General features: G+C 47.5%; 7 protein-coding genes across 10 annotated transcripts; all 7 read right to left on the bottom strand.

Moving 5' to 3' along the window:
- Nucleotides 1-6489: 6489 nt before the first annotated feature.
- Nucleotides 6490-10840, bottom strand: mrm1 (mitochondrial rRNA methyltransferase 1 homolog (S. cerevisiae)). The gene is made up of 6 exons (XM_066695720.1): nucleotides 10666-10840; nucleotides 8962-9871; nucleotides 8739-8832; nucleotides 8113-8233; nucleotides 7516-7635; nucleotides 6490-7117 (listed from the first exon to the last, which is right to left on the bottom strand). Exons 2-6 carry the CDS (start codon nucleotides 9735-9737, stop codon nucleotides 7068-7070), a joined length of 1161 nt encoding a protein of 386 aa, XP_066551817.1. The 5' UTR covers nucleotides 9738-9871; nucleotides 10666-10840; the 3' UTR covers nucleotides 6490-7067.
- Nucleotides 10841-11466: 626 nt separating this feature from the next.
- Nucleotides 11467-15121, bottom strand: LOC136718099 (dehydrogenase/reductase SDR family member 13). Of its 2 annotated transcripts, none has more exons than XM_066695723.1 (5): nucleotides 14891-15121; nucleotides 13210-13328; nucleotides 12896-13019; nucleotides 12432-12758; nucleotides 11467-12315 (listed from the first exon to the last, which is right to left on the bottom strand). In XM_066695723.1, the coding sequence occupies exons 1-5, from the start codon at nucleotides 15015-15017 to the stop codon at nucleotides 12056-12058; spliced, it is 957 nt and encodes a 318-aa protein (XP_066551820.1). In that variant the 5' UTR covers nucleotides 15018-15121; the 3' UTR covers nucleotides 11467-12055. The 2 variants fall into 2 exon arrangements, with proteins under 2 accessions (XP_066551820.1, XP_066551821.1); XM_066695724.1 differs by lacking the exon at nucleotides 14891-15121 and adding an exon at nucleotides 14670-14776.
- A 1216-nt stretch (nucleotides 15122-16337) lies between these two features.
- On the bottom strand, nucleotides 16338-19938 carry LOC136718097 (dehydrogenase/reductase SDR family member 13). Of its 2 annotated transcripts, XM_066695721.1 has the most exons (6): nucleotides 19366-19938; nucleotides 18778-18927; nucleotides 18373-18491; nucleotides 18047-18170; nucleotides 17638-17964; nucleotides 16338-17549 (listed from the first exon to the last, which is right to left on the bottom strand). In XM_066695721.1, exons 1-6 carry the CDS (start codon nucleotides 19493-19495, stop codon nucleotides 17290-17292), a joined length of 1110 nt encoding a protein of 369 aa, XP_066551818.1. In that variant the 5' UTR covers nucleotides 19496-19938; the 3' UTR covers nucleotides 16338-17289. The 2 variants fall into 2 exon arrangements, with proteins under 2 accessions (XP_066551818.1, XP_066551819.1); XM_066695722.1 differs by lacking the exon at nucleotides 18778-18927 and having other exon boundaries at nucleotides 19366-19937.
- A 1209-nt stretch (nucleotides 19939-21147) lies between these two features.
- LOC136718095 (dehydrogenase/reductase SDR family member 13) lies at nucleotides 21148-23963 on the bottom strand. Its single transcript, XM_066695719.1, has 5 exons — nucleotides 23743-23963; nucleotides 22988-23106; nucleotides 22661-22784; nucleotides 21830-22156; nucleotides 21148-21627 (listed from the first exon to the last, which is right to left on the bottom strand). Exons 1-5 carry the CDS (start codon nucleotides 23870-23872, stop codon nucleotides 21368-21370), a joined length of 960 nt encoding a protein of 319 aa, XP_066551816.1. The 5' UTR covers nucleotides 23873-23963; the 3' UTR covers nucleotides 21148-21367.
- Nucleotides 23964-24801: 838 nt separating this feature from the next.
- LOC136718094 (dehydrogenase/reductase SDR family member 13-like) lies at nucleotides 24802-27510 on the bottom strand. Its single transcript, XM_066695718.1, has 5 exons — nucleotides 27266-27510; nucleotides 26696-26814; nucleotides 26369-26492; nucleotides 25573-25899; nucleotides 24802-25301 (listed from the first exon to the last, which is right to left on the bottom strand). Exons 1-5 carry the CDS (start codon nucleotides 27393-27395, stop codon nucleotides 25042-25044), a joined length of 960 nt encoding a protein of 319 aa, XP_066551815.1. The 5' UTR covers nucleotides 27396-27510; the 3' UTR covers nucleotides 24802-25041.
- Nucleotides 27511-28440: 930 nt separating this feature from the next.
- LOC136718093 (dehydrogenase/reductase SDR family member 13) lies at nucleotides 28441-34093 on the bottom strand. 2 transcript variants are annotated; one of them, XM_066695717.1, is made up of 5 exons: nucleotides 33495-34093; nucleotides 32930-33048; nucleotides 32514-32637; nucleotides 31671-31997; nucleotides 28441-28922 (listed from the first exon to the last, which is right to left on the bottom strand). In XM_066695717.1, the coding sequence occupies exons 1-5, from the start codon at nucleotides 33628-33630 to the stop codon at nucleotides 28663-28665; spliced, it is 966 nt and encodes a 321-aa protein (XP_066551814.1). In that variant the 5' UTR covers nucleotides 33631-34093; the 3' UTR covers nucleotides 28441-28662. The 2 variants fall into 2 exon arrangements, with proteins under 2 accessions (XP_066551814.1, XP_066551813.1); XM_066695716.1 differs by lacking the exon at nucleotides 28441-28922 and adding an exon at nucleotides 30926-31407 and having other exon boundaries at nucleotides 33495-34083.
- A 1867-nt stretch (nucleotides 34094-35960) lies between these two features.
- phf12b (PHD finger protein 12b) lies at nucleotides 35961-52090 on the bottom strand. The gene is made up of 14 exons (XM_066695650.1): nucleotides 51333-52090; nucleotides 50583-50764; nucleotides 45387-45459; nucleotides 44074-44615; nucleotides 41219-41351; nucleotides 40138-40302; nucleotides 39666-39824; nucleotides 38636-39404; nucleotides 38424-38537; nucleotides 38129-38287; nucleotides 37901-37999; nucleotides 37700-37782; nucleotides 37409-37547; nucleotides 35961-37217 (listed from the first exon to the last, which is right to left on the bottom strand). The coding sequence occupies exons 1-14, from the start codon at nucleotides 51396-51398 to the stop codon at nucleotides 36856-36858; spliced, it is 3045 nt and encodes a 1014-aa protein (XP_066551747.1). The 5' UTR covers nucleotides 51399-52090; the 3' UTR covers nucleotides 35961-36855.
- Nucleotides 52091-52937: the final 847 nt, after the last annotated feature.

Raw genomic sequence — 52937 nt, 5'->3', positions numbered from 1 at the left:
GAGACAGGGATCCACAGTGACGGGGGGCTAAATATCCCCTGACACCAGGAATGAGAGCGAAAGAAGTCCAGGCCAAGCAAGTGTGTGAAAACATAGAGGCCTACGAGATGGGCAGAACCGAGATAACACCAGGCACAATACGGAGAAGTCCTCAACATAGCAGTATTTGGTATGCTGACAGTTTGCATCAAGCAGATTCTCTTGTATAAGACTTATATACCATTATTTGTGCGGTTTGTTTGCTTTCCCCCCAAGCAAGGATACCTCAAAATATTAGGTTTCAGCTTAATACATTTTCTGCGTGTTTTCTCTTTATTTCCACAGTTCTTTGTTCGTAACATTTATAGTTCTTTTCTTCCCTCCAGAGTGGAAGTAAAGCATATACAAAAGCTGGGATTACAGTAAAGAAAATCTTACTTTAAGAAAAGGATTAGACAGCGTTTTGTGGAGGCTGGCAGTGGGTCGCCCCGGCGGTACTGTACTACATGCATAATCAGATGTACAGTGAGAAAGAAGGAACGGCAGCTCCTCCGGCAGCACGTCCTTGACAGCGTGCCGCACCGAAGCTGGGCACGGACCACGCGCCGGTGTTCCCCTCATCAGGGCTGTGGACCGTGGCAGGGCCCGGGTGTGGGACCGTCACAGAGCACTGCTCCAGCCCATGCATATTCACACGCATCAGTTATACAGACAGCCGTGCAGACAACCCGAGCACCTGACGACTGATCTGACCACATAAGCCTAATGGGCCGGAAAGAGGACAGGAAGTTCCCACTTACGCCCGTGTTTTGGTTCACTTCTGTGATCCTGTTTCGGATTCCTCTGCTTGATTTGTTTCACTTTCAAAATGGCGGGGCCGGGTGGCGGTAAATGGCAGAAAAGGATGAGAAATCCCCCCAAAAAACTCCTAAATCGTGCTCCTGGACCTGCATAACGAACTCGGCCCATTTTCGACGCACAACCCTCTTCGGCTCACAACGTCTCGCAAACATGATGCCCAACGTTGGCGCCTGCCACCGCAGCTTAGACGGTTAATGACACAGCGCAGTGGAGACAAGTGTACTGCCGGATCAGACACGGCTTAGTCCTAATGGAGAGGGGCTCACTGCTGGGATTGGAGACACACGATTGCTATTGCTCCTGCATTGGGGCCGAGGAGGAGATAAAGGAAGCCGAGAAGTCCAGAGAGTACAGGCTTTAAGGGCTCGAGCCGGGATATTGTTTTAATCACCTGGCTGCCAAACCGCACGCGTGCGTCGATCTCTGCCACAGTGGGACGTGCTACACGCGTCGGGCTTGTTGCGATTGCGATGCGTAAGCCGGGGAATCAAACTCACGACTGATTGGCTTTCTGCAGGACTCCCTCTAGGGGGGGAAACACATCAGCGGCCCTGGCAGGGAAGCCTCCTCACACGCAGGGAGATAAGGGGGTAGTTAGGACAGGAATCTGCCCTCCGCCACATCGCCAGCCCAGCCCCCGGCCACGCTACCAAACCAGGAGTAATTCTGAGAGACAGCGACCACAGCGTAGGGCCCAGCTTATCGACAGCAGGCGTTTGTTCCCATGATCAGTCCCTGATAGGCAATTGAATCTGTCAGTGACCCTAAACAATCGCTGGGATGAGAAGCAGCGGCCCTCTCCTCTCTCAGCCTCAGTGCCCATCCTGATCAATAGCGCCGATCAATAGCCAGCGACCGATATTGACGACTCTGTCGGTTGCCTGTTTTTCCAGAAGCCGGGTAGCTGCAGTGACATGTGTGTTCTCCCCCCCCCCCACTCCCACTCCCACTCCCACTCCCACTCCCACTCTCTCTCTCTCGTTGATTTACAAAGACCTGAACTCACATATTCATCTCTCAAAATACACACACACTGCAATTCATTAAATGTGTTACTCTGTATCTTTCCATGATCGCTACTATTACTAATAATATTAATAATCTGCTCCCTTGCACATACTTTCTCTTAATATTAATATTTCTTATGTGGCATGAAAGTGTCATATAAACACTGTATATAAAACAATCTGATATACTGTATAAAAATGGAATGTGTCGTTCAAACATGGATCCTGCTAAAGTTGGGCCCCAGACTTACAAACAAAGCCCTGCAAATCAATCCTCGGTACAGTTCAGTCCCTAGAAAGAAGGTCTAGAGTTTTTAAAACCAAGGTGATCGTTCAAATATGCCACCCCCACCCTCCACAGCCTGCCCAAATTCCAGCCCTGATTAAAGTCGGGATTAGCATTCGCATTTCAAGTCTTACTTTTTTTTTGTCTTGCACTGGGCCTACCCGGGCAAACTGCGCTTCCAATTAATCTCCTCCAAACAAGCACCCTCCTCTGCGCTCCCGTCAGCTGGGCCCCCGAGCTCTCCTCGCCCCTGACTGCGGCTCTTCAGGGAGAGAGCGCCCCGCTACCCTGCCACATATGGTCGAGTGCGCTCGCTGAGATGAGCTGCGCTAAACAAAGAGAGCGGGATTCCAGGATTGAATTAACGGCGTAGAAGCGCTGGCAGCCTCTCCTGCCGGTAAACCCCCCCACCCCACCTGCGGCGAAACGACAAGAGAGAACAACTCAGGAGGGACCCCGGCTGAGCATCCTCAACTGCTGAGCAGAGAAATCGTCTTTCTAGAGGGCAAACCTGCCAGGGCAAAGAAACTTTCTTGGTTGTTGCTCAAGGAAGACGAAGCGAGTCACAATAGCACTGAATTGTTTGTGCCTTTGGTTTAATCAGGGGTCCGATTCCCTGATCCTGGAAGGCCACGATCCCGCAGTTGTCGCCTGCAAGTGCTGTTGGGAAAATTGTTGACTCCTATTGACTAAGCAAATAATGGCTTCAGTCTTGATGAAAACTGTAAGATACCGTCCCTCACCAAGAGTAGGGCTATAGACCATGGAAAAAGGAGAACTCATGGACAAGAAAGTGCGTTTGAATATTTTGTGAATCGAAAACAAGACACAGATGGGGTTCTGTGAAGCAGGCCGAGCAGACTCAGGCCCAGTATTCAATGCGAGCCCTTTGCTTTTTCTCCAGAGCGTATATCTCTCTGCTGTGTTCGCTGCAGCTACTATTACTCCAGGTGACTGGGGTCGTTTCGGGAGCAGGGGTGGGGGGGGAATGCAGCTCCACAATCCGCCACTTTTGACTTATTTTGTTTTCTTTCTTCTCCCTTTGAAAGTTGCAACCATAAAAGAACTGTGACCTTCAGCAAAATAAATAAGCCATTATTCTTTTATCGGAGAGACCCCTGTTCCAGGATGTGACAAACAGCTGACAATTAAACATAAATACTGCTCGTTCAGAGCGTTTTGAATGCAGCCGAGCGCTAATTGCCCCAGATGATGGCTGGGTTTGATCTGCTCTGCTCTGAAAGCACTAAAGCCTTTCTTAGCCACACGAGCATAGGGCGTAATTAGTGCCCAATCAATAACCTATGGGTTCTTTCTTGGTCTTGGTAGGTTTGTTTGTGTGTGTGTGTGTGTGTCGTTACACAATTTCCACTGAAAATAATAAACCTCAGGCGATTGCGCAGGGTTGCAGGAGTGCTCCGGTTTGGACTTTGTGGTGCAGATATTAAATGACACTGAACAGATGCTTGGAAAAAATGTAAATCTAAGTATAGATACAGGTGCATCAGAAGGGTACATTCCAACATCTGTATCTGACAATGAGTCATTAGCAATTGTATACTAGACCCTGGCTCATTAGAGGCACTACAATATGGTGTAGTAGAACTAAATCTAATTGAAAACACTACTATCACTACTACTACTTCTAATAATAATTTCAGCTCATTACATTGTACTTCATTTGGAGTCTTGCATTCCAACTATTGTTTAGCACCTCTTAAATGAGGAGGAAAAGGCATTAGCAAAAACCGCAACAGGAAATATTGTTTCAACTGGCAATACCTTCACAAACACGTCTACTGCTGCATACTTAGCACTCAGTACTTAATTCTGCCGGGCGAAGATTTAAAGTCACAAAAACAGCCTCACCAGAACGACGGCAAAGGGCAATTTGTCAAAAGGCGGCTTTTTAAATTGTTACGATGATGATGATGATGATGATGATGATGATGGAATGTCTTGTTCGCAGCCCTCGCAACGCGACGTTGGTCTTCTGAGCACAGATTCTCAGGGAGTCAAAACCAGACCGGGATGCCCCCCGAGAAAAACAGCAACTCTCCCAGGGTAGGTCTACAACGATGGAGACAACATGTCAGTCTTGTTAGGAGAGCTTGCGTTTGCTGGGCTCGTTAGTGAGGGAAACATCTAGAACGAGAGCGAGCGAGATGATGAAACAGGCATTTAGTGAGGAATAATGACAGCTGTACTTTCACAGAGGACAACAATGACCTATTGACCGCGATTAATGATCCTCACTGGCCGGCTCTCTGTTCTTCTGACCCGTGCGCAGGACGCTCCCCGGGCTCACCACTCACAGCCACAGGTGTCACAACACACACGGGTTCAAGGGTTGTTTTTAAGAGCCTGCGTTACTTTTCTCTTCCCTCAAGTCTGCAGACAAGGGCCATCTTTCCACCGGCTGCACAAGCCAAGGCTGCGCCGACTCTCTATTTGTAATAGAACTTGATTAATCATCGACTTCGGAGAATTTACTTTGGCATCAATATTACCGGCATCATTCGTCAGCTCTGGTCTTTTCATTTGCTGCTGCTGTTGTGGTTTCTATTAAAAGCCCGCGACTCGGACGCGGGAGATTCAGGAGACTTCTTGAGGGCGGGATAACGACCAAGACGTACGTCGAGATGGATTTGGAGGGGATTGAGGAGATGCAGTGTAAATTACTCATCAGACACAAAACTCTACTGCAGAGGCCACAAGTCGAGCATTTCGTCGAAAGTCCTTGCAAAATAATAACCTCTGTCGGGTAGTCTCTGTTTAAACGTTCCCCCCCTTTTCATACCAGATACACAGCTTGGGAGAGACGGTTATAGAAGGGAAGATCATCCCCTTTTAAATGTTTTTCCAGTTTTAGAAATACTTGTGATTCTCTGGTAAATGACTGCAAACAAAAAAAGAAATAAAGAATAAGACATGACTGCGATTCCAGAAGAACCTAATTGGCAATTAGTAATACAATTGTGAAATGCAGTAGTTTCCTCTTAATTGATAGCTTTTAAAGCAATATTCTCCCTAGTAAGCCATCTCCACAGCCCCGCTCAGCAAGCCACATTTCTTCATTAGATTACAGCAAATTATAAAAACAGTAAAACAGGTTCATTTACCTAAGTGGTATGATTGAGTGTACATTTATGGAGCTTTTAACATTCCCTCCTTGCTCATCAGGACTCTGCTGGTATCCATCACCCCCAGACGACGGCAGGAAACAAGGGGTAAATTAAAACAAACATATTACTCGCAAACTTTTTAATGAGAGGACGGTTCTGCAAGTGCATTTTGGTTTACATTCGATCAAACACACACCGCTGCACACACACCATTTCCACCCGCTCTTGGTGCGATCGGACACACAGACAGTGTGCGAGCGTCATATTTAGATGACATCCATTATCCCGTTGGTCGGCTTGCCAGCGGTCTCCTCACACGCCCCCAACACCACCGAACTGGGCCCCGACCCTGCTATCTTTCCTTCTTAATGTAATTATCGGCAGAAGAGAGATTTTTTTTTTTAAGTTTGGCTAATTAACACCGGGACGACAGTCAATCCTCACAGGAGACGCCGTGTCCAGTGTCGGGGACGACTTGACAGAAAGTGTGAGAGAGGGATCCTGGCGTTCTTTAGTGCGCTGTAGCGTATTTGTAAACATCGTTAATCACAGATTAGCAGATGGGGACGTTAATTGCACTTGTGGAAGTAACAAGACCCCGAGGATGCTTCTATTTACCGACTGCTAGCATAGCTGTGGAGGGGCCAGGGGGAGCGGGCCTTGGCTCGGGGGGGGGGGGGCGTCTGTATTTGGGTAAAACAGACTGCTGTACGCAACACTTTTTTTTTTTTTTTTCTTCCATCATCTTCTGTTCTCCTCATCCACAGCACCTTCTGCGTTTGTTTCCGATCAGCTGCTTTGGGGTTCAGTGACTCTGTGCCTCCTTTCCCCCCCCCGTGGCCCCCGCGATCTGGGCCCCGCTCAGACCCAAGCCACCTGCTCCAGCAAGAGAAACACCGACAACGAGAAACAACAGCCAGACACGGAGAACGAGGGCAGGCGAGGTTCAAACGCCTCTTTTTTTCCGCTCCCAAGTTCCTTCCAACAGGACAACGGCCCGCAACCGTGTCTGCATTAGAGGAAACAATTCTGCAATGATTTCCTTTGGATTGTTGCTTTTTTGGGTGCATTGTTATAGTGCAGGCCGAAAGATGACCGGTGTACGCTCTACCTGAGGTCGGAGGTGTAAGACCTGTGAAAGTAAGCTGCCTTTGCTGAGGCACTCAACCGAATTGATCTGAAGCCTGAAAACCCATCCACAGACACGGAAAAGACAACGCAGAGACAGCGGTGGACGCAAGAAGACTCCTTTAATGTGGTACTTCTGATTTAGAGTCACAGCCGACACTAAAAAGTTCGCAGAGATATCGGATTGGCCAGATTTGGACTACGAACAAAAAACAACGCAAACCCAGAGCAAACAAAAATATCTATTGTCATTGAAACCACTTTTGCGCTGGTTTGTGTGTGTCTGTGATTGTGTGTGCGCGTCTATGTCTGTGTGTGTCAGTGTGCGTGTGCATGTCTGTGTGTCTGTGTGTGTCAGTGTGTGTGTGCATGTCTGTGTGTGTCAGTGTGCGTGTGTGTGCATGTGTGTGCGTGTTTGCATGTGTGTGCGTGTTTTCACTCGAGCCTCTTTATGACGCCTGGGCTGCTCTCCCGTTGCCCAGGAAACCGCTGGCTGCCGCCGGTCTCCAGAGCGACAGAGCGGCCGTGGCTCAGTGGTCCGGGAGACTGCGCTCACCCCCCCGCCCCCCCGCCGCACTGCATTAGCATAGTCAATCAATCAGGAGCCTCCAATGCCCCGATTGCTAATTGATGTCGTAATCCAGTCTTTAAGCACTGCACTGGGGGGCGGGAGCACGGTGGTCAACGCTCGTTCACGCGCTGGCTGGAAATCAGAGAGTGCAGCAGAATACCTAAGAGGTGAAGAGAGAGATAAGAGTGATTAAAACAGCACTAATAATAAAAATAATAATTATAATTATAATAACAACAATGAGGGGTGGCTCAGTGACATTAAGGCCAGAGTGTGGATCACCAGCTTCCCAGACCCTCTCATGTGAGTCACTGGGATACACGAACAGTTGGCGTTCAGACGCAGAGAGGAGGACCGGGCCCGGTTGAGGGGCATCCATCTGCTTGGCTCCAGTGCCAGGCGCAACGGTGAGGTGGGGGGGTGCTGGAATGCTGTAAACGGCACACCGGCAAGGGGAGGGTCTCCATCTGAATGGACACCTCCCCAAGCACAGCACAGACCCCCAAAACACGACCAGGACACAGCGACTCGCCCGAAGCACCCTAACCATCGGCTCACCTGCAGCCACGGAGACGTTGAGGGACTCCACGCCAGGGTGCAGGGCTCGGCGCGGGGCCACAGTGAGGAGGGCCTGGCACAGCCCCCGCAGCTCTGGGGACAGACCCTCGCCCTCGCTGCCTGAGGAGAGAGACAGGAGAGGGGCGTCAGGGGCACAGCGCATCCTCGGTGATCTCTGCTCGGATCGATCGCAAGACAACAGGACTGACAGAATATTTACTCGGAGAGGACCCAGATCATCCTTATCAATCAATACTCGGCAAACAGTGGATCAGTACACAAACTAATACATCAAATGAAACACAAACATGGCACGATATGGGTCCCGGGACAGTGCGAAGGATGATGTTTACGCTCTCTATATGAAGTGCCGAAGCGACGGGAAGCGAGCAGGAGCTGAATTCAGTCTCTGCCCCACTGAGCACATGCTTTAGAAGAACGTAAAAATTAGGAGAAGAATCTAAGAAATAATTAAAAGCTCATTATTAGAAGTAGGGAAACTGAGCTTTCTTTTTTGGTGCCACATGGGAAGATCTAGTTTAGAGGCAGATGCGGTGCCAATCACGAGGGGATGGTCCGGCACGGGGGAGCTTGTACCCAGAATGAGAATGGTGGGCTTGGTCAGCCGGTATTCTGAACAGGACAGGACAGGGACGCCCGGGTCTTCCTTGGCAGCGCCCACTGTGCCAACGATATGCCAGCCCTGGGCCCGTTTCACCTGCAGTATAAGGAAATGCAAAAATGCGATCAGCTACTAAAACAATCCTGATTCCAGGATAATGAGTCACACCATATTGAGAGTGAAGACTATAAAGTGAAGATCGCATAATATATCACACAGTCAAAACATTCATTTAATACAACAGTTCAAAATCACCGTTTCTACACAGATCATGAAGGTAATAGTCAGTACAGGTCTTGCAGTTTTCCAGTCTGCCTGTAGATATTAGCCTTTGACTAACGAGAAAAATCAGCCAGTGGATGGGCAGGTTAGAACCGATCCAGGAAACGGTGGTGTGCTACTGCCCCCTGGTGGTTGAATGTGATTTTGCAGACTTGGGGGGAAAAAAGCCCACAGAGATATTCAGACGGAGCTCCCTCGAGACGAACGGGTGTGGTTACACTCCAAAACACCAGCCCCGACAGCACAGCAACAAGGCTGCCATCCATAGACGGAGGTAAAGCCAGGGGAGAGAGTGTTATACATGTACGGACAGATTCACCTTTAGCACGTTGGCGGGACTCTCGTATCCGTACACCCCCATGACCTCCATCGCCCCTGAACTGGCCTTGCTCACAACCGGGGTCAGAGGGCAGCTGCAGGCACAGATGTTCGACAAAAGGATGGGAGAGAAGGAGAGGGTGGAGAGGTGCTGTGAGTTGGCGGGCTGAGTGTATGCATGGAATTTGTTAAAGAAAAAATACAGAAATATTAAATAAACAAACCTGTTCCGTAGACTGCTGGCGATCCGGTCCACCCCCAGGAAATAGGCCGAGCGCAGGATGGCTCCAAGGTTCATGGGGTCCTGAATCCCATCCAGAAGCAGCCACAGGGGGGTTTCTGTAGAATCCACACAGTCCCGTTCTGAAGCCCCCTCTGCGGGGAGGTAGCCCAGGGGACTGGCCTCCAGACATATGCCCTGGTGAACCCGGCCTGAGCAGATCTGGTCCAGCTCCTTCTTGCTCACCTGCTGCACCTCCAGGCCCAACCTCCTGGCTCTCTCGTAGACCTCCTGCACGTCCCCCCTCTGCAGGACGCGGCCCTTCTTCACATACAGCTTCGTCATCGTCCTCCGGCCCTGGGAGAGAGCCAGCAGACAGGGCGCCACGCCGAACACGATCTCGGAGTCCTTGCCACCTCCCTCGGCCCTTGCGCGCTGGGGAGTCTTGGGCTTCCTCTTGGGGAGGTCCTCCTTGCTCAGGTTGCGGACTTCGCTGGAGATACGGCCTCCGAGTCCGAGGGCCCCATCTGGACCGTGCGGCCCCCGCTTCCCCTTGCCCTTGGCGTAAGACCACCGCGCCTCACCCGAGCTGCGCAGGCCTCCGAGGGGTCCCTGCTCTGGCCCCCCACGGTCATCGCCCACCGGGGAAGAACACGTCACGGAGCTGTGGTAGGAAGTCCAGTGGAAGACGCTAGCGTTCGACTCGGAAAGACAGAGTCTCGCTTTCCTCAGAGCCCGGGTGCAAACGCAAGTAGTCCGGTTCAACAGCTGCACGCTCATTCTGGGAATTACAAATCTGTCAAACTATCCTGCAGTTCACACCCTTGCCAGTCAGGATATAGAGCTTAAAATAACAGACTGCCTCCTAAATATTCGGAAGCACAGTCCTTTTTAACCGTGGTCTTCCTCAACATCTAAGAAAAGAAATAAAACATGGATCAGTTACAAGATGTATTCCTGTTTTTGTGGCTGGACTCCTACACATAGTTTAAGGGCTTAAGTTGCCACCATTCACTTACTGTTGCTGCTCAGTTGGTTTCAGTTCATACTTAATATTATTTTTACCCTGTGGGTGATTGTATTACAAAACTCCCCTTCCTCATCTCTCTGGGGAGAAGACAAAGCCAGTGAGGTATAGACTTCAATATGAATGTCAGAAGACCCTTGTGACACTAAGATCTTACCCCGTCGGGCTCAGTTTTAAACGAAAAATAAATGAAAACCTTTTCTATATAAATATACATTGCGGGCTCTTAATAAAACAGGCAACCCAAAGTCCATTATTAATAGAGGGCCCGGGGAAGTCTATTAATAAAACTGGCCCTTGGGACTCCATTAAAACAAGAGTCTACTACTGTGACGTGGACGCTGCGGATTATAAATATGCTCGATTAAGCGATAAATTCAGGGACCTGGAAGGCAATTGTTTTTAGTTATTTCTTTATTTTGCATTACAGATATGGATTAAGAGTCTGAACCGGGTGGGTTTGATTGGGGAGAGACACAAATTCAGCTCAAACACAGGCACTTCATTGGACTCCAGCCCAATTAGCCGCATTTCCAATTAGTGCAGTGACGTATTTACAGAAGGACAGATTGCATGTTTTCCCACCAACTGCTTATCGCACTTCACCCGCTACTATCTGCGCTCGTCTGGATCATGGCAGTCGTCTCTTTCTGCTCAAACAAGAACTGACACAAGCCTTACCGGCACTTTATCACACAGCGCCGCTCCCCGGTTTATTCCTGTTCCCCGGGGTGGAGAAGACGTTGCATGTCCAGTCATCAGGACACACTTCTGCTCCGGTCACAATGTGTCCACACGTGTCTCCACAGTCGCAGTCAGTCCGCTTCCTGCAACAATGTAACGAGCGACTTCCGCCTCTGCGCACAAAGGAAAAGAAACAGCGCCCTCTGCCGGTCCTCCCGTTTATACACAATGCACTGCAATGGAGCGGTGTATCTGGTATCCACACATACCTATCCGCTATGGCGGGTATAGTATTGTCTTGGAAGCTGTCAGTGAGGCCTGAGATATTATACATTTAGTATCTTCACTTTCTTTAGCATCCAAACACAATCTGAATAGCCCGAGAGAAGAAGTTAGTGACTTTTGCATGTGGTGCAATGTTTGGTGGGCGATTTCTAGGGTGCTAACCAAGTAAGAGTCCTTCAACACTGCAGACGTGTAAGTCATGCCCCAGCGATTGAGGATCACCTTGTTGTTCTGGAAAATCCTCTACTGCACGGGGGGGCACCACACCCACTGCAGCCGTTTTCCCACAAACTGCCACTCAACCAGAGAGCACGGAGATCAGATACGGACACTTATTAGACTTTCTGAGCGCTGATATTGCAAAACAAAATCCAACCTGCACCTTTAAACCGTGATAATATCCCTGTAAAGGCCAAACCTCGACCAAGAGTTTGCAAGTTTAATTAAACCCTTAGCCTTCGCATATATGGTGTAGAAGTGTTTTCTTTCACAAATGCAGTCCGGAGTCCGGAGTCAGGAATCAACAGGTTCTTTATTTCAAAGGCACACGGGGGCCCCGTCTCCACGCCTCTGAGCCGAGGCCATCGTTTGACAGACATTTAGACACACAGTTCAGTAACAAAAACTCCATACAAGGACCACACAGACAAAGCCGATCTGAACAGAAGCAATGGTGGCACACTTCGCTTTTCAATCACCCAGAGTTTATTACTGGGTCTAGAAGTCATTCGGTGTGCAGGACAGATGCTGTCTTTGCAGACGCTGCGGAGGTCTTATAGATTGAAGAAGGCAGCTCGTCTATTCTTAATGCGATTCTTGTGTCTTGGCCAGGTCACGGGACACTGTCAGTCCCTACTATGTGTAGGAATTGGTAGTGTTTAATATGAATGTATTTATTATTATTGATTATTTATTATTAAACAAAATAGTACATAAACATCTCCATAATATGCGAGTCTTTTACACATAGATAAACAAGTTGTTAAGAGCTTGGGTCGCCCTGAACCCCAGCCCTGTGGCGCTCCGGACAGCGGTGGCAGGGTGCGCCAGCTCCTCTCCACAGCCCTGGTGTCTCTCTCTCCCTCTCTCCCTCTCTCTCTGCTCAGGCCAGGCCGGTCAGCCTCTCACTGACCTCCCACAGCTTCTTGGCCACGGCGTCGTCCCGGGCCTTGGCTCCCACCTCCTGCACAGCGCAATTGGAGAAGTAGCGCCCGCTGAGCGGCTCGATGCCCTCCTGCAGCGCGCAGTGCAGGGTGGTCTGAGCGCCGGCCTCCGCGTCCAGGAAGAACAGTTTGGCGATGGGGATGGTGACAATCTTCTGCCAGAGGCTCAAATGGCGGCCTATCTCGGTCTGGATCACTCCTGGGCAGAGGAGACAGAACGAAGCATGGGTCGCCCACATCGCTACGAATATAACTTCACACACCACTGCAAGCTTGTAGGAGACACAGTAATGCTTGGACTGCGTGGTCACTGACCTGGGTGCAGACTGAAGCAGGTGGCGTTGGTGCCCTCCAGGCGGTTGGCCAGCTCCCGGGTGAAGAGCACATTGCACAGCTTGCTGCTGCAGTAGGCCTGGATATTCTGCAAGGTGGACTGGCCGGTCACCAGGTCCTTGTGGGAGCTGAGGATGCCGAAGTCCACGGTGCCCCTGCGATGGGCCAGTGCAGACACGTTGACCACGCGGCTGGCACCCCCCTCCTTCAGCCGCTCCAGCAGGAGGCAGGTCAGCAGGAAGTGGCCCAAGTGATTCACCCCAAAAATCATGCCAAAACCATCTGCGGTCCTGCCTGGGCCAATCAACCCTGAGGAGCAACGCACAGCAGGGCGTGAGTTAACCTGAAACAGACCCCATCGGAAGGGTGATATTCACATTGTGGGGGTAGAAGTACCCATGTTTTGCGTATCCTCATTTTAACGTGCATCTCACGCGCAGAATCACCTGCGTTATTGATGAGCAGGTCCAGCCGGGGCTCGGTCTTCAGGAACGTCTCGGCGAACGAGCGCACAGACTGCAGACTGGCCAGGTCCAGCTGCATGAACACCACCTCACTGTTGCCACTGTCCTGAAACACAAGCCAGCACCCACGTACCTGTAAACTGAGCCTGTAAACTCACCCCCTATGCCACTCTCTTCCAGGTCCGAATTCAGTCGTCTGTTCGATTTTTTTTAACAACTGGCTAAGCAGGAAATGCTGCAGATGTGATTTAAGTCCAAAGACACTGTCGATAGTATTTCAGTCCGGGCTCTCTTACCCTCCTGATGTCGTGGACCGCGGCCTCGGCCCTCTGCTTGTTGCGGCAGGCGAGAATGACCCTCGCCCCTCTCCTGGCCAGATCCAGCGCCGTGGCTTTGCCGATGCCGGTGTTGCCCCCTGGCAGAGAGACACGCTCAGGTGAGTAGGGGGTCAGAGACTGAAGGCGTGGGTTAAGAGTCAAGGGTCAGACTCGACTATCATTCCACAGCTGGGCTATTTTGTCGTTTATGGCGTAATTAGTCTGACTGTGAGAGCGTGCCGAGTCTTGTTCTATTGAAGGCTCCCTTTATTGCAGAAGATCAATAATTATTGATTGGTAACCGATTAAAAAAGATAATTTGTCTGCATGTGACAATACTCCTTGCATGAAATATTATGGTATGATTTTGTTTGTAGTATTCAGGTTACTATCAGGTTACTATAGTAGTAGAATTAAGGTTAGGAGTAGTATGCATCAGCAATAGTATGTAAAAGTAAGTAAGTTAGTAGCTGTAGTATAAAAGTATGTTCATGTTAGTATGCAATTTTGTATAAGAATATGGAATTATTTTTTATGAATGATAATTTAGTATAATACCTGCTACTATACTACAGCTACTAACCTACTTACGGTTACATACTATCACTGATGCAAACCTATATTCCATTACGATTATTTCAATTAACAGACACAATTATTATTAAATATTACTACTAGTAGTTAGTATTAATAAGATACTTTGTCTGTCTTTGACAGTACATTTTGCACAGTATATTACTGAATTTCTATAATTTGCTATAGTAGCATGCAGGTTAATCTCAGTGATAGTTTGCACATTAGAGTAAATTAGGTTAATACTGTAGAGTGTAGTGCAGAATACTGTAGTACAGTGCAGTACTGTTACATAAATACTGCTGCATCATCACTAATTCTCATACCAATATCTTTTACTTACATACTATAATGGACACTAACACACCTGCTTCTGTACTACAACTACTATTCACTTACTAGCACTTATGCGATCTGCTCCTAACCTAACTGCTAACTTGCACAAACCTAAAAACTATCATTGATAATGACCTATACTACCATACAAAACAAGACATAGTAAATCATATATTGTGCAAAGTACTGTCACATGCGAGACGCATCCTGCGGTGGATCAGTCGAGTTGCTCTGATGTGTTCCGTGATGAAGCGGACGGAGGACAGGCGGCCCAACACTGTGTCCAGATCTCGGAAATGAATGCGAGGCGCTTTAGTGAAGACCACCGTGTTATTGACAGAGTAAGTTAGTCTACATTAGTGGACATAGTGGACGGGAGAGGGTCACACCAGCATGAACCTGCACACCTGCACAGCCTCACAGCAGCACCCCCAGCTGACGTCACACTGAGACCGTGTCTGTGCCGTTATTAACCGCCCCCCCACCACACAAGACCAAATACAACACGCAGACTGTATGCTTTTAAATACCTGCAAGGTGCATTAAAAAAATCCACAAAACCAGTTCCGCAGACACAGGAAGACACTTGCCCGCTGCACACCCGAGGAGGAAACAAACCCAAACAACGCAGATGTCCGCAGGTCTGCAGATCTGCGCGGCTCCACCAATAGGACGGGGGAGATTGTGCAGATCTGCGGGAATCTGCGCTACTGCACCGGCGCTGCTCTGTGCACCATCTCCCAGTACATACCGGTCACAATCGCCGTCTTCCCCTTCAGCACCGCCGGGCTCTTACACACAGAGCCTTTGATCAGAGTGTAGTAAATCAATACATAAACCAGGATGAGCACCGTCAAGCCGGTGAGCAAGTCCGCCATGGCTCCGTCCGATGCAAACTTGGTGTAAATGCAGCTCCGAGACTCCAGCTGCTCACTTGCGCCACTTCTCCCGTCGCTTCCTGTTTTGCAGACGAATGTGTAATACCGACCCTCCCCACTAGAGGTCTCCACATGAAGATGCTGGCTTTCTACGGTAGCCCACGTTGACCACAATATTGATTTTGTCCATCCGATTTGCATCCAAATTGACACACGCCGATGGGTAATTGATAGCCGTCAGTAAATACTGGGTCGGTAGCTAGATTACAGTCTAAACCAGTGGTTCCCAAACCGGTCCTGGGGACCGCCTATCGTGCTGGTTTTTGTTCCAACCGAGCTCTCAATTACTTAATTGAACCTTAATTGAAGTAACAATCTGCTTAGATTTTACTTTAAATTGTGTAAGAAAATAGTTGTTTCTTCAATAGGTTTAAAATAATTCGATACTTAACTTAAAACCCCTACTGTTTAAAATAATTAAGTCTGATTTAGGAAATTAGTTCAATTAAGGGTTCAATTAAGTAATTGAGAGCTCAGTTGGAACAAAATCCGGCAGGGTAGGGGGTCCCCCAGGACCGGTTTGGGAACCACTGGTCTAAACCAGGTTAGTTTTGTTCATTTGCAGTGTAGCTTCAACCCTTTGAAAAACTGCTGGTTAGACTGAGTGAGCAGGAAAATCAAATCAAATTGAGGGAAAGGGGTGCAGCCCTAAAACTGGCAGCAGATAGAAGTCAATGGGATGTGGCACTCAAGACCGGCATATGACATCAAAACTTCACCCCACCCATTGCCTCAGGACTTCCACCAAATGCACCTGAACTCCTTTATTCTATTGGCAAAAGCTGCCCTCAGTGAGTGGGATTTTCGAATGGCAGGTGGATCGAGGTCTTGTTTGTGTATGGTCGTGTGCCACCTCCATTTCAGTGGGTGAAATATAATACAGGAGCACGAGACTCCACATTATCCTGGGCAGAGAGAACGAGTCCCATTGAGGACCAGATTCTGAAACAATACCTTCAGGGCAACGTGTCTAACAGTACTGATGAAGACTGGGTGTGAGGGCCACACTAGGGACCTTCATGAATTCCAGGGAGAGCAAAAGGTTCTCAAGACTTGACCAGTGGTTGTCAGCCCTGGAGGACCCCCTACCCTGCTGCTCTCTCACCGACTTCAATTAAGGGTTCAATGAAGACGAGCAAGCCAATGCGATTCAGTCAAAAACAATCGGCTACACGTTTGTTTTAGTTTGTCATTTTTATTTTTTCCTGATCTTCGAAACATTTGTATTCCCTTCGGTGGAAACAAGAAAACGAGGAACAGTACAGGTACACATTTTAATTCATTGCGATTGTTACTGCAGTAATTAAAAACAAAACCAGCATACCAAGTCACAGACTAACGCATGATAGCTGCGACACAAAAATAGCTACACATCACAAACTGCCACAATTATTATTTTTTAAACATGTATTCCACAAACAACATCCATAAAGGCTAGCAGCCTGTGTATCCTTCACTCACTGCAGCCAACGAACCTCGCGAAGGCGTCTTCTTTCCTCGGAGCACATCCCAACACCAAGTTTCATCCGACACCAGCAGCAGCTTGCCCTTGCACTGGGAAGCAGTTTACGATCATTGGTTCAAACGTCCATCACAGGGACTCCAGGTTGTGTAATCGGGCAGCGATTTGAAACAGTCATGAGACCAGCAGGTACCACGTAATCTGACCCTGAACCTCAGCCCCGCAGATTACAGATCCCGGGTTCAAGCACATGGAGTCAGTTTGTGCTGCTGGTCCATTGTGTGCAGATGCATGGGTTTCATCACGGAGAGGAAACATCATCTCGCATCACACTGTGGTTTGCTGCAGAGCTCAGCAGCTACAGGTGACCTAAGCATGGTCTCTTTCCCATTGTACATTTCAAGTCGTCGGCTGTTGCACAGTTCTTCCAAATATATGCACGCATACGAGTCAAACTGAGGCATGGTTGGCAAAAAAAAAAAAGACAACTAGAATAAAATAAAAATACACAAATGTTTATCCCCTTATACATACAAACACACACATGTGTATATATATTACACACATACATATACACACACACACACACACACATAACAGGTTCTTTGGTCAGTTTTGTTCATCTTCTTTGGTCGTTGCATCTGATCCAAACTAACACTTGAGCAGAAACCCCAACCCAGCCCTGTGGCGCTCCAGACAGCGACTGCGCCCGCTCCTCTCCACACTCAGCCCTGGAGCCTCTCTCTCTGCTCAGGCCAGGCCGGTCAGCCTCTCACTGACCTCCCACAGCTTCTTGGCCACGGCGTCGTCCCGGGCCTTGGCTCCCACCTCCTGCACGGCGCAGCAGGAGAAGTAGCGCCCGCTGAGCGGCTCAATGCTCTCCTGCAGTGCACAGTGCAGGGTGGTCTGGGCACCTTCCTCTGCGTCCAGGAAGAACAGTTTGGAAATGGGCTTGATGAACACTTTCTGCCATAGACTGCAATTCCGGGATAACTCTGTTCTCACTACTCCTGAGGACAGCAAAGAGAGGGGAAACCCGTTCAGACAGAGCCACACACTCGCACACACACTCGCACACACACTCGCACACACACTGACCTGGGTGGACGCAGTAGCAGGTGACGTTGGTGCCCTGCAGCCTCTTGGCCAGCTCATGAGTGAACAGCACATTGCAGAGCTTGCTGTTGCAGTAGGCGCTGAAGAACTGCCAGCTGTACTTGCCCGTGCCAAGGTCCCTTTTGCTGTTGAGGTTGTCAAAGTCGATCCTGCCCCAGATATGGGCCAGGGAGGACAGAGTGACCACACGGCTCGCTCCGCCTTCTTTGAGGCGTGGCAGGAGCAGACAGGTCAGCAGGAAGTGACCCAGGTGATTGACGCCAAACTCAATCCCGAAGCCATCCTCCGTCCTCCCGTCTGCCACCAGTCCTGCACCACAGAGACAGAATTAAACGATCAGATTGAATTTCAGATTTCCCTATATTTTACGGTGACGTTCTCTCGGCCTCACCCGCGTTATTGATGAGCAGGTCCAGCCGGGGCTCGGTCTTCAGGAACGTCTCGGCGAAAGAGCGCACGGACTGCAGGCTGGCCAGGTCCAGCTGCATGAACACCACCGCACTGCTGCCACTGTCCTGAATCACAAGCCAGTGGTCAGAGGGCACGGCATGAGCACAAAGCATCCTCCAGGCCCCATTTATTCAGAATCAAAGCCGTATTTGACTTGATTAACCCAGAGCACAACGGGACACTAAGGAACCGCTGAATACGTTTACTTTATTCATACAAGTACATGAGAAACAGTGGACTCCTCTGCTGTAATACAGGGTCTCTTACCCTCCTGATGTCGTGGACAGCGGCCTCGGCCCTCTGCTTGTTGCGGCAGGCGAGAATGACCCTCGCCCCTCTCCTGGCCAGCTCCAGCGCCGTGGCCTTGCCGATGCCGGTGTTGCCCCCTGGCATAGAGAGAGAGCGGTCAAAGGATAGGTCGAATATCAATGCTGTGAAACATTACCACAGAGACTGCGATGTCCAGAGCCCGTAAGCACTATTTAATATTTCAAATCAATACATCAGATTTAAGGTACAACCTGTGACTTTAGTGAGTCTTTGAAATGCCATGTAATTGTATTGATTCATGCAAAACACTTTAAAGGAAATTGCGGTTTGATTTTAGAGGCGTCACATGTTTGTGCATTGGCGTGTATTTTGGCGCACTACAGAGCCCGGTACAATCCTCACCAGGGCGTAGACACAGGAGGCAGCAACAAGTGTGCAGCATTAGTTCAAATGAGAAGTCATTGTACCACATATGCGATACAATGGTTGTAATTAATAACAGCGTTTCCCCCCGATGATGCTTGAATGCGATTGCTCGGGTCCCAACGGGTCCTCAGGTATAAAACAGAATAAAGCAAGTTAAGATTTGATTGTCCAACAGCTTTCCCTTTAATTGATTCAAATTAATATCCTGGTAGCTTAAAGACTCTGGAAATGCAACAGGCCTATTCACATAATATTATTAATTCAACACCGACTGTAACCAGAGGAACAATCTTGATGGATTCTGCCAATGCCAATATCCCGGACCTGCGATCCTCCATGAATGCGTGTGAAGCAGAATAGGTTTTGCAACTTTTAAATTGCCGGTGCACCTGCGGGACACGATACTTACCTATTGTGCCATATACTCGTCATTTAAATCACGCACATTATCAACCAACGCGTTTTCATAGACTATGGTGCTTCTAGAAAAGAAAGCAATGTTCGTCTCGCCCATTCATGAAATATAGCCATAGTTTAACGAAGCAGGTATGCATTGGGTTTTACCGGTTATAATCGCCGTCTTTCCAGTCATGTCAGCATTGCTGGCACATCTCGCCCTTTTGAAGAGGGTGTTTTGCAGGAGCGCATAGGCTCCCGCAATCAGCGCCGCCACCGCAGCCACCGCAGCCCACATTGCGGCCCCTGCGCGTCCGGGACAGAGCCCACAATGCGGGCGCAAAGGCTGCTCTCCGTCTCTCCCACACAAAGACCTGCCTTCCTCGTACGTCCCGGGCCGTTTGACCGGTTTGTCAGTGTGGGCGCCTGTGTTCAGAGCTCAGGCCTGCACGGCGGATAAACCGGTTCCAGGTGAGAGGGACCCTCCTTTGATTTAGTCACAGCACCTGTTACGTTAGAGCCGCTCCAATCCTGGCACTGTGCTGTTGCGCTTTATTTAATTGGGTCAAATGTCAATCAATGAACTCTTCACGCAGATTGTAGACCTAAGCGTTTATTTAGATCCGTTCTCACAAAAACCTCTTTAATGAGGCTGACCAGACACCACTATTGCAAAACTGGTTTCAGTGTTTGGTTTCCACTTCAGAAAAACAGTCAAGACACACCCTGGACTACACCAGCCATCCTCAGCCCCTTGCCATTGAAAGTCTCATTCTCACAGCTTTTAAACTCATCTTTAATAGCCAGGGAGAAGAAAACGAGGAAACGTGTTCACATAATGTAATTAGTTCAATTAAGTGGTTTGGAATTAAACGTTTCAAAGATCCTAGTGACAGCAGAGCAGTGGTCCTCAACCCTGGTCCTGGAGGAGCCCCTAGCCCGCTCTCTTTGTTCCAGCTGAGCTCTCAATTACTTAATTGAAGCCTTAATTGAAGTAATATTTTCCTAAATCAGAGCCTTCAACAGTGGATGTTTTAAGGTGAGAATAAAATTGTATAAGGAACTAACTATCTTATTAAGAAACCAAATTTGTATTAGTTACACAATTTAAAAAGTCAAATGTAAGCAAATGATTACTTCAATTAAGGGTTCAATTAAGTAATTGAGAGCTCGGTTATTTATTTATTTCGTATTATATTAATTTAATTTAATGTGAGACACATAAAGCAGTGGCGCATAAGGAGACCATTTTCTTATTATATTATCTCTGGTTAGACTCTGGGTTTTCCCATCTTTCCGGAGTTGGGTTTGAGAGCATGCGCATTAGTGCGGGACTCAGAGGTTTGGCTCTGACTCGGGTCAGATGCGTGGAGGTGCTTGGGGCTGGGACAAGGCCTTGTGACATTTAATCCATACAGTTTCTGATATCAACAATTGTATTTTTGATATGAGAAATTGAATTTTTGATATCGAAAATCCAATGTTCGATATCAGTAATTATGGATTATGGATTTAACGTCTTGCCATACGGGTCTCATTCGGTCACAATGAACCCCTTGCTGGTTTGTTTCAACTTGGATTCTCAGCCACCGAATCAACGATTAATTCCAGCTCAGCACTCCTGCTTATAAAACACCAAAAAGTAAACCTGCCCCATATCAACATGTTATGAGTGAAGTAATATTAATTTATGACATGTTAAATCTTCACATCAAAATAATACATAGGTATAGTACTACTACTATACAAATATGAATAACATTTCTTATGTATTAAGACCATCAAATAAGAAAGGGGTCATATTTGTTTTACCACTTATAACCTTTAGTTACCTAACCCCATGAAAAAAAACTAAAATCAGTGACAGCTCATAACATTTTGAAATACACATTATAATTAGCTCATATTCAGGACACAAAGAATTGTTATATAAAAAAAAGAAGATCCAAACACTTGTATGTCTGCATTTTATTCAGAATAAATTCATACTTGCGTTTTGTGAAATTTATGTTGTCATCACAGGTATTTCATAGGAAAATGTACCATTACAAAACTATACCACAAATATTGAATTGTCCAAAGAGAATCTGTGTTAAGCAGAGCAGAATGGAAAGAGGCAGTATCCCTCTCTGCCGCTAGCCCTGGAGCCCCTCTCTCCCTCTCTCTCTGCTCAGGCCAGGCCGGTCAGCCTCTCACTGACCTCCCACAGCTTCTTGGCCACGGCGTCGTCCCGGGCCTTGGCGTCCACCTCCTCCACAGCGCAGCAGGAGAAGTATTGCCCGCTGAGCGGCTCGATGCCCTTCTTGAGCGCACAGTGCAGGGTGGTCTGGGCACCGGCCTTTGTGTCCAGGAAGAACAGCCAGGCCATGAGCTTGAGTATTAAATTTTCCAGAAGACTTGCATTTCGTGTTAACTCAGTTTTCACTGACCCTGAGGACAGCAAAAACAGGGAAACCGTTTAGACACATCCAACACTCAGTGACATGCTTAAAGAGGAACAAGCAGCACTATCACATAGCTCTCTAATGTTTCTTGTGTTTTCTCCCCTTAAGCAAAACAATTTACAGTAGCTTCAGTACATTGTCACAGAACAAAATCCCAAAAACATCTGTCCTTTGAGTCCCACACTGACCCGGGTGCAGACTGTAGCAGGTGACGTTGGTGCCCTGCAGCCTCTTGGCCAGCTCATGGGTGAACAGCACATTGCAGAGCTTGCTGTGGCTGTAGGTCTTAAAAATCCCAGAAAAGGAGTCTCCCAGCCCCAGGGCTTTGTGGGTGTTGATGCAGTCAAAGTCAATCTGCCCCCAACGATGGGTCATGGAGGACACATTGATCACACGGCTCGGGTCCCCTTCCTTCAGCCGGTCCAGGAGCAGGCAGGTGAGCAGGAAGTGGCCCAGGTGGTTGACTCCAAACATCAGACCGAAGCCATCTACAGTCCTGCCAGCGTCAACCACACCTACACCAGGAGATCACAAGAGTTGGCCCTGATTACATAATTTCCTTATAGTTACATGCACATGTTCCTCCTAATAAATGTGTAAAATAGACATCATCCATGCTGCATGCATGTTCACCTGGAACCAGCTGAGCACACGTTTGAACCGGGTCAAAAATGAAAGAGAAGTTTTATGAGGGGAGCAAACGTCTCAGTAGAGGAAGCTCTTGACCAGTGATCTTCCAAACCGGTCCTCCAGGGCCACAATCCAGCAGGTTTGGTCAGCACCTGCATTAGATCTAGGAGAGGGGTTTAAACTGGTTCAGATCAGGGGGAAATCAGTTCAGCTAACGAATGAGCTCAGGTGGAGGAAAGCACAGAAGCAATCAGGTTCTCCAGGACTGGATCTGAAGAGAGCTGCTGCTAAGCAATAGTCCAGCGCAGGTCCTGTGTGTGGAAGTGGGGTAGCAGTGGTGCAGAGAGAGGCAGGCCTCCAGTCCAGCAGCTCTCCTCTCTCGGTCTCACCTGCGTTATTGATGAGCAGGTCCAGCCGGGGCTCGGTCTTCAGGAACGTCTCGGCGAACGAGCGCACGGACTGCAGGCTGGCCAGGTCCAGCTGCATGAACACCACCGCACTGCTGCCACTGTCCTGAATCACAGCAGAGACCAGAGAAGCCTGTTAGCTGAGTTTATTAGGCTGTTATGGTGGGAGATGAGATTACAGATGGAGATTGATATTGAGACTTTGAGGCAGGACAGGATTGTAAACCTGGGCCAGACTCAAGCGGCCACATAATTCCTGTCAAGCAGCATTTTAATGTTGCCACACTTGTTCTTATCTGTGTGTCTCACCTTCTTGATGTCGAGGACTGCAGCCTCTGCCCTCTGCTTATTGCGGCAGGCCAGGATAACCCTCGCCCCTCTCCTGGCCAGGTCCACAGCAGTGGCCTTCCCAATGCCAGTGTTGCCCCCTGGAGGAGAGGCGGGCTGAGATTAGAGCGCAGTGACTTGCACAGTGCAGTTCTTTCACTGGCCGGACTTTAAACACATTAGAAATGTTTGACTACCAACTAGACGGCCTGGAAAAGCAATACAATACAGCTCTAGTTGAAGAAGAAAAAGACAACAACATTGACATAATCGATGTCTTTGAAACCAGCTGAAAATCCTGCCGCAAAATCAAAGAAAAATAAGGATCACAATGATTAAGAGACATTATCTGTCAATGCTGTAGATGTCTGTGGTGATGAGTGGAGCTCAATACAGACGTGAAACATAATGTAAAGAGAAAAACTAATCTATTTTCTCAGACTTGCTACATTCACTGAACATTATCCACAAACCAGTCTTTCTGGGTGAGTTCTCAAACTAAGACCATGTCGGAGAAATAAAGCTTCAAAACCTAGGACCAAAGAAACAAATACCCCAAAAACTAGGATTCTGTTGCAAACATTTGTAGCAGAAAGTCCAAAAGGAACCACACAAAAGGTTGGTGCATGAAGTGGATACATGCTATATTACAGATAAACACTTTGAAAGAACTTTGAATGACATTAATGAGGATTTAGAAAATACTTTTAATAAAAAGAATAAAAAGAATCCCTTACCGGTTATGATTACTGTCTTTCCCTGCAGCCTGGTAGGACTTTTACAGAAAACCCCTGAAAAGAAAGCATAGTATATGCACTGATAAAGGCAAACGACAAGCCCAGACACAGCTAGCAAAATAAAGACCATTTTCAGGAATGGTTTTCTTTCTAGTGATCAGTCTCTTCTCTCTGTATTGTCAGCTGCTCGCTGGGGAAATGCCTGAATGTGTTATTGGTGCTTAAGCTCTTTTTGACTGTTGCTGAATAGTGCCACACCCCCAGGGAGGGCAACACTTCGTATGCAGAACTGCTTCAGCTGGTGCATGCCCCCATGAGGAAAAGTTGCTGAGTCACTCATATTGTCACATGACTCTAGTATGCAGTCAATACATAGCATAGCTGATAATAACAGTATCAGTCAAGCAGGGACCACTTTTAAAGGAGACGAAACCCTTTTATTACATGAGAGATGCATTTATTTCTTAACTGCCGTGACAATATACAAATAGCCTCACCCTAGGACCGTGCGAACCTGCACAGCGGATATGCCACACGAAGAACTATAGTATGAAACACAAGGATATATTATCACAGTTGTAAGACACTCTAAATAAGAGTGGCTAGATGGCTAAGAAATACCAATATTAATAATAATAAACAAAATGGCAAAATACCTGGAAATTCATCTGAATGCTTGGAAATGCAATTTGAGACTGAACCACTGAGGACCACAATAGAGTGCAAGTCCACAGTTACAGAGAGCTGCACTATGTCCTGCGCAGTGATGTCGCTGAGAGCAGTTTCCCAACCACTGTGCCATTGTGTTACATCAGTATTTCACTGGACACGGTTTTAAACACAGCCCTCGCCAACTGCAAAATGTCAAGATAGACCCATACAACCTAGAAACCTACATGTAAAGGGGACTCTGACCCTCACCCTGACCAACATGTACCCTTTAGTTATCTAAGCCCATTAAACAATAAAATATAAATCAGTGACAACTCACAACAGACTGAAATAAACACAATCAGCTCATGTTTGGGACAGAAAGGATTTTTTTTATTTGTTAAAACAATTAAGATACAAACACTAGATGGCTTCAATGTGTATTTTATTCTGAATAGATGTTTGCATACTTGTGTTTTGTGAAATGTATGTTGTCATCATAGGCATTTCATAGGAAAATACACCAATACAAAACTATAATGCATATATTCAATCGGTCTCACTGGAATTGTCCGAAGTGAAGCTGTTTAAACAGAGCAGAATGGAAAGAGGCAGTGTCCCTCTCAGCCCTGGAGCCCCTCTCTCTGCTCAGGCCAGGCCGGTCAGCCTCTCACTGACCTCCCACAGCTTCTTGGCCACGGCGTCATCCCGGGCCTTGGCTCCCACCTCCTGCACGGCGCAGTTGGAGAAGTAGCGCCCGCTGAGCGGCTCAATGCTCTCCTGCAGCGCACAGTGCAGGGTGGTCTGGGCGCCGGCCTCTGCGTCCACTGCAAACAGTCTGCCAATGGGTTCGAAGGCCGCTTTGATCCAAGGATTGAAATTCCGGCCCATTTCTGTTTTCACTATTCCTGAGGACAGCAAAGAGAAGGTTCTTTATATAAGAACTATATACATACATACATACATACATACATACATACATACATACAATATGCCCCATCCCTCGTCCAAGCTGTTCCCACTGTCTAGCTGTTGTGGTGCACTGGAGCAGAGCAGCTCTTCAAACGTACTCCACTGGAGACTAGTTCATCAGACACTACTGTTCTGAAAGGGCTGTGGTAGTAACCCTGGACAGAAAGAAATTCCCAGGAATATCTGTCCTTTGAGTCCCACACTGACCTGGGTGCAGACTGTAGCAGGTGACGTTGGTGCCCTGCAGCCTCTTGGCCAGCTCATGGGTGAAGAGCACATTGCAGAGCTTGCTGTGGCCGTAGGTCTTCATAATCCTGTAGAAGGAGTCTCCCAGCCCCAGGTCTTTGTGGGTGTTGATGCAGTCAAAGTCAATCTGCCCGGAACGATGGGCCGTTGAGGACACGTTGATCACACGGCTCGGGTCCCCTTCCTTCAGCCGCTCCAGCAGCAGGCAGGTGAGCAGGAAGTGGCCCAGGTGGTTGACTCCAAAAATCAGGCCGAAGCCATCTACAGTCCTGCCGGCGTCAACCACACCTACACCAGGAGATCAGAAGAGTTGGCCCTGATTACATAATTTCCTTATACTTATATGCAAATGTTCCTCCTAATAAACGTGTCAAACAGACATCATCCATGCTGCATGCATGTTCACCTGGAACCAGCTGAGCACACGTTTGAACCGGGTCAAAAATGAAAGAGATTTTTTTACGAAGGGAGCAAACTTCCAAACAGGTCCTCCAGGGCCACAATCCAGCAGGTTGGATCACCTGCATTAGATCTAGGAGAGGGGTTTAAACTGGTTCAGATCAGGTGGAAATAGTTCAGCTAACGAATGAGCTCAGGTGGAGGAAAGCGCAGAAGCAATCAGGTTCTCCAGGACTGGATCTGAAGAGAGCTGCTGCTAAGCAATAGTCCAGCGCAGGTCCTGTGTGTGGAAGTGGGACAGCAGTGGTGCAGAGAGAGGCAGGCCTGCAGTCCAGCAGCTCTCCTCTCTCGGCCTCACCTGCGTTATTGATGAGCAGGTCCAGCCGGGGCTCGGTCTTCAGGAACGTCTCGGCGAACGAGCGCACAGACTGCAGGCTGGCCAGGTCCAGCTGCATGAACACCACCGCACTGCTGCCACTGTCCTGAATCACAGCAGAGACCAGAGAAGCCTGTTAGCTGAGTTTATTAGGCTGTTATGGTGGGAGATGAGATTACAGATGGAGATTGATATTGAGACTTTGAGGCAGGACAGGATTGTAAACCTGGGCCAAACTCAAGCGGCCACATAATTCCTGTCAAGCAGCATTTTAATGTTGCCACACTTGTTCTTATCTGTGTGTCTCACCTTCTTGATGTCGAGGACTGCAGCCTCTGCCCTCTGCTTATTGCGGCAGGCCAGGATAACCCTCGCCCCTCTCCTGGCCAGGTCCACAGCAGTGGCCTTCCCAATGCCAGTGTTGCCCCCTGGAGGAGAGGTGGGCTGAGATTAGAGCGCAGTGACTTGCACAGTGCAGTTCTTCTACAACATTGACATATGACCTACTCGATGTCTTTGAAACCAGCTGAAAATCCTGCCGCAAAATCAAAGAAAAATAAGGATCACAATGATTAAGAGACATTATCTGTCAATGCTGTAGATGTCTGTGGTGATGAGTGGAGCTCAATACAGACGTGAAACATAATGTAAAGAGAAAAACAAACCTGACTACTGAACATTATCCAAAAAAAAATCTTTATGGATGAGTTCTCAAACTAAGACCATGTCATAGAAATATAACTTTTTGTAGCAGAAAAGCACAAATAAAGTTGGTGCATGAAGTGGATACATGCTATATTACAGATAAACACTTTGAAAGAACTTTGAATGACATTAATGAGGATTTAGAAAATACTTTTAATAAAATGAATCCCTTACCAGTTATGATTACTGTCTTTCCCTGCAGTCTGGTAGGACTTTTACAGAAAACCCCTGAAAAGAAAGCATAGTATATGCACTGATAAAGGCAAACGACAAGCCCAGACACAGCTAGCAAAATAAAGACCATTTTCAGGAATGGTTTTCTTTCTAGTGATCAGTCTCTTCTCTCTGTATTGTCAGCTGCTCGCTGGGGAAATGCCTGAATGTGTTATTGGTGCTTAAGCTCTTTTTGACTGTTGCTGAATAGTGCCACACCCCCAGGGAGGGCAACACTTCGTATGCAGAACTGCTTCAGCTGGTGCATGCCCCCATGAGGAAAAGTTGCTGAGTCACTCATATTGTCACATGACTCTAGTATGCAGTCAATACATAGCATAGCTGATAATAACAGTATCAGTCAAGCAGGGACCACTTTTAAAGGAGACGAAACCCTTTATTCTCATGAGAGATGCATTTATTTCATTACAAGCGTTCACTTTTTCTCTGAACTGCCATGAAAATATACAAATAGGCCTCTGCTCTATCTATTGAATGACTGCTTGGAAGGAACCATTGAGGACCACAATATAGTGCAAGTCCAGAGCTGCAGAGAGCTGCATTACATCCTGTGCAGTGATATTGCCGAGAGCACTGCTTCCCAACCACTGTATCTTTAAGTTCAGGCATGAAACTGTGTGCTGTGAACATTTAATTGATTTTGGATTTAATTGTATCATGATTTTCTTCTTAAATATGCAAATGTGCACTTAATACAGACATGCCAAATCAATATAAACAAAATGTAGAATCCTTAAGGCTACGGACGATACACTTTGCATGGGCACCCTGACTGGTCTGTGGCTACGCAGCCCCATACGCAACAAACTGCGATGCACTGTGTGTTCTGACACCTTTCTATCAGAACCAGCATTCACTTTTTCAGCAGTTTGAGCTACAGTAGCTCGTCTGTTGGATCGGACCACACGAGCCAGCCTTCACTCCCCACGTGCATCAATGAGCCTCGGCCGCCCATGACCCTGTCGCCAGTTCACCGCTTTTCCTTCCTTGGACCACTTTTGATAGGTACTGACCACTGCAGACCGGGAACACCCCACAAGAGCTGCAGTTTTGGAGATGCTCTGACCCAGTCGTCTAGCCATCACAATTTGCGATATTAAGATACAAACACTAGATGGCTTGAATGTCTGTATTTTATTCTGAATAGATGTTTGCATACTTTTGTTTTGTGAAATGTATGTTAACATCACAGGTATTTCATAGGAAAATTCACTATTACAAAACTATAATGCATATATTCAATCGATCCCACTGGAATTGTCCGAAGTGAAGCTGTTTAAACAGAGCAGAATGGAAAGAGGCAGTGTCCCTCTCAGCCCTGGAGCCCCTCTCTCTGCTCAGGCCAGGCCGGTCAGCCTCTCACTGACCTCCCACAGCTTCTTGGCCATGGCGTCGTCCCGGGCCTTGGCGTCCACCTCCTCCACAGCGCAGCAGGAGAAGTAGCGCCCGCTGAGCGGCTCGATGCCCTTCTTGAGGGCACAGTGCAGGGTGGTCTGGGCGCCGGCCTCTGCGTCCAGGAAGAACAGTCTGCCAATGGGTTCAAAGGCCGCTTTGATCCAAGGATTGAAATTCCGGCCCATTTCTGTTTTCACTATTCCTTAGGACAGCAAAGAGAAGGTTCTTTATATAAGAACTATATACATACATACATACATACATACAATATGCCCCATCCCTCGTCCAAGCTGTTCCCACTGTCTGGCTGTTGTGGTGCACTGGAGCAGAGCAGCTCTTCAAACGTACTCCACTGGAGACTAGTTCATCAGACACTACTGTTCTGAAAGGGCTGTGGTAGTAACCCTGGACAGAAAGAAATTCCCAGGAATATCTGTCCATCACAATTTGGCCCTTGTCAAAGTCGCTCAGATCCTTACGCTGCCCATTTTTCCTGCTCCTAACACATCAACTTTGAGGACAAAATGTTCACTTGCTGCCTAATATATCCCACCCACTGACAGGTGCCATGATAACGAGATTATCAGTGTTAATCACTTCACCCGTCAGTGGTCATAATGTTTTGGCTGATCAGTATATATATATATAAATATAAAGTACGAGTGCTCTGTTGCATTAAGACAACCATAACAATGATGAATCATCGTAAAATGAATATATTTAATCAGAACACCGATTTGGACATTAAATTATATAATTTACAAACAAGAATGTACTCGTTCAATATAAAACCCTAGTAGTCTCGCTCCCAAACACCCTTTATGTAGCATGCAATTTCATCTGATTTCAACTGATGAAATCGAGCGATTGCACACAATCGGATTTCATACAATCCTACGAAATCGAAAGCAACGCGATTTCATGCAATCTGATTTAATGGAAATGTCATGGCGTATCATGGCCTTTACACAGAAGTGTGATGCTGCTGCGGTGCCGAGAGCAGAACCTATAACCCATTGTATTACATCAGTAGGTTGCCCAACACATTTTAAGGCCCAACTACAGTTGGCTAGGCTTGGGGCCTAAACCCCAGCCCTCGCCAACTGCAAAATGTCAAGACAGACCCATACGAATGTACACTCGATTCAGATGAGTCAGTAGGAAAGCAAGACTTAACAGAATACTAAATTTACAGGGGACTCTAACCCTGAGCAAAATGTAACCCTTCATTTTAATTCATCATTTGGCTAAACTACTCAAAGTAATGCTTTCTAGTCTCCTGATAAAGTAGCACCGGGACCTCGGCAGGCGTGCTACTGGATTACAATGAGGGGTGCGGCTTGGTGGGAGACACCAGCCAGTTTACATTTCCATGCTTTATTTTAGTTAATTAAAATCAATTACAATAGAAGTTTAAAAAGGATTAAAATACATAGATAACAAAACACAAACAGAAATAGCCAGAGGTCAGTGCAGGCGAGAGGAACAGCAATGAGGAAGTTAAAAACAAACACCTTTCCCCTTTAACACAGTCGCTCCCCACAGCCTCTGCTCCGTCTGTCCTCTCACCTGCACTGTCCACCCCTTAACTGGCGACATAGGGGCTTTAAATAATCATATCAATTATCCATTTAAACATTGCTCTGCACGGGGACTGCAGGGGGAGAACACAAAATTAAAACGTGCAAATGTGAAAGACGTGCGTTTAATCAAAGTAAATCAAGTGATAAACCGCGCAGTGGGCCGAGACCATTAAACACGGTCGGGTTTGTCAGTGAAAGGAGAGTGGGCGAATGGTGGAGAGGGCAAGTGGAAACGGTCGGCGTGCCACACAATTTCCACTCCAACCGAGTTCTCCGTCACTTAATGGAAGCACTTACTAGCTTTAATCAACATTGACCGTCTTTAGCCACTTATTGAAGCCACCTAGAAAACCTGAGATTCTGGCTCTTCAGGTCCAGGGTTGGAGTCCTCTGGGTGAGAAAAAGACCATGTCTCATGTATCAAGATCTTCAAGTAATAAAGGAATAATATTGGCTTTACTACAGATAATCTTCAGTTATACACCCATTCAAACGCACAACCCCATAAAACCTAAATCTGCAATCCGTGACAACTCACAACAGACTTAAGTGAATGTTATAATCAGCTCATGTTTGGGACACAAAGGATTTTTATTTAAAAAATTAAGATACAAATACTAGATGGCTTGAATGTCTGTATTTTATTCTGAATAGATGTTTGCATACTTTTGTTTTGTGAAATGTATGTTAACATCACAGGTATTTCATAGGAAAATTCACTATTACAAAACTATAATGCATATATTCAATCGGTCTCACTGGAATTGTCCGAAGTGAAGCTGTTTAAACAGAGCAGAATGGAAAGAGGCAGTGTCCCTCTCAGCCCTGGAGCCCCTCTCTCTGCTCAGGCCAGGCCGGTCAGCCTCTCACTGACCTCCCACAGCTTCTTGGCCACGGCGTCGTCCCGGGCCTTGGCGTCCACCTCCTCCACAGCGCAGCAGGAGAAGTAGCGCCCGCTGAGCGGCTCGATGCCCTTCTTGAGCGCACAGTGCAGGGTGGTCTGGGCGCCGGCCTCTGCGTCCAGGAAGAACAGTCTGCCAATGGGTTCAAAGGCCGCTTTGATCCAAGGATTGAAATTCCGGCCCATTTCTGTTTTCACTATTCCTGAGGACAGCAAAGAGAAGGTTCTTTATATAAGAACTATATACATACATACATACATACATACATACATACAATATGCCCCATCCCTCGTCCAAGCTGTTCCCACTGTCTGGCTGTTGTGGTGCACTGGAGCAGAGCAGCTCTTCAAACGTACTCCACTGGAGACTAGTTCATCAGACACTACTGTTCTGAAAGGGCTGTGGTAGTAACCCTGGACAGAAAGAAATTCCCAGGAATATATGTCCTTTGAGTCCCACACTGACCTGGGTGCAGACTGTAGCAGGTGACGTTGGTGCCCTGCAGCCTCTTGGCCAGCTCATGGGTGAAGAGCACATTGCAGAGCTTGCTGTGGCCGTAGGTCTTCATAATCCTGTAGAAGGAGTCTCCCAGCCCCAGGTCTTTGTGGGTGTTGATGCAGTCAAAGTCAATCTGCCCGGAACAATGGGCTATTGAGGACACATTGATCACACGGCTCGGGTCCCCTTCTTTCAGCCGCTCCAGCAGCAGGCAGGTGAGCAAGAAGTGGCCCAGGTGGTTGACTCCAAACATCAGACCGAAGCCATCTACAGTCCTGCCAGCGTCAACCACACCTACACCAGGAGATCAGAAAAGTTGGCCCTGATTACATAATTTCCTTATAGTTACATGCACATGTTCCTCCTAATAAACGTGTAAAACAGACATCATCCATGCTGCATGCATGTTCACCTGGAACCAGCTGAGCACACGTTTGAACCGGTTCATAAATGAAAGAGAAGTTTTATGAGGGGAGCGAATTTCTCAGTAGAGGAAGCTCTTGACCGGTGATCTTCCAAACCGGTCCTCCAGGGCCACAATCCAGCAGGTTTGGTCAGCCTCTTTTAACATCACCTGCATTAGATCTAGGAGAGGGGTTTAAACTGGTTCAGATCAGGGGGAAATAGTTCAGCTAATGAATGGGCTCAGGTGGAGGAAAGCGCAAAAGTAATCAGGTTCTCCAGGACTGGATCTGAAGAGAGCTGCTGCTAAGCAATAGTCCAGCGCAGGTCCTGTGTGTGGAAGTGGGACAGCAGTGGTGCAGAGAGAGGCAGGCCTCCAGTCCAGCAGCTCTCCTCTCTCGGCCTCACCTGCGTTATTGATGAGCAGGTCCAGCCGGGGCTCGGTCTTCAGGAACTTCTCAGCGAACGAGCGCACGGACTGCAGGCTGGCCAGGTCCAGCTGCATGAACACCACCGCACTGCTGCCACTGTCCTGAATCACAAGCCAGCATACAAAGAAGTCGGTTAGTTTTGAGAGGCAGGCAGAGTGTAGATTTCCATCCTAGGGCTGTTATAGCAGGACATCTGGAGAAGGGATAACTGCCGGTCAGCCTCACTATACACAAGTCTCTTATGAAATCAAAATATAGGCTGCATGAGTAACAAGACAGACACCATGCATTTGTTTGTGCTTGCTCCTTTTTGTGCCTGGTGGTGCGCCACATACATGTTGTGTGTATACAGCTAATAATGCCACAGTTGTGCTTTAAATCAGGCTCTCTTACCCGCTTGATGTCTTCAACTGCTGCCTCACCCCTCTGCTTATTGCAACAGGCCAGAATTACCCTCGCCCCTCTCTTGGCCAGTTTCAGAGCAGTGTACTTCCCAATGCCAGTGTTGGCCCCTAGGAGAAAGAGAGGGAGATGAGAGATCAGTGATTTATGGTCAGCAGTCAGAACCAAACAGTACATTTCTCTCCCTTGCCAGACCTTAAGGAGGTTCAGACTTGGAACACTGTTTAGCACCATTTTGAGAATCTTACTTTGAATGCATTACCTTACATCAATGTTCTGGCTTGACTGAGTGAGGATTGTGTTTATTTATAGGCACACAATAGCTGCAGTGTGAGGACACAAATAATCTACTGACTCACACCTGCCATTGTCACTGAACATTGTCTGCAAATTAATCTTGCCTGGCGAGTTATCAGGAAAACTTTGTGGTGGTTTAAATTTTTAATGGTCCGCAATCCAGGACGAACAAAAGTCAAACCAATTCAAGCGGTCTTTTTCTAAACATAGGACTAAGTTATTTTAGAAGTTATAAATGCATTTAAAAAAAGATACTTACCTGTTATGATCACAGTCTTTCCAGGCAGCCTGGTCGAACTTTTACACCAAGCCCCAGCAAAGAATGCATAGTATATGAACATATACAGGCCTATCACAACCCCAGCCCAAACTAGCAAAATATTAATCATTTCCATCCTTTCAGCCCGTGTGTTTTCTTTCTTTCTTTCAGCTGTGTGTTTGGTGTCTTGGGATCTGATAGTAGGAATGAAAAAGAAACTTCCTGTTTGGGCTCTGCTTATTGGCCATAGAGTCTCCACACCCACAAGGGGAAATCCAGACTTCCTGTTCTTACTGTTTCACTATGTATTCCTCCAATTAGGAGCAGCTGCCGAGTCACTGGCACTCAGATCATCAGACACTGCACAGCCTGCAGGACAATGCAACACAGCAGCCAACTGTGAGAGTTTACAAAATACTGCAATCAAATAAGAGAAGCAGTTATTTAACCATCTCTTAACAGTGAAGACATCAGATAATAGGCCAGCTGCTGGGAAAAGCTGGGTCTGTGCAGTTATGAAAGTTTTTAAAAACAAAACATAAAAAGTATGACCTATCTGCCCTCTACAACAACAGACATTTGGAGAGACTGATTCAGCTTGCAAGAGAGGAGCAGCTTTCTTCAGAGGATTTCCCTAATTTCATTCACCTTCAGTGATTAATCAACGCAGTCACCTGCAGCTGTTCTTCAATTAGCAGCAGCACTCACCTCTCACACCATACCAGAGAGCAGCTATATACTCACAAATAAGTGCACATAGCCAGCTAGATGGCCTAACGCACTTCAAAATCTAATTAGCTACACAAAATCAAGTTAAATGAATCTTTTATGGTTTAATTTCTTTGTACACACATTAGTGCACATTTAATTTAGCAATTAAGTGAACTAGTGTATTATGACATTATGTATTATGGTTCTATGAATTTGTAAATAGCTACTATAAAGTAGCTTTTCATCTAAATGTTTGATCATATATTCCAATCTCATTCATGTAACTGATACAGTGATCAGGAGTTACTGCGATGCATTTGGTGTGGAGCTAAATACATGAACCAATAAAAATTCATAATGAAAAAAAACTTTATTACTACTACTAATGACGGATTTATCAGACACCTTTATGCAAAGACTATACGGGATGATGCATTGTCTCAACAGAAAAAGATCAGCGACTCTGCAAAACCAGTTTGTCCGTCTCCTCTGCTAGAGTCCAAGTTCTCGTTGAAATAAGAAATGCCTTTAAGCACATTTACCACAGTAAACCAGAACAGATTCACTCCGTGCAAACAAAGAGCAACAGTTTTTCCACGGCCAGTGCCTAAACATTTTTTTTTTTTTTTTTTTAAGTTATAGGACAAATATTTGTTCTTTAAAGTGCACACCTGATAAAGATCACATGTAACTGTAAACATAGTACAAACAAAGGGAGGAATTTAACCGAAGTTACTGGAGCAAAGGTCAAATCTGAAACACATTGATAAGAAGCTACTACTATTCATAATATATAGTGGGTCAATGTTTTACACTGTTATGGTGCCGATAAATATTTGTAAGTGGTTGTATTTCATAAAGTTTGATGTCTGTGTATCAAAGTGCTTATGCTAACAACTCTGGGCTGGGATAGGATGAAACAATTTAAAACAGTGACAAATACACTTGTGTCCCATCCTTGAGTGGTTTGTGTAGATTCAGCAACAAATGCTGGCAACATTTTCCTTAATTGTTGTATTAGGGCTCAAATTTCCACATTAAAATCTAAAATGTTTCGTTTATTACATCACCAACCCCGTGCATGAACGAAAGATGGAATCGCAGTCAGAAGCCTACCCTCCCAGTCCTAATCTCATCACTGCTAACAAAAGCAACATGAACGCCGAACCATGCGGTGCTGTGTACAGTGGTTGATGGGCAGAGGTGGGGAAATCCGAGAGCTGCAGAGCCGAGGCCGAGGGAGAACAGGAGACGTCACAGGGATGCGCCAGCCCTCACAGGTGAACCGTGAGCATCTCCCAGCTGCCAGGCGCCAACGCAGGTGTGAACGCCGGGGAACGGAGCGCGATCGGTGCGTGCCTCATCCCGACAGCAGCACCTGCGCTTTACATAGGCGAGCGCAGACAAACCGACCCAAAGCGCATTCTTCACAGATTGCAAGCCGCACGTACATTTCGCTTTGCATTCCTCTCCTGCTTTTGGTCGAAATGGGAATGCAAACCTGTTCAAGAGGTAAGAACTTAAATTCCTCAAACCTCACGATAGAGAAGTTGACAAAAGACTAAACCAAAGCAGCGAGTCGATCTTTAAAAAGCGGATATATGCCCTAGTTAGAATCAGGTTGGTTCTGGAACACTGATTACATTCTGGAATGCTAGGGTAAGGATTTTACACTTTTAAGTTCCCCCTTTTGGCATTTAAAAATGACACGCTCTACTGAAGGGCTCTGAAGACACAGGGAAGCCAGGACAGGTGTTGAAGCTTGTTCTTAAAAAATCTTTATGTATTTACACTGTTATAACAGACAGGCAGAAACAGAAGTCAAGGTTGGTTTATATATACAGAATACAGGAAAGTGTCCAAATGTAAAATCTAAAACAATACAGTCACTATTTACACATGAACTACAGTATTGAAAAAACAGGACTGGGAACAAGTTTTACGACAACCTGGTTTTCTTTTAAACGCTACAGAAACATCACAACTGGAGGCCATGTCGAAGCCCATGAAGCACTGTACACATTAAAAACCAACAGAATGCCAGTAACGGTGTATGTACATGGAATTCAATGCTGCTTTGTTCTCGTTGAAATTAAAAAAAATCAGATATCAAAAAAAAAAAAAAAGTGATTTTTCTTCTTTAAATATATAACAATATACGGTAGCTACCTGTAGTGCAAAAGTAGCAAACAGGGGGGGGGGAGGAAGAGGAGGAAAAAAAAAAAAGTCTGGATAGTATAATTTTACATACATTAAATAAAAATGACCGAGAGTAAATAAATGTTTCTGCTTATGAAAAAAAGCATGTTTATATAAAAACTATCCTTACTGGCACAAAATAGAACAAGTCTTTTGAGTACTTTACAAGTATAATGGAAACGGACTTTAATCTCAACCGAGTTCAGGACGTTGAGCGCGATCCCTTCTTTTTCATTTGCAAATCTAGAGAAGTTCAGTTCCGCATTTAAAAAAAAAGAAAATTATATAAATTCTATGTGCAACTTGCCCAAAAAAATCTGAGCCCCTCCAAAAAAATACTTCATATCATGCAAATTTATGAACGATTAAAAAAAACAATCTGTACAGGTCAGCTGCGGGTCCAGCCGGTGTTTTGGTGGGGGACCGCGGCGGCCCCCGGCCCGGGGAGTGGTTAAGGGACCGAGTGGGACCGCAGCACCGGCACCTGGTGGGGTTTTAGTGTTTGCTTGTCGGCCGGCTCGGCGCCGTCCTGCCCCAGGGCCGCCGCCGCCGCCTCCTCTTTGGGCGTCTTGCTGGCGAACTCGGCGATGCTGAAGACGAACTGCAGGCAGCCCAGCTTGATGTAGCTGCCGTGGTGCAGCAGCGCGGTGCCCTCCCAGCCGGCGCCGCTGCCCCCGATCAGGCTGGAGCTGCTGGCCTTGCAGTTGCAGGGGTTGCGGTGCCCGCCCTGCGCCTGGCAGCTCATGACGCCCGCCCCCGTTGGCGCCAGCCCCACCTCCGTGCCGTCCTCCTGCTTCCGTTTCTTACTGCGGCCTGCGTGGAGGGACAGAGCGTCAGAGCGCCGAGACACACACACTCTCCTATAATCCTCACACGCATGAAGGCAAGAGAGAGAGAGACAGACACACAGACACACGGAATGACCAGTGGTGCCCTCAGACCGGCAGCCCGTGAAAGCAGGCCCTGGAGGCGGCCTCAGCGTGTGCGTGCGGCGTGGTACTCACGGATGATGCTCTGCACCTTGGACACCACGCTGCTGGAGGGGCAGGGGGCAGCCTTCTCCGAGAAGTCGCAGGAGTACAGCACGTTGTCCACTGTGGTCCCGTGCTCGCTGTAGTTGAGCAGCTCGTAATGCTTGGTGTTCTGAAAGGGAGGGCAGCGCACAGTCAGGTCATGACGCGGCAAAGACACACACACCTGTCCCGGCTATGGTCGGCTTCAGGGTTCGAACTCAGGGAGCCGAGCGTGGCTTAATCTGAAGACTACAGTGCACGGATCGGCTTTGCACAACCTACCTCATCGTAGAAGATACAGGCGTGCTTTCCCGACACATAATTGCAATGACCGTAGTTCGTAAGGCACACGTCCATGTCAGCACCTGAAATAAGAAGCGGAGAAATTCACCGGAAAGCATTTAAAAGCTAGGACTGTGTCTCCGTCCTCACCGTCAGACTAGAACAGTTAAGATCAGTTAAAATTGAGAAAGGAAAGCTCACCACTTCCTATGTATAGGGTCCTGTAGCACATGTTCACAGCTCCTCCTTTTCCCATGAGGGGGTAGAACACGGCTCTCGCCTGCACCTCCTTCTTTTGTGCTGTGGACGGACGGACAGACAGACGGGGATCAGAGAAGGCAGAGAGGAAGAGAGACGAGGAATGGATGGCACGGATGGAGAGAGCGAGAGAGGGGGAATGGGGTTCAAGGGGCAGGGCAGGTACGGTACCTTCAGCGTGCAGCGCCTGCGGAGCGAGGGATGGGGCGGGGGGCGGCGGGCTGACAGAGCCGGTCTGGGAGGGCAACGTTTTGGGAGGAAACAGCTGCTGGATTCTCTGCCACGCCAGGAGCTTAATGAACTGCTCGTCCAGCTTGCTCAGCTCGATCTCTGCAATAACAACGGTGGTGGGAAAGAATCGCATTCTTAAAAACTGATCGACTCTCCAGACTTCAACGACACTTCCGGACGAGGGAAACCGCGAAGCTGGACGTCAAGAGATCGGCGGATCGACAGACAGACTCACCCCCATCCCCCCCAATCAAGGCCTTCATGGAGTGGGAGAGGTCCCCCAGGGCCGAGGAGGCGGGGAAGAGCGAGCTGCTCCCGGGAGAGACGGCACGAGGACTGATCTTGCCATCTGGAAAACAGATCACGGTCAGCCGCGTAACACCGGGGGCCGGGTGACAGCGCTATACTTCACCCTGTCTGACGGCGGGTCTCGGAGCTGCCGCTCACCTGAGGGCGGCGTGGGGGAGGTGAGCCTCCTGGCCGGGCCGGTGTCCAGTGGGGCTCTGGGGGGCGTCAGGGCGCGGGTCCCGGCAGTCGGCGACACGACACTGCGGCTCATCAGCGCGGCTGCCTGCCCCCCCGCCGAGCCGGGGGCGGTTCCGTGGGGCTGCAGGGGAAGGGGGGGATCCACGTTGGCACTGGAGGCAGGGTCGGCCGCGGGGGCTTTCTGGGAGCACGGGCTGTGGGCCACGGCGTTCTCGGTCTTTATCACAGGGCCGCCCACGTGGTTCTGCAGGGCGGGGCCGGAGGCAGGGGGCGTCTGCGGCCGGGGCCAGGCGGGGCACACTGCACTGCCCAGTCTGTGCTGCAGCTCCGTCTGCCTGCAGGCCTCCGGGCCTTCCGCGCAAGACAGAGGGCCGTTCGCCTTCACGAGTGGCTGCAGAGGTCCGTTGGGCGTCCCGCAGCTCCGGCACGGCCTCTCCAAGCACGAGCTGCAGCCCGACCGCTCCTCTGAGGGAGCGAGAGAGTTCAGCACAGGAGCCCCCTGGGGGCCAACAGGTGTGCTGCCAGGTTTGGGGCAAGCTGAAGGCTGGACTGTGCGGTCAGCGGCACACAGAGAGCTGGCCACCAAGGAGGAGCTGTGCGCGTCTCCTGCCATGCAAGGCTTGATGTCGGCCTTCTCAGTCTTTTCAGAGTCCCAATATGAAGATGGCATCTGCTTAGCAGATAAATGTCTTACAATGCTGCACTGAAGTGCAATGACATTACGAAGCCACTGCAGAGCAAAACAGACAATGGTCACATTCAGGGTCAACACACTGCTCTCGATCAACATACATGATCCGCTACATATATAAATAATGTTTCAAATTAATGTCACACTTATTTGAATCTCAATTTAAGCTACAATCAGACAGCTGCCACACCAATCTGAGCAGATAACTAGAACTTGTTTCACTATGCAAACACACTGAAAGCTCCAGGGTCTCCACTCTGAGCTGGACAGTGTCTACAGCACTAGAAACCCCCCACATACCTCCTGCTGCTCCGCTTCGCTCGTTAAGTGCTGGGATGGCGAGAGGTGCTGGCGAGCGGCGTCTGGAAGACCATTGCAGATCAGCTCTCCATTGCGGATTCCTGCGGGGGCAATCGGGGGCGGGGGGCACTGGTACTGGGACTTAATAGCGTCGGGAACCTGCAGGGAGAGGAGGACGGGTGATGTCAAGATACGTCGAGGTACAGAGGCTTACACTGGAGAGAGTGCAGGAGGTGCGTCTATTTGTTGTGGCACTACCGTGTGCGTGTCGGAAGATGGGAAGCCAGACAGTGAAATGATCTGTAGGAACTGAAGCACTGACAGATTAGAGTCAGTCGTTTAGTTTGAGTGGGATATGAAGATCCAGCTCCGACTGTGTGTAGGAACAAGAGCGCATGCCTGCTGACGAAGCCAGGAGCGCACGCGTGTGTACCGCAGCGAATGAGCGCTGGGACAGCGTCAAGAGCCGTACCTTCAGTGTCTTCTTCCTGTGCGGCTGGGCGCCCCTGCGGTTGGGTGGGTGTCTGCGGTGAACCCTCCGGAGGAAGTCCACCTTCACCGCGTGCTGAGATATCCGGTCCTGGAACTGGTCGAACAGCTGGCAGCGGTTACTGAGCGTCATGTTCTTCTGATTCAGCTGAAATGGCAGCAGCAGCAAAGTCAGGGCCCAGAGCCGAGCACAATCACCCCCGAGCCCAGCACACCTCACTGCGACCCTTACAGAACCCAGATGTACACTGAACACAAATATATACATGTAAAGTGTTGCTCCCGTGTTTCATGAGCTGAAATGAAAGATCCCTCTCTCAGATGTGGTGCACACATTTGTTTACATCCCTGTTAGTGAGCATTTCTCCTCTGCCAAGACAATGCATCCACCTGACAGGTGCGGTGTATCAAGAAGCGGATTAAACAGCACCATCAGTACACAGGTGCAGCTTGTGAATTAAAGCCACTCTAAAATGTGCAGTTTTGCTACAACACAAAGCCACAGATATCTCACGTTTTGAGACAGTGTCCAATTGGCTGCTGACTGCAGGAATGTCCAATTGCAGTCTCCCTCAAAACTGGAGACTGAGATGCATAAATTAGGGCTTAATTCATGTATTTAAATTGACCGATTTCCTTACATGGACTGTAATAAAATCTTGCGTTTACATTGCTGTTCAGTGTAGTATACGTTACGCAAGTGGTTGAGAACTAGAAGAATGGGAACCAGTTTGGAGCATCTAAGCCAATGCTTTTGTCAGGAACTACTCGTTGTTAAAAGCGTAAGATCCTTTTCTCTGGAAATGACTTTGCTTTTGTTTGCGCTCGAATGTTGAGGGAGGAAAAAAAAAACAGAAAAGAATAGACACAGAAGATCTTGACTGTTACCCTGCTGAATAAGAACGAACTCCATCAATTCCTATAAACACAGGCTAAGAGGATTAGCATAATTACACGCCGCTCGGGGAAGCGGGCCATTGTGTGGCGCATTCACAGGAAGCCGTAATTACAGTGGCGGGCAATCAGATAGCATTCACGGCTCGCATGCAGAGACGGCTTCTTACCACTATGTGCTCTATGTGATTGGGGCACATCCACTTGCCCGCTGGCATGGCGGTGAGGGGGGGGTCCAGGCAGTCCATGTGGAATAGGAGGGGGCAGTAATCGCACTGGATCAGCGGAGCCACTCTACAGCTCCTGGGGAAACGACAGTGGAGAGGGGGGTACATTTTGAATACGGTTCCGACAAACTCACCGAAACTGTCGGACCTTGGCCGTCACAGTCCTGCAGAGATTACAGATACTGCCATTTGCCCGAGAACACTGTTTTATTCGGTCCTCGAGAGACCAAAATGTGAATTTGCTGACCCTGGGCAGGGGAAAGGCTTTTAAAAGAGGCTTCAAGGAAACCCTTCTAGGCATGTGATCCAAAAATAACATTTTTTAAATGCGTTGAGGAAACAAAAGTAATTTAAAAGGTTATGCTTTGGATGCTGTAGTAAAATAAGTTACAAATGTTCAACTTTAATTGTTAAACTTAGTTTCAGAAGATTAATTATATTTTAAATCTTAAACACAACATTAAATATATATATATTTTTATATTATACAGTGCAATTTATTTTATTTATTTTAATTTGGAATTGCCAATCATGCAACACTAATGCATCTGGTCACATTGCTATGAATCCCACTGAGGGAGGGTGAGGAAGAGTGCTCCTCCAAGGCTTCACAGTCTGCACGGGAGGGTTCAGCACCGACTGGAGGAGAGGCGCATCCCCCCCAGCGGTACAGCAAACCTCCAGGAAGCCGGCAGGAGATGCTCGTTAGCGATGAGCAGAGAAACCCTGCCGATTTAACCCACTGAGTGGAGCCAATTTAGCGCCACCGCAGAGCTCTCAACTGGCTAATGAAATGAGCTGGACGAATCCAACCGGCGAACCTCAGCTCATGGGGCTGCGCTTTTACTGACAGAGCCACTCAGGAGGCCCTGGGATTGTCTGGCTGCCAGCAGACCGGAGATATTCAGCTCATTAGCTTGCAGTCTGGTCAAGGGACTGGGGGGTGCACTTTTGCCTGATGCTGAATTTTCCCATTTATATAAATCGGGGCCAACGGTGGCATAAATGCAGGGCTTTAAAAGCCGCACAATTTCCGAGGCTGCCTCTCTCGAGCAGACTACAATGTGATACACCAATTTCTGAGCAGTGCTTAGTCATCACCTGAACAAGCAGGATTTAAAAAGGAGCCGCGTGAAATGCCGTCCGACTTCTCAAGAGTCCCAAGCTGCCGGCGTGAGAAGTTCAGGATTCAGGGCCAGGTGCCTTAACAGCTCGAGCCCAAATCCTGGCAGCCTCGACGCACTGAATCCCCACGGGCTCCTCTCCCAGCTGCACGATTGGGAAATCTGAAACACGCCATGCATATGCCGACAGTTCTTTGTATGCAATTCTACAGTCCCTGGCGATCATTGGGAAGTGAAGAGGCTTGTCACAGTGCCATGGCAGACGTATGGTGCCCACATGCCAGATTTCCGTGGCACTGCGTGGGGAATTGTGGCACACAGCCCCCGCTGAGCTTGGTGGCGCCCAGAGCAGGGGATTCTGGGATTGCTTCTCAAACATAAGAGGACACAGAGGCTGCATAAGGATTAAAAAATGTATACTTATGTATATGCGTTTAACCAAACTATTTCTGAGATCAACTAAACCTGAAAATATGCGTTTAGCCCAGTTTGTTAGCCAGAAATAGAGACGAGAAAAGAGCAATGAATGAGTCACAACTCAGTCTCTGTACTTATACTGTGACGAACACCAGCTTAGTCATAGAGACTGAAGTAATCAGTCACAGAAATGTCCCGGGTTGGAGGAAGTAGTGTTTTATCAGTTCAAAAGCAAGAAAGATGTGTCAACATTCCCCAGCAAAAGAACGGTTAAACACGAGGAAAGTTCCACTTAAAAATGCAAAATAAAACGTCTCTGAAAGGACAACGACGGGAGCAGGTGAGTTTAAACATCAAAGGGAAAAATAAAATTAAAATCATGTGCGGACGGAGCGACAGCCTCCTCCATTTCAGTTGTGTTCCTTGCCAGATGATTGCCTGTACGATTTCCTTCTCTCTGTTTAAGAGTTTGCAATTTTCCCTGTAATTACACCTCCTTTTTCCAAAAGCAATTCAACAGAAGTCATCGTTTGCTTGATTGCCCTTGTAAATGCTTTACTTACCAGCCAGCAAAACACCAGCCTACAATTTCAAAAATAAATTACATATTGTACACTTTCTCTCCCCCCCCGATACACCTGTTAAATCATGCAATTATTTTAATGCATTTTTCATAAGTTTATAACGGGGGCGGACAGACTTCGAACTACTTGGAAGAGCGAGCGCAGCTACTGTTGTTCCGCTTCCCATTACTTACGGAGAAAAACGAATTGAAGAAAAAAAATATATATATAAATTATTTCCAGCAACAGTGTATCTATGCGTGTATGTGTAATATATATATATATATATATATATATATATATATATATATATATATATATATATATATATATATATATACACACACACACACACACACACACACACACACATAAAACTATTTCCAGATCTATGTGTGTATCTAAAAACAACAAAAAAACACCATCACTATTAGGAAAACAGCTAGTGCCGGAGCGGTTTCCAATAATCAGAAAAACATGAATAGTCTTTCTAGTAAAACAGCAGCTAGGAATTAAATGAATTTAGTTTCTTACATATCATTTAAAATTGGAACTTTGGGCAACTTAACAAACCATGAATGCACACAGGAAAGCTCGAGCCAGCTGTTGTGTAGACCAAAACATTTTTTTTCTACTTGGAAGATAACAGAACGAGGGGGTGTGGAAGCAACGATAAAGTGGGGGACCCTCCTACCTGCCACAGGTGAAGCACACTTTCACGGGCAGTGGGACCAGCCCGTTGTGGTCCAACTCATGCTGCGGTTTCTTCACATTCTTCCCAGTCATCTCCTCTTTCCTCCTCCTCTTGCTGGTTCCCGGAAGCGCCGTGGTGCAGGTGAGGTCGTTGGGGAGCTGGAACTGCGTGGGGTTCCTCTCCATGGCGGCGGCGATCAGCAGTTCAAAGGGCCTCTTGAGGTGGGGGGTGGCGCAGTCGGGCTCGGAGCTGGGTGCCTCGTCCTCCACATCCAGCAGGTCGTCGTCCTGCTCCGAGGGCGTGGGCGTGTCGGTGCTGGCGTTCGAGGTGGGCGTGCCCGGCCGGCTGCTGGCCCTGCGCTCCAGGAGCCGGACCTGCGCCACGGCTGCCCGCAGCCCGCCCGGCACGCCCGGTCCCCCGGGCGCGCCGTCCAGCCTGACCGTGCCTAGGTCAAGCTCGGCCGCCGGGGAGGAAGCGCGCTTGGCCAGCTGCCTGTCCAGGAGCCCATTTATCTGCTGGAGCTCCTTCTTCTGCTCTCGCTTCTGATGGAGAGAGACGCAAAGACTTTACCAAGAGAGAAAGACTTTTCAATGCAGCGATTACAGCTGACGCAGGGCACACGGGGTACACCTTAGGGATGGAAGATTTATTTATTTCAGGTGTACTGCTGTGCATTTATTTACCCCCAATAAGGCAGCAAGCACAAAACACCCAGTACTAGGACCCTGGAGGCTGTAAAATCTGGAAGGTCTCAAACTGCTACACTATTAGAACCAACAAGGAACTGAGCCGACACAGCGAGGCGAAAGGACAAAAACGCTTGGGGAGAAAAAATACAATACAAATCTGAATGGTTTAAGGCAGAATTCATGCTTAAGAAAATAAAAAATGCAAGCGTTCTCGTATAAAAATGTCAGATGTAGAAAACAAAAGACACCACTGAAAATGCTGTACATGATACTGCACTGCATTATGTTTTTTTCCATTAAGGTCAATATGTGCAAGGCTGTAGGTAAGTAGTAAGCAGCACCTGAATGTAAATCAAGCACTTGTCTGAGGGCACTTTTTCTGCCAGAATTAGATGCCCCGAGTTGGTGGTGGGCTTGCATTCTCAAGAACTACTGAGCCTTTCAAAGCACAGGGGTTCTTAAGCTTTTCAAGGCCCAATTCAATTTTAACAGGGACTCCCTTTATTGCAGTACCATTTGCAATCTTGACACGGGCGTGAAAACCACCCGTTGGGAGTCGGGAGTTCACACTCTAGTTAAGCCTGTGCTAGTCTGTGCTGGTGCTATAGAGGGAAGCTGGATTACCTTTCTGCGCACCATGCAGCGATGGCACATCCAGTCTCCGGGCGGCAACATCTCCTCACTCAGTGGGGGGTTACTGTGGGGTCCACAAACACAACAGGGGTGGTGAGAGCAAGTCACAGATAAACCACACACACGGCTAGAAGCTCACTGAAGGTCGAGTCCACAGTGGAAAAGTGAAAATGGTACAAATGAATGCATTACATTGCTCTGCATTAGCATTCCTGTCATTAGCGAGGAACAGAGTGCTGCTTTTTCTGCTCCGACTTCGATACAATCAAAGAGACTCATGCGACACACGTCCAATCTATATAAATCATTAAATAACTAATCAAATCATCTCTTCATTCAATGACGACACTTCACATCTGGAATACAGTGAAAAACTTTCTATAACAGAGACTTGACGCACTGTTTGGCTTGTAGTCCCTATAGTATAACTTATGCATTACTTTTTAAAAAATAGCACAACTACACTTTTGAATGGCTGTTAGGACAGTTTTATTAGAAAATAATAGGACGAGTTCTGCTTATGCTTTGATCAAAAAGCTTTATTACAGAAAAAAATACAAGTATTGCAGAAATCTTACAGAGGATGAAAAATGAACTCTTTTGTAAACGAAGGGATTCAATTTGAAGTAAATGAAGGTGTTGAATGAATTGGGATTCGTATTAAATATGATCTCATAACAAGGTTATTTGCAAAAAGAAATGAAAGGAATATGACTGGAGACCTTCTTTTCATGACTCTTAAATGCCCCTTCACCTTTTCTACAGCCAGAAACGTATTTTGAAAATAATTTAAAGACACCCATGACATAAATAATACAAAAAAAACTACTACTAGTACAGAACAGACTTAGTGGTTGTGTGCAGGTAAGCAACTGCTTTTTTCCCCAAAAGGATTCACAACAGAGCGATCACTATTACAGCTCTCGGTGCAGATACCACACGCCTTCAGCACAGGTTTAAACAACGCTCAGGAATGTCTCATTCAACTGCCAGAAGCCTCTCACAAAGGGCAAACAGGGAGAGGGAGAGGGAGAGAGAGAGAGAAGGGGGGGTGGGGGAGGGAGAGCAGGCATCTGGCAGGTAAATCCACATGAATCCCAGGCCCACCAGTGCGGTCCTGCAGCCCGGACACCGAGCAGGGGGTTATCTGTGCATTTTGCGTTGCCAGGAATGCACTGACTTCTGCAACTCGGAGAGCTATGCAGTCTAAACATAACAGCTCCCTCTGGGACTGTGTCCAAATAGAGCCCCATATACATGCGTCTGTATACCCATGTGTGTAACTATGAACGAGTAAAGCCATGATCGTTATTGACTTTGCAGAGGGGTGGCTCGGGGATTAATGAATTGCAAAACAACACACAACAACAAAAAACTAAAACCTGACAGCCATCCATCCCTGACATAGAGCCAACAAAGAGCCTGGCACAGAAAAACAAGCTGCAAATCCTTAAAATGTGGCTAGACTGTGCTCTGCCAAACAGAGCCACCACAAGCACAGCTTTGTGTCACACATGGGTGCTGCATTACACTACAAACACACTGAACCTAGCACTCCAGCCACTTTGGTCTAGTGCTGCTTAGATAGCACTGGCATTGATGTTCGTTTTTCCACTACAAATTCTGCTTGTGAATATAGTTTTAAGGGAGCATACATTTCATGAAACTATTTAGATCTACAATATTACAATTAGGTATCTGGAAGAATTCAAGAAAAATAATAATGTACTATGTCTTTAAATGGTTAGTTATTATTATTATTATTGGAATAAATCAGAATACTCTTGGGTAAAGCATGGATGCCCCCTAGGGGCTGTCTTATGCTACTGCAAGATTAGGATGTTCTGTTTATAGTAAGCAGAAAGTAATAGTGGCCCTGGGGCCTGTTATTTTGGCTCAGTGTAATTTACCCAGACTTTCCTCCAAACATACACCAATGTGTGACAGGCTAAGCCACCTAACCGAGGGCAAAACAATGCTACTGCCTGAACTAATCATTTAGCTGACAACTGTATCCAAAGCAAACTTGAACTATGAGCAACTGCGGCAGAGTGCCTCCAAACAAAACATAGGGTTTATGTCAGATCTGTATAAAAGGATCTGTATAAATCTGTATACAATGGGCATCATAATGCCGCCAGGGCTTAAACAGGTCTTTAAAATACTGGGAAATATGTGCATTTGCTCTTGAATATACGTGTCTCTAGGCAGTCCGTAAAAGACTACAGAATCCCACACAATCTCAAATATGTACAGATTAAAGTCTGAAAAGCTTACAATTTAAAAAGATGCATATGCCCTCTATTGTGCGTGTTATTGTACAGCATTTCAGGAAAGGCATTCACAGATTATTCAAATTAAAGTTTTAATGATTAGCAGACATTCCATTTAGCTGAACTTTCAACCGAATTCATCTTAAAAAAAAAAAAAAAGCAAACGATCAGCCAGCAAAGGAAGTTCTGCATCCAGCTTGCAGTGATTTCATTTGAACCACACAGTTAATGATTAGTTACACAGGCTACCACCCAGCCCCTGCCACCCCCTTCTCTCACGAAACGTGAACAAACGCGGCAGCTAGGACGAGAAGAAATGGCGGCCGAAGCAGCACCGAACAAACTGCTCCCCGTTCGAACACCTGGCGTAAACTTCGATATTCAAACACAGGAAGGCAAAGTTAAACACTGCACTATTTCACAGCACACAGGTTTCCTACCAGCTGACACCAAAGTTTGAATTGAACATCTGCCAACTATGTGGCGGTAGACCTGCCTTTGTTTAAATTGGGATGGAAATAAGACTCCTATAGCATAACAGTTTGAGCCATTTCAGGTTCTGAGAGCGGGGCCTAGCAGAAAGTGCCAAAAACTGATATTTATTGCCACATAGTTTAAATATTCTTCCCACATTATCCGTATGTCTGCACTGACAGGATTTATTACAATACGACTCAATTATTGAATTTGGACATAAAACCTGAAACGGACTTCACGTCTTTAAACAGGGAGTCTAAACTTTCTGGAGAGACTGGATAGTTTCAGTTACCTCGCGTTACCCAGACATAACTTGATACTACTACTTATATCAGACACTCGATACTGTTCAGAATGAATTACAACATGGTTTTGGTTCATTGGGATCAGGGAAGAGCTGTAATCAAAAACAGATTTTTATTATTACAATAAAGAGAGAAAACACCAGCCTTCCAGTGTGCAGAAATGTATTTATTCCAATCATAAGGTCTTGAGCAAATCTGCCTAGGATGGAGACTAATTGCTTGGCTTTTTTTTTTTTTTAATACTGAACTCCTGAACATTGAGTTTTAACTTATTTTAACTTTTCTATAAGATAATAAAATCAACCTGCGCAGCTAATAAGGAGCTGGTTGATAAAAGCCTAAGGCCTACAAGGTACAAGGAAGGCAGTCAGCTATTTCCTGGCTGAGCACTTCAGGTCGAGAAAACACACTAACTCTCACCTGAAGAGGAAACCACAAAATAAGCCTACGATATACTTATCATCCAGTAAACGCTTATTATCTTACAAGAAGTTCACCACCACTTTCCTCCAGCTTTGAGTGTAATTACAGCTTCTTTTGAAGGAAATTGGGCTGAGCCTAAGATCAAACCCAAGAAAGGCTGAAAAATGGTTTCTCTTCAGCGGGATAGAGAACAGTAATGTCACCCCCTAGTGACCACTCGGATGATCTGTTACAGCTCAGCCTCTCTGCTGCAAAATACACAGTAACAAACCTCTCTCATTATGAGCAGCCACAGTTACTTTATGAACCAGAAGAGTTTATAAATGACAATCCCAGCCACCTAGACCCTGCCTCCCTCTAGCTTTTCACTAAAGTCTGTTTTTGTTGCTGTGTTTTAGGGTGATGAAGAAATAAGAGCAGGCTTTATCCTCCAAAAATGCATGAAAGAAAGAATGAAAGCCCTGCAGTCCTCCCTTTCCTGTTTCACAGAGCAAGACAAAGAGCTTGACAGGAAATGTTGAGTCAATCATTCTGCAATTTAATAGGTTGCTGGATAAAATACAGGGGTCAAATCTTTGGTATACAATTGACCCACAACTATTAATAATGAGCGATCTAACAGGAAGCATTAGCTAGCCAGAGGCTTAAAAAACACAATAAAATGAGTAGTATTGGGATTCAAACTCAAAATGACGCTACAGTGGATGATGCCAATTGCAGCTCATGCATATTGGCAAGGGTCAATTAAAATGAAAAGGTTGCATTTGCAAGAGGAGGCTGGAAATATGTAGTAGACGACATGCAGAGCTGGGGCAATGCCTCCGGAAAAGCAAAGAGGGCTAACACCACATAGCGGGGCCTTATTATGTTGCTTTTGGATAGAAGCTAATGCATCCATTTCTACACCCACAGATGCAAACGTGCTGCTGCTTTGAGGATAGAAATGTTACTCATTTTAAAGCCATTTCCAAACTGCTTAGCCTTCCCCCCTGCCAAGCAGACTTCATTTGAAGGGAGAAGCAGATGCATTGAAAGATGCTCAGGAGATGCTGTCGTCTTGCTCCCCGGTGTGACGGACCTTTTCACTTCAGGGCAGCAGCGCAGGCGACCGGGCGCACAACCCGCGCCTCTCCCGGACCGTCCGGTTCCCCACACAGACAGCGCTTCCACCCGGAGGATGACAGCAAAATGGCGCTGGAATCAAACCCTTTACAGGGAGGTCGCCATATTGTAAACACAAGCCCAGGCGAGCCGCAGCGCCGACTCCATTTTTTATTACACGTCCACCGCCGCGCTGCTGCACGCAAACCCGGGCGGAGGACCCGAGTGACAGCCGTGCGTTGCGCCGCGTTTGCACACCGAGACAAAGCAAAGCCACCCCGCCGGGCTCGCTGCCGGCCTTACAGGGTACATAATGAAGTGTGAGGACACTTCCGATCACAGCTCTGGCCGTGACTCAATGAGGGGCTGCTGCATTTCTTGTAAGCGTCCAGGCCGGACCAGATCGCAATGCAAAACAATAACATGAACCTGTTCTGAGCTTCGCACAAGGCAAACCTTGCATAATTCAATTAATGCACAATCAGCTCATTAGCCACCCACTAGTGCACTGAAAGCAGCACGCTCCTCCTTCGCCAGATAACACACCGATGCACACACAGCAGACAGGACACCCAGCCCCAGATCTGGACACAAACCCCGGCCCTCACCAGCACTGCAGGTGGAAGGCGGCCGGACAGTGGTCGCAGCAGAGCAGGTCGCCTCCTTCCCGGCAGCTGTCGCAGGTGTCGTGGTTGGTGGCCCTGCCGCTCCTCCGAGCCTCCTTATCCGGCTTGCGGCTCCTCTTTTCGCCGTCCTCGGACTTGGGGGGAGCGAGCAAGCTTTGGATTTGCTGAAACACACACGCATTGGTGAAAGTGAATGGAAGAGGGCAGCTCCACCATTTGCAATAATAATATGCATGTGTGCGTGCGTGCATGGGTGGCTCTCTGCTCTGCTTTACTGCCAGGACTTAACATGTTCTTTCATAGGCAAAAGCGGTGTAAACAGTGCAAAACCCGGCAATGCTCAATCATAACCCACCCCTCTCTACGTGACAGGTGGTGTCATTGAAGTGTGAGCGCAATCAAAATAACCATACAAGCGTCCATGGCGGAAAGATTAGACTATGAATCAGTGAGGGCCCAGTGCAACAACTCCAGTCTGCAATGGTTGCCAGCCTGAGCAGATGAAGTTGTGTGCCCGGGCTGAGCGGGGTTTAGAGCTGTCAATAGCAGCAGCATTGCTATTATAGTTGGTGAGATGTGGAGAAACCCAACACCGATCACACCTCACCTGTTCGTGGCATTTCCCACATTGCAACCCAAGCCCTACTGTAACCCTCCGTCCCAGCCCGACGACAAAGCGACGCGAAACCGTCCATACGAGCCGAGTTGCATGCAGGCGACACACAGCCTTACCTCCATTAGACCCCCAGAGGTATCCAAATCGTACACAATCGTTGGGGTCTCCATTTTGTCCCACATTCATACAGCAGTCAGTTCCCGTCGCTCTTAAAATGAATTGAAGGGGTTGAATGCCTCCGCTTTCCCCCACACGGCAGCGGCCTGCTCCGTCCACCGTATCCCGACACCGAGCCCGCTTTCCCCCCCGCAAAAGCGTCCCAATCCGCGGTGCTGGCGGCTTGTTGACAATGCGAGAGGGCAGTGTTTTTTCCCCCCCTACTCTGCTATGGACGGCGGCTCCTTTCTTGCGGCTCGTCCTCCGCAGATTCGCGTCTCCGGCCGCTGAAATGCCCCCCAGTCCCGCGTTATCCGACGGCTCCGGTTCAGAAGGACCACCCTGTCGCTGTGGCGGCCGGGTCCGGGCAGAGTTAGTGCAGAGAACCAGCGAAATACAGCGTGTGGCCTTTGTGAGGCCTAACCTACATGGGTCTTGTTTCTACTCCTGCGGTTGTAGCTGCTAGCAGAGATGCTCTCGTTATCGGCTGAACCGTTCCCTTCCATAATAGATCTAATAAAACAATAAAACGTGCAGCAGGGCAGCCGTTGAGCGGAGGGTGTGTGACTGCCGGGGGGGATCTCCTTGTTGTTATTTTGCGTCAGCCCAGGGCCGGAATCGCGGGATAATTGTGATTGTTGTGAATAAATCCTGTGCATCAATCCCCGACACTGCTACATCCTCTCCATGGAGTTGGCGCAAACTTGAGCGGAGCGCCGTGTGAGCATGCGCAGTCCCGTAATGGCGGATGAAGCCCTGGGACGCCATCTTGGTAGAGGCTGCTTGGTTTTCCACTCACTGCTTGGCGGATTAATAACTTTCACGACGGATACAAAAATAGACGCAGACGCCCATTAATGGATTTTTAAAAGTCATTCAGGAAATGTGTTATGCGTGACATATGGTTCCTATTCATCACGTATCTCCCAACGCGTCACTAGCTGTTCCGGAATACCCCCACCCACTCACTCTGCGCAAGCGCACGGGAGATATGCTGCTGAAGGTCGGGGCCGCCATGTTGGTGATGGCATATTGATATCCCTACTGGATTTCCATGCTGTGGCATCTGTAGTAATCGTTCAGCCGCCCACAGACACAGGGACGCGTTTTTTAAACGAATGCATTCTTTATATATAATATAATATAATATATATATGTATTACCGCAAATTGCGTGTGCATATTTTGAAGGGCGTTTTTTAACCAATGTTAGGGAAGAAAAAGAACAATACGCAAAACGAATGACGTAGTTCAATGTTAGGCTTGCCAGAATATATAGGAGTAAGCATAGGTTCAGCGAAAAATGTACAAAACGACTACCGGACAAAATATAATTTAAATATAGTGTACTTCATTAAAAACAATAAAAAAAAATGTTAAACGGTTACGATGTTATTTTTGGAGGCGGTTCGTGATTCAGTCATGATTAATGTGCTGTTTACATTGAGATGACGTCGACACGCCTACGTGCACGCACACTCTGATGACGTACTCGGATTCCTACGCACGTTACGTTACTGCAAAATAGTCATATATTCTCTTTGAAAAACTAAAATCTTCATGTTT

This window comes from Amia ocellicauda, chromosome 22 (assembly GCF_036373705.1).
Source record: "Amia ocellicauda isolate fAmiCal2 chromosome 22, fAmiCal2.hap1, whole genome shotgun sequence".
In the NCBI taxonomy this organism is placed as follows: domain Eukaryota; kingdom Metazoa; phylum Chordata; class Actinopteri; order Amiiformes; family Amiidae; genus Amia; species Amia ocellicauda.
The sequence above is the reverse complement of the archived record's forward strand: the minus strand, read 5'-3'. Positions and strand labels throughout refer to the sequence as shown.

Bases quoted from the DNA above. Each gene is read 5' to 3' on its own strand.
- mrm1 (XM_066695720.1), bottom strand. From the start codon at position 9,737: ATGAGCGTGCAGCTGTTGAACCGGACTACTTGCGTTTGCACCCGGGCT. The intron at 8,234-8,738 runs GTGAATCTGTCC...CTTATACTGCAG, and splicing joins GTCCCGCCAACGTGCTAAAG to GTGAAACGGGCCCAGGGCTG. The intron at 7,636-8,112 runs GTACAAGCTCCC...CTCTCTCCTCAG, and splicing joins GCCCACCATTCTCATTCTGG to GCAGCGAGGGCGAGGGTCTG.
- LOC136718099 (XM_066695723.1), bottom strand. From the start codon at position 15,017: ATGGCGGACTTGCTCACCGGCTTGACGGTGCTCATCCTGGTTTATGTA. The intron at 13,329-14,890 runs GTATGTACTGGG...TCTCTCTGCCAG, and splicing joins GAAGACGGCGATTGTGACCG to GGGGCAACACCGGCATCGGC. The intron at 12,759-12,895 runs GTGATTCTGCGC...GTTGCTCCTCAG, and splicing joins CCTGCTCATCAATAACGCAG to GGTTGATTGGCCCAGGCAGG.
- LOC136718097 (XM_066695721.1), bottom strand. From the start codon at position 19,495: ATGTGGGCTGCGGTGGCTGCGGTGGCGGCGCTGATTGCGGGAGCCTAT. The intron at 17,965-18,046 runs GTGAGGCCGAGA...TCTGTGGTGCAG, and splicing joins CCTGCTCATCAATAACGCGG to GACTGGTGGCAGACGGGAGG. The intron at 17,550-17,637 runs GTCAGTGTGTGT...TGCTGTCCTCAG, and splicing joins CTGCTACTGCGTCCACCCAG to GAGTAGTGAGAACAGAGTTA.
- LOC136718095 (XM_066695719.1), bottom strand. From the start codon at position 23,872: ATGGTCTTTATTTTGCTAGCTGTGTCTGGGCTTGTCGTTTGCCTTTAT. The intron at 23,107-23,742 runs GTAAGGGATTCT...CCTCTCCTCCAG, and splicing joins AAAGACAGTAATCATAACCG to GGGGCAACACTGGCATTGGG. The intron at 21,628-21,829 runs GTCAGTGTGGGA...TGCTGTCCTCAG, and splicing joins CTGCTACAGTCTGCACCCGG to GGTCAGTGAAAACTGAGTTA.
- LOC136718094 (XM_066695718.1), bottom strand. From the start codon at position 27,395: ATGGTCTTTATTTTGCTAGCTGTGTCTGGGCTTGTCGTTTGCCTTTAT. The intron at 25,900-26,368 runs GTGAGGCCGAGA...CTCCTGGTGTAG, and splicing joins CCTGCTCATCAATAACGCAG to GTGTGGTTGACGCCGGCAGG. The intron at 25,302-25,572 runs GTCAGTGTGGGA...TGCTGTCCTCAG, and splicing joins CTGCTACAGTCTGCACCCAG to GAATAGTGAAAACAGAAATG.
- LOC136718093 (XM_066695717.1), bottom strand. From the start codon at position 33,630: ATGGAAATGATTAATATTTTGCTAGTTTGGGCTGGGGTTGTGATAGGC. The intron at 33,049-33,494 runs GTAAGTATCTTT...TCTTTCTCCTAG, and splicing joins AAAGACTGTGATCATAACAG to GGGCCAACACTGGCATTGGG. The intron at 31,998-32,513 runs GTGAGGCCGAGA...CTCCTGGTGTAG, and splicing joins CCTGCTCATCAATAACGCAG to GTGTGGTTGACGCTGGCAGG.
- phf12b (XM_066695650.1), bottom strand. From the start codon at position 51,398: ATGTGGGACAAAATGGAGACCCCAACGATTGTGTACGATTTGGATACC. The intron at 39,405-39,665 runs GTATGTGGGGGG...TTTGCTCTGCAG, and splicing joins GCGAAGCGGAGCAGCAGGAG to TGGCTTCGTAATGTCATTGC. The intron at 38,000-38,128 runs GTACCGTACCTG...GTCCGTCCACAG, and splicing joins GCAGGCGCTGCACGCTGAAG to CACAAAAGAAGGAGGTGCAG.